A 72,089-nucleotide genomic window follows, 5' to 3' on the forward strand; every position below is an offset into this window, starting at 1 on the left:
AGTATCTTCAATTGCTTCTTCCTGGTAGTGACCTTATGCGGATAGTTTGCATGACCGTCCTTCGGCATTTAAGATTCTTATTTGGTGGTCTCCCCTCGGATCCAGCAGCTGCAGTGACTACATGCAACCTTGCCGAGGTTGTCTGCCAATGTATACGGGGAATGGATCTTGGTGCTCTTAGTGCCTGTCTTGCTGCAGTTGTTTGTTCTGCAGAGCATCCTCCTCTACGCCCTGTTGGAAGCACTGCTGGAGATGGTGCTTCCCTTATTTTGGTATCTGTTCTTGAGAGGGCTACCGAGCTTCTAACCGATCCACAAGCAGCCTGCAACTATAATATGGGTAATCGTTCCTTTTGGCAGGCCTCATTTGATGAATTCTTTGGCCTTATTACTAAGTATTGCATGAATAAATACCACAGCATCATGCAGTCCCTCCTTATACAAAATGCACCAAATGTGGATGACATTGGATCAGATGCTGCTAAAGCAATTAGTAAGGAAATGCCTGTTGAACTCTTGCGTGCAAGCCTCCCTCACACTGATGACCACCAAAGGAAGTTATTGCTGGATTTCGCTCAGCGTTCTGTTCCCGTGATTGGATTTAACAGTAATGCTGGGGGGAGTGGAGGTCTTGTGAATTCAGAGACAGTGCTAAGTTGAAAGATAGCCATGAGAAATTCTTCTACTGATAATGGTTTTTGGGTTGAAAAGTCACATACAAAGCCACAACTGCAACCCTGAATTTGTTCAAATACATTTAGTGCTCAAGTACTTCTGGAGCAATCTTAAATGGAAGTGTGAGTTGTATCCTATGTGATGGATGGAAGCTTCTTCCTCATCCTAAATTATCTACTTGTTGTCATGATGCAGCATTCTGAAACAAATATGCAATCAGGCCGTTTATTTTATTATGCACCTGGCTTGATTTGTTCCTCTTGTCTTTTATTTTTCTATTGACAAGGGAGCTTATTTTGTTACTATGTGTGGCTGGTAGGAACACACTAGTTGTTAGTATGTACAGGTTTAGGTAATATATGATTCCATGTCTCCTTTCTTGTTATTATATGGAGAAGGGTAATGGTGGGTTGTACTCGCACTGTATCGGTGAAAGAACTGTTTATTTTAAAGGGTTATTGGGAACTGCAAACTTGCGGATAAACATGTTGACAATTGAGCATGCTGAAATTCAAACAAACACTGTAGCGAAGAATAAGTTATGTTGAACCTGCTGCATAATTTTATCTTTTTTTTTTTTTTTAAGGTACAATTTAGAATTGTCAATTTGTATATATGTGCTACTTATGTATTCCCTAACTTGTGAGAATATCCAGTTTCTTTTTTTACCGTTTCTGTATGAGTTTTGCGCTTTTACTTTAGTTTTTGTCTAGGTTCATTCCACTTTTTAGGATGATTGAATTGTTGAAAGTATGTGCCTGTTCCTCCCGAATGGAATTTGATTTTTGACTAATGGTTTATACTGCTTGGTACAATATCATTGTTCGTAACATGTCTATATATGTGTATGTGTGTGGATACTGATCGTTTATTTTATAAACAAGGTAACTAAACCATACCAGGCCAGTCAAAATCGGACAGCCATTCGGTCTGACTAAAACCCTAAACCCGTTTTGTAAGAAAACTGGACTTGGCAACATGAGTCAGCCAAAACCGGTTGCTCAACCCTTTCAAGCAGTTTGAAAAGAAAAAAAAAATTAGGTTTTTCTATTATCTATCTTTTGGGAAGAAAAAAAAAAATATGTGAACGGGTTAGATTCTTCAATCAGCAACTCATTTGTATGTTTGCTTTTTGTGTTTCATCTTCATGAAAAAATATGTGAACGGGTTAGATTTTTCTATTATCTATCTTTTTTCTATTGTTTGCTTTGTCTTTCATTTATATCACACTAAGCTAGAGGAAGAAAAATTGAGTTGTGTTTTGTGACTGAGGAGAGTGATATGGGAGGGTAGACGATGGGAGTGGCAAGGAAAATAAATGAGGCGAATACGGACTTATTGGAATCTCATCTCTTTCGACCAAAAAAAAAAAAAAAAAGGTTATGCTTTAGGTTCATGCACAAACAAAATCTGATAATTCTTCTTGGAAAATCAAACACAACAAAACTAAATCTCACCATTTTAAATAAAATCAATTGATAAAGTTTATCATGAGCATCTTTTGTCAATATCCTATTCCTACTTGCTTAACTGGGAAATAACAACAAACATTTGGTAGGAAAGTCAAATACACATTTCAATCATAGCCCTGTGTTTTAAAAAAATGAATATTACTTACACCCATCACTTTCATCCGGACACGCTGATTATTAACAGCATTCAGAGCGTTATGTCGAGACAATGGTCAAATTTTTTTTGTCACACGCTAAAGAAAGGAATGACGATGGTAAGGAAAGGAATGATGATGAAGGAGTGATTTAGCTTGCTAAGAATGGAGTTGTGTCATCTTCGGATTCTCATATTCGGGAGAGTTGTCATTCTCAGATGCTCTTGTAGTTTTATGCTTTCTTTGTTGCTTTAGTTTTTCCTTTAGTAAGAAAAATATTTGAATAAAAAAAAATATGAAAGGAAATACAAAGAAATAAATGGTAAGAAAAGATAAATGGGGTTGAAATGCAACAATGAAACATGACCGATCCAATAATTTTTAATAGTAAGTTTAGTGAAACATATTTTATTTTAATTAAGACTTTTTTGTCTTCATATAAGATCTTTTTGGTTAAAAAGTTTAGTGAAACATATTTTTTGTTAGAGTTTAAAGTGAAGGCTTTAGTAGTCTTGCTCTTAGACCAACCCTTGTATGAACGTAGGGAATGTGCATGTTAGGGTTTTGGATTTTTGCGCAATCCAGAAGGTAATAATGGAGAGATTAATGGATGAATATTGTGAGATTTTGATTCAATGACAATTGGGAATTACAATCAAACAATAACGTTGAATCAATTTGTTAATGGAATAAAAATACTAGAAAGTAAAGATAGAAGAAGAACCTAAGCACAAATAAATGCTTAGAGTTATTACTCTACAAGAGAATATGAAAGGGAGAGAGAAGACACTTTATCAATTTTTTTCATACCCATCATTATTACTACTTAATTGGTGTATAAATAACATTATAACTTGCAATATATTTCTTCAAAAAAAAAACCTATAATATAAGTTCATATCATTGCTTAAGTGTTTATCTAATTTTTTTCTTATTAGAAATCGATTTCCTAATCTATCTTTTTAGAAATCTTTAAGTTCATACCCTTGGGATATTCACTTTTGCGAATTGGTCAGTGTTAGAAATTATATATATATTTCACACGTGTGACGCCGCCGCCGTCTGTCTGGCCGGACTTGAGTTAAATAACATTGTTGGCTTACGTAATTCTAGATTAACACATTCATATCGAAAATAACTTCCTATTTGTAAAACAAAAAATCTCGTAGGGGTAGTTAATTGCATGAAATTGTAGACCGAACGAGACAATCTCATCTTTGTTGTCATTCTACACCATGGAGGTTTTGAATCCAATAATACGATGTATTCAGCTAACACGTCGTGGCTGTAGATTAGTGTTTCTTCTACTGTCAGACATTCTTACATACTCAAGACTAAGATCACAACCACAAATGCAAGCTACAAATATATAAATAAACAAAAAGAAATGCTAGGGTCACGCCCTCTAACACTCTTTTAACACACACTAATGATAATAAGCCATGTGTCCCTTTCTTATATTCCTTGAGTGGAATTACTTACTCAAATTTCCATTAAATAACAATCCACAAAAAATGTTTATATAAATTTCTAATTAAAACACAAGAGAATGGAACCCTAACATAAATTAGAATCAGTCCTAAAAAATAATTAAGAACTAGATCTAGGATGAATCTGTAAGGTTGCAACAAACATGAAGCCCTTGTATGAAAGTGGAACCCAAATCAAAATTTGTTTTAAAAAATTAGCCATTAGAGTGTCGAGACCGATTGGAGAATTAGAAGCATATCTATAATGTCAAATTTTATTTGTTTGGATATTGCAGTTACAGTCTTAAAAAAAAAATTGTTTTTTCATTTTTATTTTTCTTTTACAAATTATTGTTTCCCAACTTAGAACAACCAGTCATCGGGTAAATGTTTTAAAAAAAGTGGATTGGTGTGTGTTATAGGGGAGTGTTAGATTGTGTGACCATAACATTTCTCATAAAACAAAACATAAGCTAAAAATTAAATAAAAAAAGTATCCAAAAAAAACGTATCAATGTGGTATGAACTTACCCTTGTAATTTGGTGCTAATGAGGTAATTAAATCATCCTCCTGACCATACTTGAAATCCATTTTGTAAACAGTTATTCCTACAATAATATTTTCTACAATTAATTAAGGATGAAAATATCTAAAACAAAACAACATATTAAACCAAGATCACAGAGTATAAACCAGTGTTGCAATCTTTGCAATCGCACAATTGGGTGGAGACCAAAGCTTCTTCTACCCACGTAGGAAGCAAAGTAGTTTCCACAATTCTTGAACATTGTTTAGAACAAATGCAATTTTAGGGTTAGTGAAAGAGAAAATTCACACAAAAATTAGACGTCTCTCACAGTATTCAACTACTTGTTGTTGCGTAATCACTAACTGAAGGAAAAAAAAAGATAAAAAAATAAAAATACCTGTTTATCGACACATTGAACCATAAATTCGTCGTCCTGATAAATGACAATAATATAAGCTTTAATCAAATAAAAGATTTCAAACAAAATATAAATATTACGATTAAGCTTTAATCAAAATTCTCTAACTTCATTCCCTATAAAATCACAAAAAATACTCTAATATATACATCTCACATCCTTAAAATAATTGGATAATTGTGACAATAACATTGTCGAACAAAGTCATTATGAAGCGGGTTGAAACTGTCGAACCTGCAAAAGCGGGTAAAGATCCATCCATCAATGTTTATATAACAAAAAGTTCTACTTAGTTGTTTGTTTCATCTTTAATTCTGAATCACATGCATAAATTGAAAGAGATCATGTAACAACTTAAGCATTTAAAATGTCAATATAGAACGTTGTAAGAATCCATGTATTTGCGTACTTACTTCGAAAACTGTGACAACATGGTTTGTAACAAATTATATTTTTCGCATCAGCCTGTTTGTACAAATCGCTCATATCATCTGCGAACGAACCCAAAACTTAATGTTTCTGACTTTCTTTCCTAACTAGTTCTACATAGCCTTGAATGGTTTTGTTGATTTTAATGGACCACAAATCTTTCAACCCGAAATGCAAAATCTCATTATGAACCACGTCCACGTTTAATATTTTCAAAATTCAATTATCACAAAGTTTTTAAAATCTAAACACACTTAGATGAACAGAGACGTTTGATTTACATACATGCTCTCATATCCAACAAAGAGTTTCACCCTAAAATGATATCAAACCCAGGATCAGTAGTAAAAATACATTATATCAATCTTATTGATGAGAATTATTCATATAATGAGCCATTAATCTTATTCTCACAACACCACAAACATAAAGTCGACAGACAGTATGAGCTTACCAGTTTTGTCGGTTTAAACAACATTTCCTAATTCTGTTTAACATAACCTTCAACAATCATATTGGCTATATGAAAATGCATTGTTGATGCAGTTCCGATGCGCCCTGTACAATTGTAATTAATTAAAAAATAGGAGACTTGGTTGCAAGAAATGGTTATGATTCAATGTGCAAAATTTAATATTATTTTTACCGTGCTCATAGAACTCAACAGTTCCGATTCACTAAGGTATGTTTGGCTAACTTGAACGTGCTCAAAGTTGTTGACAACAATCTAAAATCAATAGCTCACGCTCGCTTATGAATTCTTATTTAGTAACCTCTAATAGGCACAAAATGAGACACTGAATCTCACATAAGAAAATTGTTATGATAATTTTTGTAAACAACTGAATAATGAATACAAAATCAGTGTGATAATTAAAAATACACCTGTTTGTTGATTGTAAATGTTGGAACCTCTGGAGATTCCCAACAATCATAGACTTCTAAAAAGCGTTTCTGTCATAATGAATTGTGAAATTTAGTAAAAAAATGTAACAGAAATTTCTCCCAAATAGCTTCTAAACATATGTGAGTTTGTAGCTAGTGAAAGACACCACTAAAAGTTACGTATAACTGAAACATCGTACCTCGGTGATATTTCTCCCAAAGGCCAAAAATTTTATTGCATCAATATCAACATGCAGTTTTGTTTCTACAACTTCAGTAGGGCGGCTTGAAACGCAAGCAAAAAAATGTTCAGTAACCAAATCGTATATTTTCTAACATTTTTGAGACATAAAAGGAATATCAGTATCAAAGTAAAGGTAAAATGAATGGTTTTAAAGTTAAAAAAGTGGTAAGCAAAAGTATACAACAAAAGTATACATGTATCTCACTTCATGGTCTTCTGAGGGACAATCATCATTTCTACTCTCCCATCAGTTTCGAGTGGTCTATGTACCGTATAGAGTGGTTTAATCGAACGATTGATTAAATCATATTTGATGGTGTTATTTCTAGAACGATTACTTACGGTGCAGTACGTAATCGAACAAGTGAACTTGGCTGTTTTATCCTGGAGGCGACGCGGTTGTTAGTCTACCTTGCACAAACTCGTCTACTGCCACGAAACGTCTTAAAGAAAGTGACTTGGTCATGACTCAACCCAGTAATATCTTCGATGGTAATTTCGAATTTTTTAAAGGTACTTTTTTGAACTCGAAAAACAACAAAAATATAGAAAATGAACTTGGAAGATTCGATTTAATGTTATAGAAATTGATTTTAGTATGAACTTAAATATTTCTAAAAAATAGTTTAGAAAATTAATTTCTGATGAGAAAAAATTAGAGGAATACTTAAGCAATGATTTAAACTTAGATTATAGGTTATAATGTTATTTATACACCGATTAAGTAGTAAAACCTAGTTTAATGGAGGTTTAAAAATTAACGAAGACATTGGATTTTAGAAAATCAATTTTTAGGTTTACAAAAATAATTTTCACGTGAAAAGTTCGAAAATTCCATGAGTTTTGTAGAATTTGATTTTTAAGGTAAGTTAACGAAGACATTGTTTCACGTAAATTTACTTAAACCGAGATTTTTTTACTTTTAATTCTACGAACTTTCTTTGAGAACTAGACTTGAGAAAGTTGTATCCAGTCTACCAAATTTACGTGAAAATAAATCGTTAGTTAAGTTACGAAAGGGTTTAATAAGGAATATAATGGATGATGGTAAGTATAATAAATAAAGATGTCTCATGATCTTTGGGTTTCATAGTCATTAAGTAGGGTTTGCACAATTATGGGAACAATGAATTAGGCTAATTGTTATACGTTAGACCATCTCTAATGATATGTCATCAATTTGAATATTATGTTTGCCGACGTTTAGGTGCTGTTTGGATGATAATTGTTTGATGTTAGTGTTAATGTGTTATTTGGTGTTTAATGTACGCATTTTGTGATAATTGTGTTATGTTTGATGTTTAATTGGTTGTTATGTGAATTGTAATGATTGTTGTATGATTCTATAGTGACTTAAGTCGTTTATTAGTACCTAAATCGATTTTAGGGTTAGATAAATTAATTTTTATGTTGAAGAATATGAAATATAGAAAATGAACTTGAAAAAATCAATTTGAAGGTTATACAAATTGATTTTAGTAGGTTTCAATCAAACCAAATAGCACTGCTTCAGTTTGCGATAAACCAAATATCACTGCTTCAGTTTGCGATAAAAGTGTTTTAGTAGGTTTCAATCAAACCAAATAGCACTGCTTCAGTTTGCGATAAACCAAATATCACTGCTTCAGTTTGCGATAAAAGTGTTTTTAAGATTATGTTTCTTCCTGGTTTTCTTACACCCCTAATATTCCAACACAAAATCCTCATTGTGCAAACTTGAGACCTGGAACAAAACAATATCAGATGATAAAAGTGATTTTATGTTGTAAAAGTGCAATTGTCTCCATGACCAGATCTCTCAAAAGCTTAGACTATTAAGTGAATGCTCTTAAATGGTTCATAATTAATTTTTGAAATAACTTTGAAAGCATATACCCGCATGATCAAGTGAAACCAAATGATGCAATCCAAATGATGTTATACTGATCTACATACATATAAACCAAAGGAGACCGACTAAACCTTATGAAACAATTTAGAAACATGTCCAATTTTCTTTTCTTTTTTTTAAAAAAATATAGGAATTTAGGGTGGCTTTTAAGGTACACAAATTGTTAAATTTGTGTACGCATAAGAAAAAAAAATCTGAAACATCCTCAAAGGGAGGAAACCAACAAAGATGTATCATATCCTATGTTGTCCTTACAAAATTCTATCCATTAAATTTTAAATCCACTTACTAGGTAGTATGACTCTCTAATGTGGGACACTTTTAAGTCATACCAACACTAGCTCTTACTAAGGTGTTTACTCTATCCAACTTTCACTATTGTTGCTAGTGTTTAAACAATTTCCTATTCTTTAATCTTAAAATTAATTTCTCTAGCCTTAAAATCGGTTTAGGTACTCATAAAAGACTTAAATCATTGTAGAATCATACAACAATCATTACAATTCACATAACAATCAATTAAACATCAAACATAACACAATTAACACGAATTGCGTACATTAAACACATCAAATAACATATTAACACTAACATCTAACAATTAATATTCTTTCAAAAAAATCAAGCAATTAATATATCTATAAACACATTTTCTATATTTAAACTTCTAAAATTAAAAATATCATGGTGTGGTCATAAAAAATATGATATTTTGTCCAAAAATGTTGTTGAAAAAAATATAAAGGAATGAAAAATGCAAACACAATAATATCTAATTTATTAACAACCAATTTCTAACTTGTTTCATCATTTGATGAGTGTGCTCTAATACTACATGCATCCGAAAGAGTTACTTTGGCACTTCCCCGTTGAATCATTAGAATACGGCCAACTTTTAGCTCCAATACCTTTTGTTACGTGAATCAAGAGATATTTTATTTCAACTATTTCAAATCAATTTTGCTACACGAATAAGTAAGGTTGTTACAACAAAAACTAAACACCGTAAGTTTTCAGTTTTCACACATACCCTTATATATACACCCCATCAGTCAAAAAAATCATAAGTTTTTGAGAAAAATAGAGTAAAGAACTGTTGTTTGTTGTTTTATGAATAGGATGTTATACTTTCCATTTAAAGTAGAATTTGTAGATTATGTCGCTCAATGGAGACTCAACTTCCAATAAGATTCCCCACAACTTTATCACCACATCCGAAGCTTTCAAGATATCAAAATGGAGTTGGTAACTTTTTTCTTTTTCTCTTCTAATTCGACCATACTTTTTTTGGACAATAATGCATTGCCCTGATGACATAAAGAATATGACGTGGTATCTAATTAATTATTGTAACCTTAGCAATAGTTAAAGTTTATATTTTGTTTACGTGTAAATTTGTGGCAAGATAAATTGCTAAATTTTTTCATTTTTACTTCCCAACACAAATGCACGTATCATTCTCGAGGGATTAACTTTCCAGTTCGATTACTATCAAATTATGTGCAGAAGAGTGCACAAATAATCCACCAATTAAATCTTTCAAATTTCGTGTTCTTAACTCTATCTAAAAAAATGGAATAACTTTCACAAAGACATGTAATAGAATTGACTCTCTCTCTCTCTCTCTCTCTCTCTCTCTCTCTCTCTCTCTCTCTCTCTTCTTTTCTTTTCTTTTTAGCATGTTTTACTTATGAAATTATATACCTATAAAATGCTATATTTTTTGTGTTATTGAAAAAAGATAAGGTTTAATTGGAAAAAAATAAAAATTTATATTATACTTGTTGTTTGTTATATCGTTGTTAAAAGATTAACCTAATTTCTTATAATTTGAAAGCCACAAACATATTTACCTATAATTTTAAATAATTCTAAACGTCGGCAAATATAATATTCAAATTAACTGATGATTTACTTTCACATAAATTTGATAGAACAGATACAACTTTCCAAAATCCGATTTTCAAAGAAATTTCGTAGAATTAAAAGCAAGAAGAGAAGTAGGTTTGAGTAAATTTACAAGCAACAAATCCATATCACAAATTTTATCAATCAAAGGTTGATTATGATTGATGAGTAAAAACATTGACGTTTTTGAATTAGGTGTTCCACAACAACAAATAAATTTAAATTCAGTTGATATCTAACAATTATTGTTATTTGAAATTTTTAGAATTTCGACTCAAGTTTTTGATTTTTAGCTAAATTCAAGTGGACAAATTTTGTTTTGAGTTCCTTTTTATAGGTTGGTTTTTATTTTCTCAAAAGATTGAGTTTCAAACTTAAATTTCAAAAATATTGTAACATACCTTTTTCTAACCGACTAATAACATTGATTTTTGTAACAGAAAAATATTTTTTTAAGTAAAAATAACATTGTATAGTGCAACTTGATGAAATCAATCTTTGCAAACATAAGTGATTTCCCACGAAAATCAATTTTCGAATACTCAGTCGTTTTCAAGTTACTATAACAAATTATAAGCATTCAAAAATCTAACAAGTAGCACAATTAACTCAAAATGTTTCGTACAAGGAGTTGTTTGAGATTCCATATATCATATGTATTAGGGTTGATCATGTCACATATATTTACACGTTGTATAATAAACTGTCTAAAGAAGTTAAAGAAGGACAATAATATTGGTAATAGTTCTTGTACTTGATGAGGATCATGCACTTTGGTTCGCTTTATCAATCATTATGTATCGTGTTGATACTATATGATTGTTTGGTTATGAAGTTATTGATCTAGTTTTGTTAAATGATATTGTTCGAATATATGTTCTCCATTACTTTGATCTTTATCATATGCTCCACTTTGTTACTAGATTGTGAATGACCTGAATATTGATTCAAAGTTGATCATGTTTTCACCATATAAGTGATTCATATGTTTACTAGACAATGAACCACTGGAGGATGTTATCACCCGACATGTTTTGTAGAACCAATGTAAATATATGGCTTAGACCTTAGCACACTTGATTTGATTAGATGTACTCGTTTTATGCTATAACTTACTCTATCAAACCTAGATAATCGTTCGTTGATTAATAATGTTGTTTGTGTTGCTTCTGATAATCAACACTTAGATAACTATTATCTAAGTGCCGACTATTTATGTTATTATAGTAGATAGTCAATGACATAGACTCTAATTTAGGCTTTACCTTTTTGCGCAAATCTAATATGCACATTCAGACAACCAGTCAATGGACAAATATTCTTTTATATTGGTATCATCAAAATATAAATAGTAAATATTGTATATGAACCAATTTGATAATTAGTTTGATGTCTCTTGATGGAGGTATTACTTATAATTTTTAATCTTTTATATTCGATACATCTCTTGTCGACACCTTGCACTTTCATGTGAGGTTCTAGTAACCTTGAACTCTTCCTCCACGATCATGACTTGTTTGAGTCTCTATGCCAACTCTTTTTCTCCGCATACTTTTGGAAATGACATTCTTTAAATAGATTTTTCATATCAAACCATATTGATCATCAGTGAAATGACCATGTACTATATTATACTCACAACATGTCCTCCTATCCTCATTAGTTTTTAATTATCTATGTCAAGACTTGTTGATCAAGTTGGGAGCATACTTTTTTCTAAAAATCTTCCCACGTCTTTCTATCAAAGGGGTAAAGTTGGTGAACTAATCCTTTATATGTTTTCCTCGGTCATCGTGACCCCAATTTATGATTCACCCCTAATCTCAATCATGTCGAAAAGACCTATTCTAATATCATCTTATGGCTGCAAAGGCTTTTTCATATCAATGTATCCAATTCCCCACCTCTTGAGCTCGCCCAAAGTTTTGAAGGCCTTCTCACTAGTGAATCAAGAAACGACCTCAATTTCATACCTGCTATTGTTGTGTGTAACACCACCACTGAATTCAAGTTTTTGACATGTGTTGTATTGTCGTTGAAGTGATCCATGATCTAGTAAAGTGATTTATTTAACCTTTATCTTAAGCAGACCATGCAAACAAACTCTTGTGGGTTATTTAGCTGGTTGTAATCATGTACATGGATATTCATATAGTTGTTTCCATGTCATGATTGATTTCTCTGGGATTTTTAAGAACTATTGGAGTGAAACTTTCTTCAAGGTACACGAGAAGACTGTGCAATTATGGCATCATACTCTTACTAGAGTGCTAATCGAGTATTGAACGACGTTAGGTGTTCCCGTGGAATTAAATTTGTGTCATAATCTTCTATGGTTGTTAATCATATTCACATTGGTATTAATTCGTTATTGATTTCATCTATATAGGACGGATGCGTCATGTCATCCTTTGATTTCTTTCGTGAAGGTCATCCTCAAACGACACCTCACTTTTTGAATTTGGTTTGGCAACATTGTTGGCATTGTCCCTATAAGGCGAGTTATCTCGGTGACTATAGTTGTTCTCTTCTATTAATGTTTCTTTCATTTTGTGTCTCTGTATATGTGCATCCATCTAGGCTATGGTATTTTTTGGTGGTTGATCTTTGTCGTAACATCTTACGAAGAATTTTGATATCTTGACTCTTCACCTTCATTAGTGCATCTACTTGACGACGATGAATGTTGTCATATGGAACCTTCATCTGCTTCGACGCACCTCCGTAGCGACGATGAATTTTATCTCTCAGGACCTCCATTGTGGACATCAGAGTTGTAATTCTGGAAACTTGTTCTTCTTGAGATGGTTTTGAGGGAGCTCGACTCTTGGTGACCTCCATGCTAATGAGATATTGAGGTTTAGGTACCTTTTCTCGTGCCCCAAAATGGGCACCAATGTTCCTTTGTAAAATATAAATGATCACGTTGATTGGTGATTTAAACTGCATGTCTTGTGCTACGATCTCCACCAATTCTTCTTATACGCTCATTCTCTAAATGGTGGCGGCGGTGGGGTGTACGAGAAAAGACACTCTTGTGTCAAAGTAAAGAAGCACGCGTGAGCAGGTTATAGGCGAGGTTAAGAATGGACGATCATACATTTGGGGTGAATCCCTCAATTTATAATGTATATGAGCTCCCACGTGCTCCTGCTCGTTGCTACCGTTACTCAAGCAAGCATTGAGGTTATATTAGAATAATGTTACGTGTCTTTCTATGTCAAACAAGTTCCCCGATTTGTCGAACAATGAGGACTTGTTTAACCTTCCTTTATCGTCATATCATTATGTGGTTATCTTTGGGGACATCGTCACAAGTTGCTTCCTTACCACGACAACCTATTTGGTTCGTGTTTCCACATCAGATTTTGAACGTGTTTGGATTTGCGGTGCTGAAGCTGATCTCGCGTCCCAAAACATAAATGAACATGATTTGCTGAAGCTTCTAATTGTAGCGTTAAGGAAAACGCACGACAACGTCTAGGAAAACGCTAGGCCAAACACAAGCTTCTTATACCGTGTTAGACACTCAGACCTATTTCATTTTTGTAGTGCAGATCTAAATTGCATGACCCAACCTTTATTTGGGTTGAGCCTCTTAGGGCCACATCATTAAGTTTAAATTTACACGCATAAACGACCATCTTTTATAATTTTCCTTTTAAAACGAGTTTCATGAAGATTCACCAATGATGCAAAATAGTTTTTTACATACATCCTTATTTAATAAGAACCCATCATCATATTACTATGTAAACCTATATTATCACCGTCTTCAAATCATAGCTAAACCGACAAAAATGTGAAAATTGTCATTGATATATTAATTTGAAAGAATAAAAAGTTTTTTTTTTGGGTAGTGTAGAATAAAAAATAAAATAAAATAACATACATAATTTGTACCAAAAAAGAAAAACAAAAAAACTTACATGATGAATGAAATTTTAAAATAGAGAAACACACATATTTATTTATATATATCTATCTAGATTTATCTACAACTACAAAAAAAATAATCTCGGAGTCGTTCTCATTTTAGGGTTCTTCCAAACTTCTCAAATAAATACATCTTTCCCTTCCATTTCTCCCCGATCCAAATCCAATTTACTAATACTCAATTATTAATCACAAATCTTCATTTTTCTTCTTCGTTATCACCCTAATCACTCTTAACAAAAAAATAAACAAAAATAAACACTGTTTCAATTTTCTTCAACCGTTTTCGTTTTTCTCTTTTGAAGCGATTCTAGGGTTTTGCGTTTTTTATGGTGGGTATGGATGGATTTGGTGGCGGGGATGATGTTAAGGGTCTAGATCTTCGTCAATTAGCGGCGGGGGATATTCCTAAAGGTTCAATTCTTTATGTTCTTGTTTAATTATGTGTTCTTTCATTCATTTTTTGTTTATTTAGATCTGTTATTATGTTTTATCTACTGATTTCGTTAATTCATCTTAGTATAATCATTAGCTATAGTTGATAGTTTTGTCGAATATTGTAAATTTTTTGAAATTTGAAATTTTTCTTGTTGATTATTACTTTGTATTTGATTTTAATTTTTTGTGATTTTTTCGATATTTTTGGCGGTTTGAGTTGATGAAAATAGTGTTTCATTTATGATTTACTGTAGTTGTTGATTCAGTATTAGGTTATTTTGCATTAATTTGTTCTCCTTTTTAGTGTAAGAGTTGCTACCTATGAAGCGAAGACACATATACGAACACAGGACACGACACAGATACTGCGACATGCATTTTTTTTTTATGTAAAATAGTTTTAAGAGATTGGTTTTAGGTTTTTGACCGAAGTTTTTCTTTATTTTTGCAGAAGGGGCAGTTTTTGATGCGACACAGTATGCATTTTTCGGTCAAGATGCTTGTGTAGAAGAAGTTGAGTTGGGAGGGTTAGACGATGATGACGGTTTGCCAGAGTCTAATGAAGAGGAGTTCCTTCTTAATAGAGAAGAGGTTAATTTTCACTGTTCTGACCACTTGGTTTTTCTTTTCATTTTAAACTATCTGTAGATTTTTTTGAAATGTAATCATTTTATCCACTTTTACCAGTCAGTTGAATGTTATGAAAACAATGATAGAATTTTGTATTCACTATCTTTTTTATTATTTCATTTGAAGGTTGAGGATGTTAAATCTCTTTCTGATATTGATGATCTCAGCACCGATTTTTGGAAGGTGAGGCTGTAAGATAATGATATGTCATGCTCTCTTGAATGCTTTGGACTTTGTAAATAAGATAATCTACTAAATTATGATATATAATGCTCTCTTGAATGTTTTAGATTTTATTTTATTGATACACGACCAGGTATTGCGATGATGGCAGTATCTTAGTTTGCATGCTTTAGTTTAAAAATTAATAAATTATGTATGTAAAATTTGAATTTTATTTAAAATTAAAATTATTATACGTTCTGGAAAATTAATGTTTTTGTCGTGTAATGATTCAATTATACGAGTTAATATTCAGTTATTGAGATCAAAGTCAGTGTTGTCGACGGTGGAAGGCCAAATTCCGCCATATAAACTTGCCATTGTGGGCATTCCTTCACAAATTGCCCATGGAGGTTGTCAAAAATAGATAACTGAAGAGGCACCATGTGAGTTTCATGTGACCTAATTTTAGAATAAAAAACTGAAGATTTAGTGTTTTCTTACTCCTATAATCAACCTAATACGTAAATCTCTCTGATATGTAAACTGTGCTCCACCTGCATTGCCTCTCAACATGTTGTTCTCCATCTCCACTGAGGACGATAATCCATTTAATTCACACGATCTACTTTTAATCCTCTCAATTCACTGTTCGTTTTTTTCATTTTTTTTATAAAAGTTACGCAATTTGTTTTTTGTACGCAGCATACCCTTTTATATAATTGATATTTCAACTGCTACGTGACTTCTGTTGTTTGCCCACAATGTTATCTTCTATTTCTGTTATTAACAGTGATCTTGGTTTTGAAATGGCAATAATGGTGGTTCTTAATACCATTTTTTTCCTGTTGCAGCGTGCTATTTTTCCTGTTTTATTTTTAGCATTGGTTATTTCCATAATTGATGTCATTATTTATGATAATATATCGGCAATCTCTTTCATAATTTCTTCTGTAATGAAAAGAGAAAAAAAGAAAGTTAGTGAAAAGTGGAAAAGCTAGTTCAAATTGAAGGTCACTTCTATTTGATTCTTCCTGTTGTATTTCAGGCTTATTTCAATGTTTTTGTCATCAACTAAACCAAATTGTTCTGTCGCAAATACAGTAGCTAATTCTTTGCTCTCTCTCTACCTCTCTATCTCTCTATGCTCTTTGAATGTTCGGTTTTATGTAACATCTTTTATTTTGATAATTGTGTGAAATTTTTTCCCTATTTATACGAATATGTGGATCAATATTTTTTTTCCTATTAATTTCAGTTGAACAAGGTTGAGATTGGACCGCAAAACACAGCAATTTTTGGTGAACGGGGATCAAGAGAAAGTGAGTATAACAAATGCAATATTTCACCTATTTTCATTTTCATTTTATCAAAACAATGTTCCCTTTCTGAATTTTACTTGATTATTTAATATAATCTAGCAGTTTGTATTATGGATTAATGCTTTTAAAAGGGATACATTTTCTCAATTACTTCATAAATTTGGAAGACGGCGTTGTGGGATATAGTGGAATGTGGTGTTTATAGGAAAGATAAAAATTACACACACTCTCTCTCTCTCTCTCTCTCTCTCAAACAGATATACCAAAAAACTGCAGAGAATAAATAGGGAAACTAATATGTTTGAACTTGAGATATGGAAGTAACAAGTAATGACCAAAAGGAAAGAAGGTGATAGCAAAAGTGAGGAGATATAAAGGAATATAGTAGAAAAGGGAAAAAGTGAATAGTTAGAGCGGATGTTCCTTTTCGAAGGGCAGAATTGAAGCTTGCACCCTTCTTTAGATGATAAAAAAAAGAGAAGTTAGGAGGACATAATAGAATGGAAAAAATTGGAGAGAAAGAGAAGTGGATGCAAAACAAATATAGATAAAAATTAAAAGAAAAAGATTGTTCACTGGAAAGGAAAGCTTGCTAGGAAATAGAGGTTGTCTGAGTAGGTCTCTAATGAAGAAAGGGCATATGACAATTGCCAATGATAGGAGGTGGAGAGCAGAGAGCGATGAAGAATGCAGCATACAGACTGATACTAAGGGGTTGGTACAGCATTTTATGTTTTTTTTTACCCAAGAGGCTAACATGGCCCGCCATAAGAACCTGGAACGCCGTGCATAGTTTATGCAGGTGAATGGAATTCCCCCATGCCATGGCTGCAATTTTATGACAATGGGTTGTCTATTGTGTCTGTATTATCCACTTCTGAAGTTTGATGAATTAATTTGAGGTGTCGTGTTTTTGTGTTCACAGTTACTGTATTCTTTGCATTTTAGCAGCTCTATTCCAGCATTCCTCCTTTTTTACTGTTTGCAATTTTTTTCACTTGACTGAATTATTATATTATTTTAATATACTCAGATTCTACAGCTGAATGGACACAGAGGAATGATAATCTTAACTGGTTTGACCAGAATCCTTGTGATAGTGAAGGTTCTCTGGATGGCAGAAGACTGTCATCACAGCCTTATTCTTCTTTTGCCCCTTTACAAGAATCAAACTCCTTGTATAGAACTTCTTCGTATCCTGAGCAGCAAAGGCAGCAACAACAACACTACCTCCAACATGGCTCAAGTGAATCAGTTCCTAATCGGTTTGATCAGCCTTTTCGTGATTCTGAAACACAGGATGGCAAACGATGGTCATCACAGCCACATTCCAACATTGCACACATAGAAGAATCAAAGTCTTTGTACAGTACATCTTTATATCCTGACAAACAACAGGAGCTTCTTTATTTTTCTAATGATTCTACTTTGGCACCATTTACTTCCTATCCTCCACCTGGTGGTAGAGCTCTGCAGGCTTCTCCAAGTCATAATACAGGCCCCATAAACATTCCTTACCATGCTGCAGGAGCTCAGATGACACTATCTTCTCAAAACCGTTCTCATTTATCCAATTCTGCACTACAGTTGGGTGGATTAAACCATGGGCCACCTTTAAGTGGAAACATGCGCCAAATTCCTATGGGTTCCCCTCTTAATCAGCGAATACAGAATCCATTGGTTAGCCAGGCAGGGCTATATAATGGAGCCCATCCCAATATTTCTTCTGGTTTACCCATGATCAACAAATATGACCAGATGCTTGGGATGATGGAACTGAGGGATCAAATGCCAAAATCTGCTCAAATTGGTAGACAGAATCTCCGATTTTCTCCTCAGGGTTTTGATATGGGTAACCATAAATTCAATAATGGATGGCCCCGATTTAGGTCTAAGTATATGACGACTGAGGAACTTGAGAATATATTTAGATTGCAGCTTGCAGCAACACATACAAATGATCCATATGTAGATGATTATTACAACCAAGGCTGTCTTGCGAAAAAATCTTCAGGTGCTAAATTGAGGCGTCACTTTTCACCAGCTCAAATAAGGGAAATCCCTCTGCGGGCTTCTTCTAATGAACCGCATGCTTTTCTTCAGGTTGATGCTCTAGGGAGGGTTCCATTCTCATCAATTCGCAGGCCCCGTCCTCTGCTGGAAGTTGATCCACCAAATTCCTCACGTGCTGGTGGTTCTGAGCCAAACATTTCAGAAAAGCCTCTTGAACAGGAGCCAATGTTGGCAGCAAGGGTCACAATTGAGGATGGTCTTTGTGTTCTTCTTGATGTAGATGATATTGATCGTTTCCTACAGTTTAATAAGCAGCTTCAAGATGGTGGAGATCATTTAAAACGTAAAAGGCAGGGTCTTTTGGAAGGACTTTCAGCCTCGCTTCAATTGGTTGATCCACTCGGAAGGATTGGACAGACAGTTGAACTTGCTGCAAAAGATGACTATGTTTTTCTCAGGATACTTTCTCTTCCCAAAGGTCGAAAACTACTTGCTAGGTACCTTGAACTACTTTTTCCAGGGGGGGACCTTATGCGAATAGTCTGCATGGCCATCTTTCGTCATTTAAGATTCTTATTTGGTGCTCTTCCCTCTGATCCAGCGGCATCAGAAACTGTAATTAACCTTGCAAAGGTAGTTTCGAAGTGCGTCCGCGAAATGGATCTCGTTACACTTAGTGTTTGCCTAGCTTCAGTTGTTTGTTCTGCTGAGCCGCCGCCTCTACGTCCCCTTGGAAGCCCTGTTGGAGATGGGACTTCCCTTATTTTAGTATCAGTGCTTGAGAGGGCTACCGAAGTTTTAACTGATCCTCATGCTGCTAGCAACTATAACATCAGAAATCGTTCACTTTGGCAGGCTTCATTTGATGAATTCTTTGGTCTTCTCACCAAGTATTGTGTCAATAAATATGACAGCATCATGCAATCATTCCTTGCTCAAGGGACATCAAATATGGCGGTCATTGGGCCTGATGTTGCTCGAGCTATTAGTAGGGAAATGCCAGTTGAGCTCTTGCGTGCAAGTCTACCTCACACTGATGATCGCCAGAAAAAAATATTACTTGATTTTGCTCAGCGCTCTGTAGTTGGATATAGTAGCAACACTGGGGGTAATGGTCACCACGCAAACTCACAGTCAGTGATGAGATAATTAGATAATGAGACATTCATCTAAGGAGCTGTTTTCAAATTAGAATGGCAGTAAATTTCATAACAACCTTGTGTTTGTTACTTTGGAGCAGTTTGATGTGGAAGTATCAGGTGCATCTACCTTGAAAGTTTTTTAGCATCTTCATATCTTCTTTCATGTTAATGCAATGTAGCATTGTTATAAACTTGCAATCGGGCCCATTGTGTATTATGATAGACTTGGCTTGATTTGTTCCTCTTGTCTTATATTTTCTTTTGACAGGGGAGCTTTTTGTTACTCAGTTTGTTGTTTCTAGGGAACAATAGTGGTGGGTAGTATGTCTAGGGTTAGGTTTAAGCTTAATCCTAATGTTCCTTTACTATTATCATACAGGCATAGGATTGGTTTTGTCTATTACTCCATAATATCTACCTTAATAGGTTTCACATGTCCAAATTGAAGTAGCATTTTGGGGTTTGCCAATTTGACCATTGGACAAGGTGGTATTGGCATGCCTTATAATGAGTTCTGTCAACCTTGTTTCACGGTGTTAATGGTTTTAGTTTCAGTTTCATTCTCTCTTCCTCACTATTCAGTTTCGGTAGATGTGTTTTGTACCATCTCTTGTTCTTGGTCAATTGGAGTATTGTTGGTCTATCTTTGTTGTCTCTACTTTGGTTTTTCTTGGTTTTGTTTAGCCAAATAATTTGGCAGTTTCGTGATCTTTTAGTTTTATGGGCAATGTAGAGAATTTTCTCATCATTGAAAATAATGCAAAATGAAAATGTTGTTCTGAAGATGTTTATGATAAATTCATGACCGTATAGTTCATTTATAGAATGGTGAGTTAATTTGGTTCAAGCTTCCACCATATCCTTGATCCTCTACACCTCCCAACAGTAAAATAATTTCTTACTCCCTCCGTTTCAAAATGAGTGTCACTTTAGCCAAAAAAATTTGTTTCAAAATGAATGTCGTTTTACATTTCCAATACAACTTTAATTTTTTTCTTCCAACTTTACCCTCTCAAACTTTCTCTCTCACAATTTTCAATGCAACTTTAAGTTTGTCTTTTTCTAATAAAGTAAGGACAATTTAGTAAAAGCGTTGTATCCAATGATTATTTCATTTCATTTCTTAATATGTGTGTCAAAGTCTAAAGCGACACTCATTTTGAAACGGAGGGAGTAATTGTTATTGGCCCCTACTTCTAATGTTAATGGCATTATTATAAGTTTTTCGAAACAGTTACATGAATCTGGACCCTCATTGTCCATTTGACCATATTATTACTACACCATTATAGTATGTGTGCAGATGTTTTTCTTATTGGAGATGATTTTTATCAAAATTAAACTTGCATTACAGTATTACAACACATTGATATACATGGGTTATCAGAATCCATTATCAGAAATGCTTCGTGGACCCACAGAATCCGAAAATAACCAATCAATTTGTTAAAAAGAAATTGTTCTAAAATGACTGATTTATTTCAATTTTTACTACAACAGTAATTATTTTTTTCCTCTTCAATTGTATCATCTAGTTAATGTTATTTACATCAGTCTCAATTCACTATTTTACACTTCACATTTATAGTAAAGGTGAATACACCAATACATAATAAGATTACTTTAGTAAAATAGCTTATCTTTTTCTCTTGTTTATACAATTTTACATTATACAAGTAAAAGTAAAATGACTTTTCTCTTTCTCCCGCTCATACAGTTTTCTCATCAGTTATTTTAGAACGAAGAAAATGTTTACAAGACTTGATATTGATATATATAGGCTACTCCATAATGCAAGGATTAATGGTTGACAAAAAAATCAATTCTTTAAATTTTAAAGAAAGAGGAGAACAATCAATAATCATTATTCTTAGTAGAAAAATCTAGTTAAAGTTGATTTGACTTCTCCATGGAAAAGAACTTGTTGACAAAACTGCAAGTTATGTCAATCAAGAAAAGAAAGAAATATGGATAATATCGAAGAAGTGGCTTCTAGTGGAAATTACACACGATTCAACGAAGATGCACTGATATGGGACCTGTTATGGATAGAACGATGAATTCAAAAAGAAAAACTACTTTGTTAGATATCACACCATTCATAATGGGACATCTTAGCCTATTATGCTTTAATATTACATAAGTACTCGTATTGGGAATAAAAATGAGTAGATGCTTGTGGAGTAGAGGAGTTTTAATAAGCATATGCTATGTAGGTTTCACGTGCTCTCAATTTTACAATGTGCATTATTCACATAGTTTACTTTGATTATATTTTTTAACTAATATATAAAAATACAAATGTTAGCATGTAAGATGTTTGATTTGTCTTGTCTCCATGAATATTTTTAAAATATCAATTTTTTATACTTTTTTATTATATATAATTAAAGATTTTAATGGTCAACGTTGTATACTGACATGCATATAGCGGTTAACTGTGATATGTATTTTGGAATGAAGGGAGTATAATATAAAGTTTTTGTTAGATGATATATAGCTATTATTAGGAGTATTTAATAAATTTTTTAGGTGCCAAGTTTGAGTGATATGATGCTTATTGAAAAAACTGGTGCCAAGTTTTAGACCCAAATAATTTTTGAAAATTTTCATATGATAATGGAGGGTCATGAATTAAGGAAGTGACACTTATTTATGTATTAGCATAGTTAAAAAAACTGGTATAAAATGTCACAACACTGTCATTCAAATATGGATGGAGAAAATAAGTCTAATTTTTAAAAAAAAGTCTAATTTTTAAAGTGTAGAACAAGGGAAAAAATGATTTAAACACCACAAAACATGTAAAATGTAGTATCACACAGCGCAAACAAAATAAGTCCATTTTTTATTTAGTTAAGAGCCATTTTAAACTCTAATAAAAATTGTGAAAATTAATTTAGTCTTTGAGAAAAATACAATTAACTCTTTTAGTCCTCGGAAAAAATAAATAGAGACAACTTAAGAAGCACGACACAAATATTTATCACCGATAAATTAAAAAAATATACGAGACAATTATATGCCATTGATAAATAAAATAAAAAACAGAAGTTTAATATTTATCTACATAAGTATATAATTATGTTATTCAAAAAAAATATTTATCTACATAAGTATATAATTATGAGAAGATGTGTTTTCTACATGAAAAATAAACATACAGAATAAAAAATTAAATGTCTATATTTGTTTGGCATTGGTCTAATTAAAAAGGGCAAAATTTTTAAAAGTTGGTCAAAATTGAAAGCAATTTGTTAGCGGAAATTAGGGGATGATAGTGATTATAATAACCAATGGCATTCATTCGCTATGTTTCACGAGGGAGTTTGTCGGGATAAACAACATTTTTCAATTAAAAACTACTCCCTCCGGTCCTATATATAAGAAAATATTCTTTTTTTAGATACATTTAATAATCAATGTATCTAGTCTTCATTGTAAACGAGATACATTAATCATTTAATGTATAGGTGCTTTTCCTTTGTCTTTTTTTTGACGAAACCGAGGTTCTGAGGGCTCCCCGAGTTCCGCTTTTCCGGCTTCTCTCGCTGTTTCGGGGGTATGCGCTAGCGCCCTTGACAGGCACTCCAGGACCCGCCAACGCTCATGAAAACCCGGGTCGGTCGGTCCTCCATTCATCTAAAAAAAGAATCTTTTCTTATATATAGGACCGGAGGTACAAGGATTTTGTCACAACAAAACTTTAACATAAAAAAAAATCTAAAACAAAAATATTCGTGAATGCAATTTTTTTATCACCTTTTTTAAATTAAAAGTAAACCAACAGGTTTTGTCTCAAACACAGTGGTCTGCTCTACCGGACTCGTGTTTTCGGCTGTATTTTGACAGATTTGAGCATATTGGGGGGCATATCGAGAAATTGCCCTAGTTATATTTTGATCTCACTCTTGTGCAAGATCCTTGCTGCCACTTATATCACAGTGCATTACAACAAATAACTGAAATTTTTAAAGAAAACACAGCAAAGAAAAAGAAAGTCTCTGATGTCTGAGATGCTAGTGAAAATTCATCAAAAAACTTGCATTCCATTTTGATCTATGAATAATGATACATCCAACATTTTACATTACAAGAAGTCATTACTTATACAAATATTAACTAGAACAAAATATAAAACATGTTCTAATCCACTATCTATCAGACTATTATCTACAAGGAACATGACATGAGACCTATCTGAAATCTATTACTAAGACTTAAAAATACCGCGCGCGAACACCCCAACACACAATGAATAGAGATACCAAGACAATAAAAAAAAAAAAAAAGGTTACCTGCATGCAAAGGTTGTGATAGTAAGGGTTTCCACAATTGATAATGCAACAAATAAATGGATAATTGCAAATGTATGAGAGCCCAAGTAATTTGACCTTGAGATGATATCAAGAAGCATCACACGCATGTCATAGATGGTGGCCTTGCTAAAGAGCAAGCGCTAACTAATCATTACCATTGCAAACATGAAGTAACAACATAATATAGCAATCCCAATCTTGCAATAATGCCATCAAATCGATCATTGGATAAGATGAAACCAGTTTTAAGATTATGGCACAATATAAGAAGAATTCTCATAAAGGAAAAATGCACCAGTACTAGTTCTTCCAACAAAAATCAGTTTGATAAACCAATCAAATTCTAGATATTGCCTGATGCATTGAGGTAAATGCATCTCCAAGGGTGCAGGATACTCAAAGAGCACTCGAGAAGTGGAGCCAGGGTTACCATAGCAGCAAATATGGCATACCGCATTTTGATGGACACTAGTAAGGTCTTAGCTTGAGAACTGACTTTCATTAATTATATCTTTCTCATTCTCACATTTTAGCTTTTGAGCAGCCACAACAGAGCCGTAACCCAACAGAGTAACCATTAGTATGTCACTGATGCCATGAATAAGTTTCTGGCACTCTGAAAAAATTGGCGGTTGCCTCTAACACATGGTCGCTGACTAGGTGAGTGTTAATTCAGTAGCCAAAAACCTTGCAGTACAGAAGTGATAACCACAAGTTTGGTCCGGTCTGGCAACTTCGAAATGGCCATGAAAATTGTGTGCAAACCATTCAACATTAGCAAAAGGATAATGTAGATACACAATTTGCATGAATCTATTTCCCAACCATCCTATAAACTCATAAACAATGCTTCTAAACACAAGATTACTGGAAGGATGAATTGTAATATGAGCAATTTTGTGCCAATGAAGAGTAGCTGTCATAACACCTGAAACTAGTGCAAGGTTTGAAACTGAAACTATGATTATTATTGCTTTTGAAATAGCACCATTCCATAAAGGAGAGTAGTACTAGATCGCCAATAGTAGGTACAGTCATGTTTAAATAATCCTAATTTGCCCAGCCCATCTTCTGTCTTCACTCTAAAAAGATTGAGATCATTGGATGTACTGACAGTTGGGTTATCATAACTTGGATCACCATCCATCCATCCATCCATCCATTGTATTTAACATTTCAGACTATATGAGTTCCAGTCCTCAAAATTATACCTCTATCATATATAATTCTACTCACATTGCTTGTGATTTGTGTTGTCATATATTTGCTTCATATTAAAGTGTCTTTGAATTCTACGGAGATGTCAAGACAATCTCGTATCAAGTTAATTATGATTACCACCACTAGAAATATATTCTCGGCCAAGGTATTTGTGATCCCCCATTCAAAAGCCATACTTGGGGAAGTAACAAAAGCACAAACAATGACATGCAAAATATTTGGGAGGGGTAGAAGAATTGAAACTCTGTGTTAGTGGATTTCAAAAGAGAGCTGAACCACATAGATAATTGCAAATTAATTATTGAATGAAATATAAAATTGATAGACGATAACCCAATTAGATTCGGTGTTCTTAGTACATAAAGGAAAAAAGAAAAGATAGAAGAAGACCAAGTCCAAAGACTGAGCCATTACTCTACTGGAGAGTACCAGAGGGAGAGAAAAGAGAGACTTCATCAAGTTTCTTTCTATTCATTATTGATCATAATTTCCCTATTTATGCATAATCCAAACTTCCTTAATTTTAGAATCACTAGCCACATGCCCATTTGCCTCAACCAAATATCATATGCCAAGTGTATTTTTTTGTTTTTTTTGCAATTTTAAATCATAACAGCGATTCTCTTGTACCATTAAAAAAAAGGACCGAGGGAAGGCATGACCTAAAAAGGACAGAAATAGCAGACTTTTGATCTTGATATATGGTTGTCATTCATATAGTAGAATGAACTAATATAAATTTCTTTATTCATATAGTAGAATGAACCAAGCATGAAGTCAGTAAGATCTTGATATAAAGTTGTCAATCAATATACATACCTTTAAGTGCAGACTTGAATGACTTCTATCAAATCATAAATGAGGTATTTTCTTTCTTGCTTCTGTGTATATGGATCCATGTTAATAATCATACCATCTAATCAAGTAATGTATAACATTGATTTCTCTCAGGTGCACCCTCGAAGGTTTTGTAATTATGAAAAAAGTGACTAAAATAAGCTGTACTTGTAGCACTGCATTCAATATCCAGGTCTTCTAAAACCCAAGAACTCTCCCAAAAATGGCTCTATTGGCTTGCAGACTATTCACAGCAAAATTAAGATTTTTAAGCATTTTATAATTGTCAGTTTGAAATATAAATGTGATCAACATATTCAATAGATCTTCATTATCATCATCTAAAACCAATGTATTATACCTTCAAAGAGTAAAATTGGCAGGATTTTTCTTCCTTGAATCAACAGCAACCCTCCAACTGGTTAGGTTATTTTCTAGACCTCAACTAGATAATTTCTGATAATCCAAAACCTTTATACATCAACATATACGTCCATATCAAAGATTCTTTATATTGGGTATGCCTACATTTTTTATATGCCTACGACACCATATTACAAAAATATAAACTAGAAAACAGATATTACAAAAAGAGAAATGCTAGGGACACACCCACTAACACTCTTTTAACACACCCCATAAGAATTAGACATGTGTCCTATTTTTTTAAGCTCATTTACCGGTAACCGGTTCATCCAGTTTCTAAACATCATTTTTTTTTTAAATAATTTAAAACACTGCATTTCTCAGTAAGCGTGTCACATTCATCTTCTTCCCATTCTACCGTTCCAATCAGGTTTATTCATCTTCTTCCCTTTCACAATTCCACAATTCTTATTATGTCCAAATCTCCTAATTGTTAACCAATTTAGAAAGACAGAAAAAAGATTCACAAACCAAAAAAGAGAGAATTAATTCAAAGAATAGATTATAGCACTTCCATCTGATCTGAGTATTCTGCGACCGTAATCATAATAGCGAGTTTGGCTCTTTTCTTTGTCTTTCCAGTTCACAACAAGGTTTGACTCTTTTGGACATGTATGCACAGCTCACTGATCTGAAAGGAGGGGGAACTTGCATTGTCACATGATTAAGTCCAGGATAATTTTGGATTAGAAGCAAGACACCTGTTCTGTCATTTATATGTTTCTAATGGGATGTTGTTGTTCTTATTCTTTTACACTTCTGTTGTTTTTGTTGAGAAATTTTGGAGTTATGTTATATAACATTTTGGTAACTTAGTTAGGACCAAGATTGTAATAACAACCAATTTCTTTGACAGAGAAGAACATGAAAAGACTGTGTTTGTGTGGGAGGTTGAGAACACCAGACGAAAAGTTTAAGCATAATTTAATAAATAAATAAATAAATAATAACACTAAAAGGGAGAACCAGTTACCAGTATATGGAATTAAAAAAATGAAACACATGTCTAATTCTTATTGGGTGTGTTAAAAGAGTGTTAGTGGGTGTGTCCCTAACATTTCTCTTACAGAAATGTAAACTAGAAAAAATTGAAAGACTCAAATCTTGTATTTATTGAAAATGAATTGAGTTATTAGAATCAGTTCAGATTACAGTTAATATAGGTGTCTTAACCTACACCAAGAATAACCACCAGTGCCAGCTGGCAGAAACTCATAACTGCCATGCTGGGTGGCTGAAGACTGTCTGACAAACTGATGACAACACGGCAGTAGAGAGAAATTAACAAAAGGACTTGTTAAGCAAGATAAAAAAACGCATAACAGTAAAACATAATTTAACAGAAAACAATTCTATTCTCAGAACTCATCAAGGATTTTCTTAGAACCTCATTTCCCTCTTGCACTAAGCATATAAAATAACATTCAAGCCTTGTCCCACTAAGTGGGGTCGGCAACATGAATCAAATGACACCATAGTGCTCTATCAAAAACCATATCTTTCTCCCACTCATTTATCTCTAGATCTTCCTAATAGTTTCTCTTAATAGTTTCTTTTCTTTTCTGTAGCTCTGTTAATGTGTTCAACATGTTAAAAGCTTACCCTAATCAAACCATAGTTAAAATGAGAAGATATTAAATCAGGGGCGAAGTAATAAGCTGACGATGCATTACTAAATCTCGAACAAAAATGCCTAATCGGTACCAATTTAGATAAGATCACTAAGAACCATCAACAAAGCTTTTTTAAAATCACAGTGGTAGCAGTAACCAGTAAGCTGATAAAAAAAGTAATCACGAGAAGAAGAAAAAGTAGGTGGAATAAGGAAAAAGCAAATAGACACTCACCCTGTCATCAACATCAATAAAATTCCGAACAGAATGGACTCCAAACTGCAGGTGCTTAAAGTATCTTGCTAATTGCCAATCATGGCAGAAAAGGGACACTGATCTCTAGTTTATATCATAATTTGGACAGAAAAAAAATATTTTTAGGTGAGGTTTTCTCAAATATGTGAACGCAAGAGAAGTGAGGGTAAATAAAGAGAAAGAGAGGAACCGGTAATGAGAACTGATGTTTCTTCTCCTGTGAAGTCCAGACTAGCAATGTTACATGGTTGTTATTGTTATTATTGGTAGTAGTATTTGATTTATGATTTTCCTATTTTATTTAGGATTATTCTTTTGGGTTATCAGTAAAAAGTTTCCTTACGGTTCTTGGGGAAGGAAGAAAAAAAGAAAATTAAAACTTAAATAAAAATTACATTTACGCCCTTCAGTTTTAATTTTCACAAAAAACAAAAACATGGTCTTTTTGTCCAAGTGAAAAGGTGTTGGTTGCTAAAATAGACCTTCATGAAAATGAGTGGGTCTATTGTAGCAAACCCCATATATATATATATATATATATATATATATATATATAGAGGGCGTATCATATATGCATGTATATATGTATGTATTTGAATTTTTAAAAAAGGGATTTGCATGCTTTCTGTTACTGAATCGAAGCCAACGATGTTAAATATGAAGTTTATAAACTATTATAAAAGGTTGTCCATGACATATGAAGACAGATACGTGGACTGAAGTCCTATGTGACCAAAGAATCATCAATCTCAGTATTATTGGTCTAACCAAAGAGATGACTACCAGTCAATTTAGGTATAAAATCTCTTATAAGGCAAAAAAGAAAGAAAGAAAAAAAGCAATAGTTCTTATGTCAAGGTGATTAAAGTACATGACACTATAGTCCTTTGCAATTGTCATCACATTTTGTTGAGATGCACTTAATCAGTGCAAGTCGCTTATTCAATGATTATAATGTTACTTGTTTAGATATCGAGGCACACTTTCAGTTACAAATAATTACGGGAAAAATTGTGTATACTATCATTGCAGGATAGATGTTGGGTGGGGTCAAGGTTCTTGGCAAACTATAACTCCATGTGAAGCACAAGAAAAATATATTTCTCAGAAACAAAATCAACAAAGCAAAAAGTTTCATTTTAAAAAAAAAAAAATTCATTCTATATTTTTGAGTTTACAATAGTATCTATACATGAACCCAAGCTTTTCTTGCAGCCTACTGACAGGACTTTGCAGAACTACAACATTATAACTCCTAACTAACTGTAACAGTTACCTAATATAAACTGTAACATAGCCTAACAGCTCAAAATAAGGATTGCTTCGAAAAACTTCATATTCTAGGTATACCTATAACTTTCAAACTAAAAATAGTTTAGAAATGTCAGCATATCTAGCATGATGAAAATATGTTCGCAGCTCCTACAAAATTTTACAACACACCTGAATCTTCTGCACCGTAAAACATCTTGAAGAGTATTACATCACCTAAAGCGTTTTTCACCTTCATGGTTAAGTTCAATAGAAGCGGAATAAATAAGGTGAACTAGTGCATCATCAAATTCTTCAAGTTCATCAGAATCCCTTAATTGCCTATATGAAGGAGCTATGAGACTTGCAGCAACGTCAACCAACTTCCACAAAGAGAGCTTATAGGCCATTTTGATTATTTTAATTGCCAACTGCTTAGAAGAATCAAGACAAGATATAATCACATTCCAGCAAGCTTCCTGAATACTTTCCAAAATCCAGAACTCACCAAGCCAACAAAGCTCCACATATGGCTGCAAATTGAATAGCTTTTCTTGATCATCCATGTTAACCCACAAACAACCAGAAGGGGGATTTGGAAGCTCATCGGAATAAAACCAATGTACTAGTTTAATCAATGCTTCCCAGCTAATATCAACCTTTATAACTTGTGAATGACTGCAATAATAAATAACAAGGACAACAGATAAAGCAATCAAAATGCGAAGAACCACAAAATTTAAAGTTAACAGAGCACAAGAGATGGACAATTTCTCATAAAAAATGGAAAATCCTTGCTTCTAATTTTTAAGGATATCCCAAACGAATTTGGTTGAAAATCCTTGCTTCTCATAAAAAATCAAAAGCAAAGGGCTGTTCAAAGTGAAATACATTAACATTTCATAAAGATGGACTTGGTTCCAGCTAGCTTTCAGCCAATTCTTAGATTAAGTTTGAAATTCAAGATTCAAGTACATGCACCAATGAGTTTCCAAACAATACTTTATCAAATAGGCTTGTAAAGAGAAGATTTGAGTCTCGAGCCTTAATCAACCACAGAACAGGTTACATAGACCCTGGTCAAGATAAGATATAAACAAACATGCATATCTGTCTTCGTACCATGTTCTTAAATTTTCATGAGTTCCAGCTTAAATAATAGGCAAAGAATTTAATTTGAACATCTAGGTGTCATCTTCATCACTCGTTTATCAGGAAAACTAAACTGTAAACTACACATAAACTATCAAATTTTAAATCAATAATCACCTCTCTTGCATTCCTGATCTGAACAAACCCTGTAAATAATCACATCCAGACTGCAATATAACTTTGTGAACATGCATATGTGGTACTGGATGAGAACAAATATCGCATGCCCATCCAACAAGCCCATTCAATTTAGCTTCCATTATGACATCTCTGAAAACAGAAATTAAACAAAATTAGAATTTATCTCCTAAACTACTTAAACAAATGTTAGCAACATCACTGTTAACTTTTTTCATTGTGCAGAAACCGTTAACTTTACCCAAAATGACAAGTCAATAAACTGGATATAACTAACAGCTGTTTTTCTATAAACTGGATAATAGAATGGCATTACGTAGCAAATCTCAGTAACGATTTCCAAGTTTAACAGTCCTTTCAGAAACGCAACTCTTATTTGAAAAATACGGAATGAATCTGTAAAATATCAATTTCAAGGAAGCTACTCAAGTATATGGAAGGAAATAAATATGGAAATAAACATGGATGAACAACAGAACACAATGTCACAAATCACATGAAACCTATAGATATCTAGAAGAATCTGGTCAAGAAGCAAACCATACGAAAAATAACTTCCAGCTGAATCAAGAGATGAAGTAAGATTCAAGCTGGGAAAAGGTGTGCCCCACTTTGGAGATTGTCTGCAAAGCATTTGCAAGAGAGGCTTTACATTACAACGCTTAGCAAGAACTTTGAGCTTCTTTACAGCTTCTTCTTCTGCTGCATGCAAGCCTCCCAAATATACATATTCCAACAATAACATCAATGCTTCATAATCAACATGAGAAGAATAGCGAACTTCTCTCACAGTCTCTCCAACAAAACAATCTGTTATATCTTTAGAACTCTTACTACTAGATAGCACTTCTGAAGGTAGAAGTGCTGGACATCGAACAGCAAGAATAACACCATGAACACTCACGGAATCCCCATTTGCTACAATGAGTCGCAAATCTGCATATTCTTCCTTATTAAGAGAGTTCCCAATCCTTTTGGAAAATTCATTTGGGAAACCATAAAATCCAAAATAACTTAGAATATAAGAAACATACCATTTCACTCCAGGACTGAAAGAGGTGCTACTACAGATCTCATTAAGTTTGTTAACTAACTGAGTTTTAATGTTTGTCACCTCTCTACTAAATTGCAAAGGAATGTCTAGTAAAAGGCTAAACTGATGAAGAAATTCAGCTAAGCCCCACATACCATAAAATAAGACAACATTGGAACCTTCCCAGTCTCCTTTACCAATCCAGCAACAAGACCTTTTATGGAATACAGTTTGCAAATGAGGAGCAACCTCTGGCCTTTCTACATGAATATCATTACTTAAGCATCGTTGCACGAGAAGAAAAACAGTCTTTAACCCTCTGCTTTCTATGATACATCTTTGATACTGTGGTAAACTTGAAAGACAAGTTAACCCAATTAAGTTAATAACAAGTTGGAGTTTATCATATGAACAATAACTTTTCAGGGATAATATATAATCTAGGGTATGTAGTGAGTTTTTCAAGTACACATCGCCTACGACCTTCAGTATATCAGATAATACAGATCTAGCATGTGAGGAAATATAATTACATGGAGAATATATCATCATTAAAACAGCCCTTGATACTGGTTCACCTTGAAAATTATCATCAGCATCATTTTGATATATCCGGCACCATTTTTGAATTGCATCCACAAATGTGAAGCTGCAGAAAAAGGATAAATTTGCACAACATCAATGGAATGAAGGTGTAATAAATGTTCAGCCATGAAATTTTAGAAATATAATCAGTGGTAGGAAGAAACTATGGCATAGAATTCACTGTAATACCAATGTATACACACACTTGAAGTCATACAAAAATAATAATGGAAGAAATACAACTTACCATGCACACGTAATCAGTAAGTTGATATGAAGTTCACTCTCATGGGTATAACTACAGGGGTTTGAATTTTCTCCACAATGAATTGTAAGCCACCCAAGAACGTCCCACACATAACTCCTCAGAGCAACATGATAATTGAGTTTCAGTCCCTCCTTTACCATGGATATTTGTTTCTCCAATGGCAAAACAATTTCGGAAGATTGGTCATGAATATTTTCAATTAGAAGATTAAGGAGGACTTTATCAATTCCTTGTTTCCAAAACCTGATATGATGATTGCCAGCCCAACGAGTAATTTGAGCCAACTTACATGCTTCCACTAATACAGAACCATAGTTGTTCTCAATCCTTTTGGAACACGGCCCTGTCTCTCTCATCCCACAAATTATGGCATCAACAAGAGCTTCACCACACAAATCCATCACTTTTAAACAATTTTCTTGGGATCTCTAAGTAGACAAAAGTAAATGTTTGTTAGGTACAGTGCTATATATATTCCAATGTTTATCATATAAAACAATAACTCTTACCAATAGACATTGAGCAAGCCGAAACCCCTCTATCCGAACATCATGAGGGTTAGATTTTCCCATCGCCTGCACAATCATTTGTAGAAATACTTTTCCATCCTCTATAAGCTTTTGTGCTACAGAATCACATAAAGCTATAACAAAAATCATAAATTAGTTAGTCTAAGTAATTGACACAAGGAAATGTTTTTTGTTTTGTTGAGGGGAAGGTAAAAGATGGATATTTTAATACCTAAAGATGTGTACAGCTTTAGAAGAACAAGTTTAATAGAACTATCTGTACTTGTAAGCATGTTTGCTAAAACTTTCATAAGTTCAACATCATTACAAACAGGGAACCTAGATGAAGGCCACCTCAACAGAATTGTGCTCAAAAGTGAAGCCATCTCCACAAAATATTCAATCTTCTGTGCACCGCGGTCTTTTATATTTCGAACAATGCAAATGGAAATCTCTGTTTCTTTCAGTGCTTCAATAACTGCCTTTTCACTTGTAGCACTCAGATTTGAGATTACCAAATTCAAAGCAGTAGCACAAGGTATTGCAACTTCTACTTGATGTGAGGACAGCAAGGACGATAAATAATAGACAAGATCCAACAAACACGGTTGCAATAGTGGACTCGGTAAAATACTAACTAATTTCACTGCCACATTTGATGCCATGCTTAACAAGGGCTCATTTTTGCATTGAAGAATCCATAACAATGCTCCCAAAATATCAGCAGCAGATTCCTGATGAAGTAAAGCACATATTTCAATAACATTAAATAGATTATATCAGCCAAGAAGGCCAAATTCAACTATAATAAGCCCCCCTTATCTCTCTTAAAACAAATGTGACTAACATATTCCCTCTAGCCTTATTTATAAGCAAAAGTCATCCTAATTTCATGGCCTCAAACATAAGCAAAAGTCACCAAATTCAGCTTTATTTGATATAATGTTTCAGAAATACCCCTTACTGATTTTCTATTTTCAAAGATGAGTGCATAGTCCCAATACAAATTAATGTGATAATTATTATAATGAAGGATATTTTGGTAAATATAATTAATTTCATAATATGTGTGAAGCAAGAGATTTTTATTATAAATAAGGTCGAAGGTACTTATGTTTTTGTTAACCATGTTATAGATACGAAATATTGACCGCCGTTTAGCAATAACCAATCTTTGTTAGGGGTCCAATTATTTGACACACAAAAAAGGTTCTCCCTGCCCAGTTAGGCTCTCCATAGCAAAAACTAGGGAGCAAACCCCTAAGCAATAACAACAACCATGCCTTATCCCACTAAACGGGGCTGGCTATATAGTTCAAATGATGGCAAAATGTTCTATCAAATACCATATTTATATCCAACTCATTAATATCTAGATACTTCTTAATAGTTTCTCTTATATACCCACTTGGGTTGACCTGATGGTGTTGGCTTGTGTCCTTGGAGTGTGGTCCTCCTCAAGGTCTCAGGTTCGATTCTCCCGGTGCCAATTTCGGTGGGCTAGTTTAGCTTCTTAAAAAAAAAAGTTTCTTATATTTTTTCTAGATCTTACTCTACTTCTAGCGATTTGACCACCCTCCATCTGGTCTACTAAGGACTATAGAATCCACAACAGGTCTTCTCTCCACATGCCGAGACCACCTAAAATGGGTTTCTACCATCTATTCAACGATATATGCTACCTCAACAATCCTATCTTTAACTAGTTTTCTTATCACACATACAACGCAACATACTTAACTCATCTCTGCTACACTTATTTTATTCTCGTGTTGGTTCTTTACCGCGGAAAAGAAAAAAATACCTTAACGATGGTATGACGTGTGGCGCGAGCATCTGCAGATATAGAATCAAGAAAAGCAGCAATTGATCGGAGTACATTTTTCTGTACTTCAATGTTGACGCACTGCCACTTCCATCTATTTGTCTTTTCATCAAAATATCTGTTCAAAAGATTTACAAACAAATAAATAAGAATATACAATTCAATGAAAAAAGCGAAGAATGAATTCGGAGAGAGAAAGAGAGAGAGAGAGAGAGAGAGAGAGAGAGAGAGAGAGAGAGAGAGAGAGAGAGAGACCTGGTGCCAAGGTTTAAGGAATGGAGAAGACGGCGATGAAGGGTGATGATGTGAGAACTCAAGCTCCGATCGTTATCTTTTTCTTTTTCTTTTGCAGTTGCCGCTTTCACCGTCGAATGAATCATATCTGTAACTATAGATAACCGTCGAGAGAGAGTTGCTAATCAAACTAACAAATTTCTAAAGTAATATGCAACTTCATCCATCAATCATCAACCAATTTGATTGTTTTTTTATCATAATATTTGATTTGATTATTTTTATATGTTTTGTAGAATCATTACCCTTACTTGATTTTTTGAGACTTAATTTTTATTTAAGGATAAATGAGTAAATTGATTTTACTAAATTGTTATTATAATTATAATTTTATTTACTTTTTTACATTTATTAGTAAAATTTTCTTTTACATTTGTCCTTTATTTCATTTTTTTTTTCCTTTGGCGTTCTTTTTATATTTCATTGATTAAAGTTTAGGGATGTTCAAAACCGAATCAATCCGAAAGAAAAAACCGTAGATCGAACCAATTCAAACCGAAATCGCAAAAAATTGTATTTGGTTCGGATGTATTTGAATCATTTTTCCACTCAACCGTGTGGTTTGGTTCGGTTTGCAGTTTTAATTTTACAAACCAAATCAAACAACAATATAAGAAAAACACTAATTAAATATATATCATTTAGACCAATACTCATAGAAATTCAATGGAAACTTTAATAAAATGACATATTTCTTTCTCTTGTTAACTTTCTTCTTTACTTTTTCTATCAAATATGTATTTATGTGCTGCTTGAACTCTTAGAGAATGATTAAAATCTTAGACTTTTGTATTTTTTACAAAATAAGATTACTTTTTGTCTACGTTTTAATTTAGACTACGTTGTTGGAAACATTGTTGGATGGACATAAAATTGTAATGATAGTATCACAATAATAACATTGTTATCGTTTTAATGTGTATACGTGTAAACGCGTCACTCTATATCTATAAAAGCAATCTTTCTTCATCCCCATAAAATATCATTTCTCATTTCTCTCTCCTAATACTCATTTTCACCCTGCCTCTCTTCCATTTTCTCTTCATCACAAATGGCGAAAGATGCATCTTCCCCTTCAAAATCTTCAAAGACAATCTCATTGAAAACAACCGATGGCAACGTGTTTGAGATAGAAGCTACAATAGCAAAGCCGATGAAAACCGTACAAGCTTTCATCGAAGAAGTGAATAATGCCATAATTCCTTTGCCGAATGTGGCAAGCAAGGATCTTGCTATGATTGTTGAGTATTGTAAGAAGGAAATCTCTGGAGAGATTACAGAGGATTTTGAACCTGGGTTTGTGAAAGAAATCAACAACGAAGAGTTGAAGGTCCTCTTGCTTGCAGCATATTACCTGGACGTGGATAGACTTTATAAATTTCTATGCAAGACCATCGCAAGTAGAATCGAGAACAAGAGTGTAGAGTATGTGCGCAATTACTTTGGGATAAAAAATGATTTCACGCCCGAGGAAGAAGCTTGACTTCGAGAAGAGCTTGCCTGTGCTTTTAGTGGAGACAACGAAGATGAGGATTAAATCAATAAAAATTACGATGTATTAGATTATGAATAAGGACTAGGAAGTATCCAATGTTATATTTGAAATTATTAGTTAAATATAAAATCTATTCCGTGATGGTATACAATTTGTGTTTGATTTTGCTATAACTGCTTTGATGGAGATCGATCAATTTTTTTGTTTTTTTTTTGTGTTTTAATTTTGATAAAAAGGAATTTAACAAATCAAACATACTTTTGAATGATTATGTAGTATAATACAAGTGATAGATACTATGTAGTAAATTTTTAGTATTCTCCAAGTTTTCGATTGATTATTTACTTTGAATCTTTCAATTTTGTTTTTCATAATTTTATTGATCCTAAATACTCCCTCCGTCCCTTAATGTAACCCCCCTTTGTATTTTTCACATTTCTTAAGAAAAGTTGTCAGTGTAATTAATGTGTCTGTTTTGTGTATTAATATTACCAAATTGTCCTTTGTTTGTATGTGTATTAAATTTGACTATTCATATTTCAAGACAAGTTAGTAGTATTAATTAGGGGTATGTTTAGGAAAAAAGTAATAAATGCATCTAGTAATTTGAAAAGGGGGTTACATTTAGGGACAAAAATAAAATCAAATGGGTGGTTACATTAAGGGACGGAGGGAGTATTAAGTTTTCTGATTTTTTTTCTTTCTTTCAATCAAGTGATTCCGTTTTGCGATTATCGTCATTTTGTCTGGATTATTACTTAAAGTTCTGATTTGGTTCTTCTTCTCTTTTGAAGGCTCGATTTACTTTTAGATCACAATATTTCAATTTTATTTTACCATTTTCTTTTATTTCCAGGATCGTTGTCCTTCTTCCTTCCACTCATTTGTATATCTCTTTTTTAAATTATTTTTTGACAAAAAATTTGTTTGTGTTCAGGGTGTTGTAATACTATCAAACATGTTTTCTATAGATTTTGGTGATCAAATCAGTTTTTATACAACATTGGTCGATCCAAACAACAATGAATTCCAAGTGTTAGTTGAGAGGTTCAATGGTAGCAAATTTTTAACAAAAGGATGGAAAGCTCTTCTTGATTTTTATGCTATTTGTTTTGGTGCTTGGGTCACGATACCTTTGTGGGATTGAGTCGATTTGGGATTAATATTAAGGATAGGGTTGGCCGAACGATCAGTTATCCTAAATTTAATACTCCTATGAAATTTATCGCTGAAAAAATTGATGTTGACTATGATATTACTTATGGATTTTTTTTGTGAGTTGTTTAATTCTTATAGATATATCAGAAAAAATCACATATATGCCCAATTTTTGTTGAACTGTTTTTATTTTGCGTGTAGATGCTTGCATATCCTGGGTTTTGCAAGTTGACAGTGGTCAACAAACTATTTCTTTGTTATGGCTGGTGATTGCGAAAGCACATGAGATTGCATCCTAATTTTCGGATCACTTCCATATGAGCACTTTAAGCGATTTTTTAACAAAAGGATGACAAACTGTTCTTGATTTTTATGGTAGTTGTTTAGCTGCTTGGGTCACAATTGCTATTGTGGCATTGAGTAAATTTGGGATTAATCTTAAGGATAGGGTTAGTCGAATGATTAGTTATCCTAAATTTAATAATCATATGCAATTCGTTGTTGAAATAGTTTGTGTTGTTGATTATGTGCTTAATTGTATTCCACCGCCATATCAACATGGTGACGTTAATTTTATATTTTCCTATGAGATTTAGCTGCTTGGGTTACAATTTTGTTCGTTGTTTTGCTTTATTAGTTTTTTTGTTACATCAAGACTTATGTCAGTTTTTGACAATGTGTTTGAATAATTTTATTGCATTATCGTATTTTGTGTTTTTAGAAATGCACAACATTGAATCACGTTGTGACCTACCATTGTTGGGCGATGAAGAAACCGCTAGGAAACTGTTTGTTCAGACAAGGGTGTGGCCCATGTCAATTTTACCGGGTCCCACATTGGACGTCATATGTACTTCTTGTGAGTACGAATATTACTACCCATCTTTCAATTGTTCAAGCGAAGGGTAATGGTGTTTCTTTTTATGTGAAAGTGATCAATTCTCATTTGGCTTAATCCCCCTTTATGCATGTTTATCCTCTCTTCAAGGCAAGAACCGTCTGGAGGTTACCTCGCCATGTCTCCTCCTATCTCCCTGCGTCAAAATTGTGACCCTAAATCGTCTGACCGAGGTATTTAAACTTTTCCGCTCCTTGTATCATCCTCACCCATGTGCTGAGCGCATGATCAACTTTGGTCGTCTCGAAATGTAGGACAACGTAGTTTATAAGGTGGCATTTAGCCTACACAATGCACAAATTTGTGCACATGTACAAAGTTATTTTTTCAATGCACAAGTTTTTTGTACACCATTAGATCAATGAGTAGTACCAATTTTATCATGGTCTAGTTGTACTATATTTTTTTTTCTTATTCTCTTCAACCTCCATGAGTACTATTTTTCCAGATCTCGGACTTTTACATTCACACATCACTGATAAAATATCATTTTTCATCCAAGTCAAAATCTTTTCCAGAAAATCTCACACCACTGTAAAACAATAACAAATTAATTCCAAGAAATCTAATGGATTTATTACAATAACATGAAGAAGCTTCATATCTAGGAATGAAGCGGCAACATCAAACTACATAAAGGTTTATTCAATTGCTTCCTTTCTAACTTCTTCACCAAAAACACTTTTGAGATTGTTCAAACCAGAACTATCAGAATCGATAAAGTTTTAATTTTTATCACAAAACAAATGATGGGTCTCTTTAATTTCACAAAAAAAAAAAAAAAACCTTTTGACACCTTTAGAGCTGAATTTGAATTGGGATAAAATAACTGAATAAGGAAACGAGATTCAAAATTGACATCAGGATTAAGTGGGTGAGGTCTAATAAAGTGAAAAGCAACATTTTCACCTCCATTTGTGGAGGAGGAGGTGACCATCGTGCTATTGGTTTGGTAATGATGGTGTTGGTGGTGAAAAGAGGGAGATAGTGGTAGAAGACAAAGTAAGAAAGATGTGGTGTGGGCAGACTACAATAAAGATCAATGTTCTTTTTAATCTAATGGTTCAGAAAACACTTTCTTTAACTTGTGTATGATACACAAATTTGTGCAGTGTGTAGGCTAAATGCCACCAGTTTATAAGTATACGTATGATACGAGCTTGACCTATTACGATAGGGGGATACTAAACTATATTTCTTATTATGGTCCAAAAACTATCCTTGGGATAAATTTGAACTCCGTTTTTTATTGTTCTAATATCTAATTTTTAGCGTTGAGCTAACAATTCATGAATAATAAGCAAAAGCAACTAACTAAACACATGTTATAAATATTAATTTACCTCATTTGATTTTCTTGATCCAAAATATAATTATTTTTCCGAACTACTATTTCCTTTCATTTAATTTTTTTCATGAGAATATATTTTGTTGAAAGGTATTTTGATAATGATAGTATTGAATACAGTCAAATTAATTAATTTTTTCTTTTTGACCACAAAATATATATCCTTTTATGTTAATATTGTAAAAAGGAAAACTAAAAGAAATATCAATTAAGAAAAGATCTGTCAATTATGTCATATATTTCTCGCTCTATCCCATCCCATAATATTTCACACATTTGTTTGTCCCACATATTAGAAAAAGACAATATATAATAAAAAGATATGTGTGAAAATTGTCTCAAATATGTTTTTTGTTGTTGTCAAGTAACCTATTTTTTTTTTATAAATTCACATCTAAAGGTAAATAAGTGTGATGTTTAGGATTCGAACTCCGACCCCTGCATATATTAAGCAACGTGTCTACCAACTGAGTTATGTTTGGTTTCTAATACATCTTTAATATTATTTTTTGACAAAATTAAACTATTTGTACCTTTAGTTCCTGTAAGAAAGTATTAGTACTTATAGTGACACTAATATTATTGTATTTATCTCCTTGAATTCGCTCCCATTACGGTCATATTCTTATCACTAAACGAAAACTTACTACAAATACGGTTAACATGATAGGTTTTAATTATATAAACTACAAACATGATAGTCGAGCTTGTACTTTGATACTATTTAAATATTATCTTGATTTAAAATTAGTTTACCAATTTAAACTAAATAACTAAAACTATAAGATTTTTATAATACCACTAATTTACTCTTACAAAATCGACTTTTTTTAGGTAACATACTCTTACAAAATTGACTTGTACCGTGAACTCTATATAAACTCCAATAAAACTTAATTTTTGTTCTACGTGGGAATTTAATTCTTTGCGATATATATAAAAACTCCAATTAATTATTTATCCGTTAGGAGGTCATTGTTATCGTTTTAATGTGTATACGTGTAAACGCGTCACTCTATATCTATAAAAGCAATCTTTCTTCATCCCCAGAAAATATCAATTTCTCATTTCTCCCTCCTAATACTCATTTTCACCCTGCCTCTCTTCCATTCTCTCTTCATCACAAATGGCGAAAGATGCATCTTCCCCTTTAAAATCTTCAAAGACAATCTCATTGAAAACAGCTGATGGCAACATGTTTAAGATAGAAGCTGCAATAGCAAAGCCGATGAAAACCGTACAGGCTTTCATCGAAGAAGTGAATACTGCCATAATTCCTTTGCCGAATGTGGCACACAAGGATCTTGCTATGATTGTTGAGTATTGTAAGAAGGAAATCTCTGGAGAGATTACAGAGGAGTTTGAAGCTGGGTTTGTGAAAGAAATCAACAACGAAGAGTTGAAGGTCCTCTTGCTTGCAACATATTACCTAGACGTGGATAGATTTTACAAATTTCTATGCAAGACCATCACAAGTAGAATCGAGAACAAGAGCGTAGAGTATGTGCGCAATTACTTTGGGATAAAAAATGATTTCACGCCCGAGGAAGAAGCTTGACTTCGAGAAGAGCTTGCTTGGGCTTTTAGTGGAGACAACGGAGATGAGAATTAAATCAATAATAATTATGATGTATTAGATTATGAATAAGGTCTAGGAAGTATCCAATGTTATATTTGAAATTATTAGTTAAATATAAAATCTATTCCGTGGTGGTATACAATTTGTGTTTAATTTTGCTATAACTGCTTTGATGGAGATCGATCAATTCTTTTTTGTGTTTTAATTTTGATAAAAAGGAATTTAACAAATCAAACATACTTTTGAATGATTATGTAGTATAATACAAGTGATAGATACTATGTAGTATAATTTTTGGTATTCTCCAAGTTTTCGATTGATTATTTACTTTGAATCTTACAATTTTGTTTTTCATAATTTTATTGATTCAAAATATTAGGGTTCCACATTTTCAAGATCAATTGTGTTCTATGATTATCAGTGACGATTCTTTCTTCTGATTTTTTCTTTCATTCAATCAAGTGATTCCGTTTTGCGAATTCGCGCATGATTGCTTTCCATCACTCAATTGGATTGGAGTGGGGGAATTGATTTGTGTTGCTTCTTTGTACCGTTCCAATTATTTCAAGATTCCCTAATTTCCAATTGGTGATTCACGGAAGCGCTGTTGGTGCTTTTTCATCTAGCAATTGGAATTTTTATTTGTGATTGGCGGTGCTTGTGACTCAGTCGTTGCCATGCCTTTTGACTGGCAGGCTGAGTTTCCCCCGTTGGCCACTCCTGCAGCTGCGATGGTGCGTGCCCAATCCATTCCGGTTGCAGCTTCTTTTGCTCAGATTTTGTCAGCATCGACGCCAACGTCATCTAATGATGATCTACCTCAGCCATCCATTCGAGGGGAGACCCTTAATATCAAAATTTCGCAGGAAATGTATGAGAAAGGCATGGCTTTTTGTAAGCGAAACTTGCGAGGTCGGCTGGTTCTCAACAAGGGCGACAAACCGTATGCGAAAAGGGATATTGAGCTGAAACTTCAGAAGCTTTGGAAGACATCAGGCGCGTGGTCCCTGCTTTCTCTAGGTAGGGGTTATTATGAATTCTTTTTTTCCTCCGAGGATGATTTACGATCGGTTTGGGTAACGGGAACGGTAAATTTGAAACCTGGTTTGTTACGGTTTTTTGAATGGTCCAAAGATTTTAATTTGCACACACAACGTAACACACATGCCCAAGTTTGGATCCGTTTGATGGCTTTACCTCAAGAGTATTGGATGGATAGGACTCTTCGTGAGATTGCTAGTGCAATTGGTACTCCGCTCCTTATTGATAATGCGACATCCAAGCGTCTTTTTGGCCATTATGCACGTATACTTGTCGACATGGATTTTACTCGCAAGATTTTCTATGAAATTGTTGTGGAAAGAGAGGGCTTTGCTTTTCCTGTTGAGGTGGTTTATGAGCATATGCCAGATTTTTGTACCCATTGCCAAAACATAGGGCATCATGTTTCAGTTTGTCGGTGGATTCACCCCCGGAAAGAAAAAGAAAATAATATAGAGAAGGAAAAAATCGCTCAGGGAAAGAAGCAGTTGCCAACACAGAGGATTGAATGGGTTCCTCTTCAGGACAATTCTTCAGGTATAGGCTCATTTGTAGCCTTCCAACAACCTGTCTCTCGGCCAGCTGCTTTAGAGAAAGCTTTACAGATTCAACATTCAAGTCCGCCACCTGTCTCTACGGAGACTGCGAAGGAACCTGCACCTTCTACAATTAGTATGCCATTGCAAAATTTGGAGGAAGTGGTCCCTCAGCATACACTGCCTCAGTATACTGAACCTGTTCTTACTTTAGTCCGAAAGGATGTTCAAGAAGTTTCTCTTGAGGGGGGATAGAGCTGCTACTAGTCCTGCAATTGCTTCTGCTTCTTTGTTTACGCAAGAGAAGGTGCAAGAAGTTTCAGTTGAGGTGCCTTTTGTTGTTACTAGCCCTGCTGCAAGGCCCGATCTAGAGGTGCAGGTCAATATTGATGGGGATGGTTCGGACACTGTTCAAATTGAAGGGTCTGTTGATGCTTGTAAAGAAGATGTTGCGGCTGTTGATGGGGAGCCCTCTTTATTCCAACACACAGCAAACCATATCACATATGAGGCAGAGGTAAATTTATCGGTTCCGGTCCCACCCGTACAACAACATGTTAGCAAGAACATTCAAGATGGTCTTGATTTATGGGCTAGAATCCGTGAATATGATCAACGAATGGCTGATGAAGGATTCACTCAAGTTCTTACCAAGGCGCAGAAGCAAACTCGTAAAAAGCAAGTCCTTGGCACGTCCTATCAAACCCGCGCAAAGGGTGCTCTTCCATCTTCCAAATGATTCTGTTATATTGGAATGTCCGTATCAGCTGTGCGGACAAATTGATGAATATGGGTCATGGGATTCAAAGTTCTATTTGGTTAGAAAGTCTTCCGGCTGATCGTCAGTTGCATATGGATTTCTTCGTAATAGAATTGGTTTGTTTAACTACAGATTTTCTTAGTCTGTAGTACTTTTTTCAGTATTTTTTGTTTATTTTTCTTCTGAGGGTTTTGGCCTAGTCCCCCCCTCTTCTTGTATATTTTTTTTTCCTTTTTTTAATAAATTTTTAGAGTTTGGCAGCATAGGACGGAGGTTTCCTAGATGCCAACCTAGTTGGTTTGTCGGTGTTTCCTCCCGATGTCTGCCATTACTCTTTGCTTAGCAAAAAAAAAAAAATCTGTTTTGCGATTATCGTCATTTTGTCTGGATTCTTACTTAAAATTTTGATTTGGTTCTTCTTCTCTTTTGAAGGTTCGATTTACTTTTAGACCACAATATTTAAATTTTATTTTACCATTTTCTTTTATTTCCAGGATCATTGTCCTACTGAAGGTTCGATTTACTTTTAGACTACAATATTTAAATTTTATTTTACCATTTTCTTTTATTTCTAGGATCATTGTCCTACTTCTATCCACTCATTTGCGTCGACGACTTTCTACTTGTTTTGTGGCACCATGTTTATATTTACTGGGCCAAGATACATATTTCACTTCGTTTTAAGTAAGTCGTTGGATGACTGCACAAAACTTAATTATTTAGGTAGGAATTCCTACCAATTTTATCTCATACAAATTGAATTTTATCAGTCGAGCAAATAACTCCTTATTTTAATCCATTATATGGATTATTCCCAACTTTTGCTTCTAGACATATATAATCGTATCCATACTATATATAATATATATAAAGAGAATACATGGTTTTGAGATGACTTTTTCACTTCCAATTATATCCCTAATCAAATTTGTATATAAAAACGTTATGTTTTTTGTGTCATTAAAAAATATAAGAATTTATATTATATTTGGTTTGTTTAACTACAGATTTTCTTAGTCTGTAGTAGTTTTTTCAGTATTTTTTGTTTATTTTTCTTCTGAGGGTTTTGGCCTAGTCCCCCCTCTTCTTGTATATTTTTTTCCTTTTTTTAATAAATTTTTAGAGTTTAGCAGCATAGGACGGAGGTTTCCTAGATGCCAACCTAGTTGGTATGTCGGTGTTTCCTCCCGATGTCTGCCATTACTCTTTGCTTAGCAAAAAAAAAAATTCCGTTTTGCGATTATCGTCATTTTGTCTGGATTATCACTTAAAATTTTGATTTGGTTCTTCTTCTCTTTTGAAGGTTCGATTTACTTTTAGACCACAATATTTAAATTTTATTTTACCATTTTCTTTTATTTCCAGGATCATTGTCCTACTGAAGGTTCGATTTACTTTTAGACTACAATATTTAAATTTTATTTTACCATTTTCTTTTATTTCTAGGATCATTGTCCTACTTCTATCCACTCATTTGCGTCGACGACTTTCTACTTGTTTTGTGGCACCATGTTTATATTTACTGGGCCAAGATACATATTTCACTTCGTTTTAAGTAAGTCGTTAGATGACTGCACAAAACTTAATTATTTAGGTAGGAATTCCTACCAATTTTATCTCATACAAATTGAATTTTATCAGTCGAGCAAATAACTCCTTATTTTAATCCATTATATGGATTATTCCCAACTTTTGCTTCTAGACATATATAATCGTATCCATACTATATATAATATATATAAAGAGAATACATGGTTTTGAGATGACTTTTTCACTTCCAATTATATCCCTAATCAAATTTGTATATAAAAACGTTATGTTTTTTGTGTCATTCAAAAATATAAGAATTTATATTATATTTGGTTTGTTTAACTACAGATTTTCTTAGTCTGTAGTAGTTTTTTCAGTATTTTTTGTTTATTTTTCTTCTGAGGGTTTTGGCCTAGTCCCCCCTCTTCTTGTATATTTTTTTCCTTTTTTTAATAAATTTTTAGAGTTTAGCAGCATAGGACGGAGGTTTCCTAGATGCCAACCTAGTTGGTATGTCGGTGTTTCCTCCCGATGTCTGCCATTACTCTTTGCTTAGCAAAAAAAAAAATTCCGTTTTGCGATTATCGTCATTTTGTCTGGATTATCACTTAAAATTTTGATTTGGTTCTTCTTCTCTTTTGAAGGTTCGATATACTTTTAGACCACAATATTTAAATTTTATTTTACCATTTTCTTTTATTTCCAGGATCATTGTCCTACTGAAGGTTCGATTTACTTTTAGACCACAATATTTAAATTTTATTTTACCATTTTCTTTTATTTCCAGGATCATTGTCCTACTTCTATCCACTCATTTGCGTCGACGACTTTCTACTTGTTTTGTGGCACCATGTTTATATTTACTGGGCCAAGATACATATTTCACTTCGTTTTAAGTAAGTCGTTGGATGACTGCACAAAACTTAATTATTTAGGTAGGAATTCCTACCAATTTTATCTCATACAAATTGAATTTTATCAGTTGAGCAAATAACTCCTTATTTTAATCCATTATATGGATTATTCCCAACTTTTGCTTCTAGACATATATAATCGTATCCATACTATATATAATATATATAAAGAGAATACATGGTTTTGAGATGACTTTTTCACTTCCAATTATATCCCTAATCAAATTTGTATATAAAAACGTTATGTTTTTTGTGTCATTCAAAAATATAAGAATTTATATTATATTTGGTTTGTTTAACTACAGATTTTCTTAGTCTGTAGTAGTTTTTTCAGTATTTTTTGTTTATTTTTCTTCTGAGGGTTTTGGCCTAGTCCCCCCTCTTCTTGTATATTTTTTTTCCTTTTTTTAATAAATTTTTAGAGTTTGGCAGCATAGGACGGAGGTTTCCTAGATGCCAACGTAGTTGGTATGTCGGTGTTTCCTCCCGATGTCTGCCATTACTCTTTGCTTAGCAAAAAAAAAAATTCCGTTTTGCGATTATCGTCATTTTGTCTGGATTATTACTTAAAATTTTGATTTGGTTCTTCTTCTCTTTTGAAGGTTCGATTTACTTTTAGACCACAATATTTAAATTTTATTTTACCATTTTCTTTTATTTCCAGGATCATTGTCCTACTGAAGGTTCGATTTACTTTTAGACCACAATATTTAAATTTTATTTTACCATTTTCTTTTATTTCCAGGATCATTGTCCTACTTCTATCCACTCATTTGCGTCGACGACTTTCTACTTGTTTTGTGGCACCATGTTTATATTTACTGGGCCAAGATACATATTTCACTTCGTTTTAAGTAAGTCGTTGGATGACTGCACAAAACTTAATTATTTAGGTAGGAATTCCTACCAATTTTATCTCATACAAATTGAATTTTATCAGTCGAGCAAATAACTCCTTATTTTAATCCATTATATGGATTATTCCCCACTTTTGCTTCTAGACATATATAATCGTATCCATACTATATATAATATATATAAAGAGAATACATGGTTTTGAGATGACTTTTTCACTTCCAATTATATCCCTAATCAAATTTGTATATAAAAACGTTATGTTTTTTGTGTCATTCAAAAATATAAGAATTTATATTATATTTGCTATATTGTTGATGTCATTGAAAAATATAAGTATAGTTTGTTACAATATAAAAGTGCAAAAAATTATACCTATAATTTGAATCAAAATAATTTGAAACAAAATTAAAATTTTCTAACAACCACTAATAGTAATTTTTTTGTAGAAATACTATTCATAATTTATACGCATTTGAACAATATTGTTGATTTCTTTCTGTTTACAGGACATTCATATTTGTAGTGCCCATGCTTGTAACATCCATAACAGATCACTTGACTTTTGTCAACTTCTGATTTTGAATGTTCTTTTCTTGTAGGAAAAGATCTCTTGTTTTGATCTCTTCTTTGTATCATTCTTTGTAGTTTTCAGGTTAGAAGAATGGTTTGACTTTCTTCTTCATCACCCTCTTGTTGTTGATCTTCGGGATTCACTTCTTCTTCTTCTTGCTTTTGAGATTCTTGATTTGTTTTGAAAGCAAACATCTTGTTTTTGTTTGAAGATTTATCTTCTTGTAATTGAACTTCATGAGATTTTAGAGAACCAAATAGATCTTCTAATACGAGTTTAGTGAGATCTTTAGATTCTGCTATTGCAGTTACAATATGTCTCAAAATTTCGGAAGACATCTTAGAATTTTCCTCACTCTTTCATGAGTGATGAAGTTCTCTTCAAGAGAACGTAATTCATTCATAATGACAGTGAATCTTCCATACATTTCATTTATGGTTTCAGTTTCTTTCATTTCGAATAATTCAAATTTTCTTGCACAAATATCTTCTTGTTTCCTTCACATGACTAGTGTCTTCATGATGAGTTTTTAATGTATCCCAAATTTCTTTGACAGTTTTACATTCTTGCATTCTATCATATTCTTCCTAGCTTAAAGTCATTGTTAGAATTAATTTAGCTTTAAAGTTTAGTAGAACATGCTTACCTTCATCTTTTGACCGTATTTTTTTTTTTACAGTTAGATCTTTATCTTATGGAACATAGTTTCCGTTTTCTACTATAGGCCACATGTTGTTGTCTTGTGATTGAAGAAACAATTCCATTTTTTCCTTTCCAAAAATAATAGTCAATTCGTGGTCTAGTTGAGGGACCCTCCTTCAGACATAAATTTTACTTTAGACATTTTTTTTCTCCTGAATCTTTTCCTCTCACATTATTAAGTTCTCAACCTTGGAGGCGGAGCTCTTATGCCAATTGAAATAAAATAATATCAAAAGAAAGGGAGGTCTGAATTGTGAACTAATTAAAATTGCCTATTAAAATTCTCAAGCAAGCTTTTTACAAATCCTTTGCGCTCCTTTTACAAAGAGACTTTTTACAAACGTTTGAATATTCTGAAAATAGAAGTAATATTTAGCTTGAATGCTTGATAATTGAAAAGAGCAGCATGTTCAAACTTCTATATGACCTTAATCAATTTGTTTTTGATTTAAAAGAGCTTTTCTTGATTGGGATTTTTGTTCTTGAGTGTTGCTCTCAAAAATTGTCATTCTCTTTTGTTGTAGTCATTTATTTATAGGAGAGAATGTCTTCATGTCTTCATTAGAATATTATCATTACTCTTGTAAGACTTGAAGTGCAAGATTCAGGTAGAATTCTGAGATGAGATTGATCTTTTCCAGTTGAGATCGATTTTTGCAAGTGTCGAAGCTTCCCTTTGTGTTTGTGTGTCTTGCTACGTGAAACATGGGTTGTCTACAACTCATTGTCTAAACATTCTTTGTTGTAAGTTCAATCTTACACAAAGAAGACACTTTTATACTAGGTAGAAGCTTTCTTGTCATATAGTGAGGTGACCATAAAGAGAATATCCGGATCATAGATTTACATGGTACCACTTTTCTTACACTTTCTTTATGTGCTGTCGAAAATGCATTGGTTCTTCACATGTTTTGCACATGATAATAAATTTGTTCTTTTACATATGCATATTTGTGGTAAACTCTTATTATTAAAATTCCTTTGTCATGACGTATTCCATTCTTCAAATATTTTTTGTTTTCTTAAATATGATAGCCTTGAATATCTTCTTTGGTTTATGTGTTTTTGCTTGAATAATACAATACTCTTGAGACCAAACTTGAGATCAATCTATCCAAAAATGACTTTATGCTTTCCATTATGATTCAATCCTATGACTTAAAAAATCATTCAAGAGCACGAGTAAAATAACAAATAAGATCAGAATTAACAAAAACTTGATTTAATGTTTGTTATCTTTAAAACCTTAGACACCACTTTTACATTAGGCATTTTGATGCTTAGAGACTCTTCTCAATGTATCATTTAAATATCACAAAAGAGTTATATCAATAAAGTTGAAAAAAAATTGACATTAATTAAAGTTAATAAATTATGAGTGACCTCAATCAACGAGAGAAACTTTTCAGTCTCAGATGTTGCCCATTAAAAAATTTATGAATTTAGAAAATTAAGTATTTTCCTACGCCTTGCCTAGAGGATTCTTATGTTTGATCTTATTATACGCATTTGGAAATAGCGTATATAATCAGATTGTTTGGCAGATACTTGAGCAATTCAAAGTAATTGAATTGTTGAAAAGGCAACCATAAGGATTATTAAAGAGAATAAGATAGTTTATGCTCACATCAGAGAACTAACAATTCGGAGAACATTAGTGTGTTAGAATCCGACTTTTGGATGTATGTATATAATAGACATCCTAACTCAATAAATGACTGTAAATATTTTTGTCACTTGGTTGCATATAGTTAAAGGTATTGAAAGACCATTTAAGTTATATAGTGACATAAGTTAGCCATATAATTCTTCAATAACAAAGTTACAAGGTTCATTACCTTATAGATTATTGTTGTTAAATGATAGAACATGTAGAGATAAACTTTATGCTAGCTATACCACTAATCAAAGGCATGACACCCAATCATGTCTTTGATATAATTTTTGTCATTAAGGATGTCTTGGTTTAGTGGGAGTCTCTTTTATTTTATGTTCTATACTTTAGTTTGGTATCGATACAAACTTTATGTTATGATTTTTCTGCAATAAAGTTCATGAGGTTATAATTGTTATAACCATTTCTGTATAATTTGAGCAAATATTGAATTTGTAAACTTCAGTTTTGATCTCACTAAAGCTTTATGTTGAACCAGTTTGAAATAGACATGATTTATAGATCACATTGCAAGAAATTTCCATGTTACTCATCCATATTGATCTATGTCATCAAGTGCATGATATGGTGGTCGTCGGGGTTCCGTCACGTTATACGTCAGTGACGATACCGCGGTGGTCCCACTATTAATGTATTAGGTGGACCAGATTGTAATTATTAAGATATGTAGTCCAAATGCGAGATTGTTGAAATATTTTATTTTTTAATTATATTTCAATATCATTATGTGGGCAAATATCATAATAATAATTATATTAGTTACTTATGATCAATTGTGAACCTTAATTTTTGTCAAAAAAAAATTGTGAACCTTAATTAATTAGTGATCAAATTAAGTAATAAAGCTATTAGATTTTTAATTAGATAATTAATTAAATATTTTATTAATTGATATAGACCTAATGAGTGGATGTCTGATAACTCATTAATGGAATAATGAAAAACCTTAATGGCCATCACACTATAAGAGGCTATGGTTTCCAACATACCGTACACGACAATACACTCTCTTCTCCCTATCTGAAGAGAACTTAAGACAAAATGGTACCAGTTAAGAAAAAACCAAATCAACCATCGCTAACCCTTTGTTTTTTTTTTTTTTTACGGAAGATGACTATCTCATTTCATTAATAAGAACATCTTGAATACAATTAGGTAATACAGTGAAATCTTGGATACTAGCATAAAACGTGGCCGCCCTAGCAAGTCTATGAGCAACCTCATTTGCTTGTCTCCTAATAAACTCTACCCTTGAGTTTGTGAAAAAGGATGAGAACGTAGACCTACATTCTCTGATGATAGCTCCTAAATCAGATACATCATTTCTAGTGCTATAAAAGCTATCTACTACCCTCTTAGAGTCAAGCTCGAAAATAACATTATTTAAATTATGCTCTTTTGCCCATCTGATAGCATATAAAAGACCAATAGCTTCTCCCTCGGACACCTCTAAGAGCGGCGATGACCACCTGGTTCTGGCTTTCACTAACCTCCCTCGACCATCCCTGATGCATATCCCTATGCCTACCCGGTTACTTTCTTTGAAGAAAGCAACATCTACATTGCATTTGAAATGACCTTCGTCTGGCTTACTCCAAACCATGTTGTCAATACGCTGTTGTTGTACACCCGCTCTATTACGGCTATCTTGCGCGTTTTGCCAACCCGATAGAAGATTAAGGCCTCTATCACGAACTACTGCAGTAGTCATGACTTCATTCCTCCAGATATAATCATTTCTCTGTTTCCAAATAGACCACATAATGCAAGCCCAGCTAACTCGTTGACTCGAGTCTAGCTCCTGCAATATATCAAACATGGTGACCCCAAAGCTGAGATTTAATTGAGCCTTTTGCTGAATTTTGCTTCACAGCCCTAATTGCTGCCAGCACTGCACACTCTTTGTGCAACCAAAAAATAGATGCATACTATCCTCATCCTCATTCTCGCATAAAGCACAAGTTTTTGTACAATTTACCCCTCTGTCTTGAAGTCGGACTCTTGTAGGAAGAGCATTCCTGCAGGATCTCAAGAGGAAAGTTTTCACCTTAGGAGGCACCTTAAGATTCCAGAGGAGTCCCCAATTTCCATCACAACGGTGAGTACTCAAGTCCACATGTTGACTGAGACTGATACGATATCCACTTCTAACGGAATAGATACCATTTGTCTCTGACTTCCACACTCTTCTATCGTGCTGATTAGGTTCAAAGATAGGAGTATTAAGGATGCAATTAGTATCTTCGTTGCTAACAAGGTTCCTCAATAAACCAATATTCCAGAACCGAGTGTGAGATATGAATAGATCTGAAACAGTAAGCTCTTTGAATTCTTCTGGCAGACTTTCTGGCTTCTGTAAAACACCACCATCCACTAGCCATCGTTGGTCCCATACACATATATTAGTACCTGAACCAATGCTCCATTTGTATCCTGCACTAACAACACTTTTAGCCCCCCAAATGTTGCGCCAAACGTAGCTTGGATTATGACCAACCTTTGAGTCCAAGAAATCACACTTGTTAAAGTATTTTGCTTTGAACAATCTAGTGACAATGTTATGTGGTTCCGTCATGAATTTCCAAGCTTGCTAACCAAACATAGCCTCATTAAAAGCGCGGAGGTTTTAAAACCAAGACCTCCTTCCTTTTTGTGAATGCTAAGCCTTTCCCATGACATCCAGTTGATTCCTTTGGTGTTCCTTTGTTGTGTTTCATATTAGATCATTTTTCCTCCTTGCTTGTTTCAAGATCATGGTTTTTTTTTTATTTTTGACAAAAAGATCATGGTTGTTAAGAGGATATGAAAACTTCAATCGAATATTCATTATTAATACTTGATAAATCAAACATGTCGTAGATCTGATCATATAACCATATTCAATATTTTGTTTTCTTCAACTATTAATTTATAATTATTGAACATGTTTTATGAAATCTATTTTTATTTAAATCTATTTTTATTTAGACCTTAATTTCTAAGGGGTAATTATAGAAAATGATACTATCCACACATTTTATACAACAGCACTAAGGAATTAAATAAATCAAAGTATCTTAATATAAATATACCAACTGATATTTTTAATCTATTTAACTCGAACTTAAAACAAAAAATTAAATAATTAAGGAGTATTATAGAATATTTCATAATTGCGACATGATATATGAGCCATGCACAAAGGGAACATAGGTAACAAAAGGGTATCAGAAAACACACGCAAAAGTTAAAATTAATACACATATGGAACACATGATTAATATTTCTATGTTCTTATTTTATCATCAAAATTTATGACCAAGTGTTTGAGGCTTGTTCTTGTGAGGCAAACAAGGAGCACCAGTAGTGAAATCAGTAGAATCTCCTTCTTCTCCTTCTTTTGTGTCATCACGTTGCAACTGAGATTGATTAGAATCTGCAGTTTGTTGTTGTTGATCACTCTTTGAAATATTTTGTGCACTTGAAAACAAATCAACTGGTTCAGAATCTGCAATCTTTCCTCCTTCAAGTGGTGTTCCATGCTTGTAGCGTACCCTCAATGCTTCATCTTCTGATAGCCTTGCTTGTGCTGTTCCATATTTTATATCATCTTTGCTTTTCGCCATGGTAAGTGATTAAACTACGTGCAATTAAGTAATTCAAGTACTATGTTGTTTATTAGCGAGTAGAGTTTTGATTTGAAATATGAAAGTGAAAAAGAGTGCATTTATAGGCTAGAGGTCAATGTGATGCGTGGCTGGTTGTTTGCACTTTCAAGTGACAAGTGTGCATGAGCAATGTTGAAGAGTTCTAAGTGGTGACAAGTGGTTGATTGTGGAAATAGAAAATGTTCCACGAGACACCGGTTCTAAAATTTTAACCTTAGAATCCAAGGATAAAGTTCAAATCTACGAAGCACGGACACTTTTCGGATTAGACGTGTTTTGGTGTCGGACACGTGATGTGTCTAACACTAACACAACACCAACACTTATAATTAATTAGACTCTAACCCGTGCGATGCACGAGTTTTATAGAGTTTCATATATAAGTATCATTTAGCGGAAGTAATCAAAGGTGGATATCAACACAATTAAAATGATAATTCATAGTGAACATTGTAATCAAAAGAAAATAATAGACAAAAGTTTGCACCAAGAACATAATATATGAAACTGATATGTGGTTACAGAAAGGGAAAAAAAATAATGAAAAGAAGTTGTTATGCGGTGACGAAAGGAAAAAAAATAAGAAAAGGAACTGATATGTTGTAATTGGGAAAAATATAAAAGGAACCGCCAATAATAAAAAAGTAACTGCTAATTGAAAAAGGAGCCGCCAAGGTGATAGTGGCTTAAAAAAAGGCCTTACATATCTATTTTATAAGCAACAATATTTCAAAAAAAATGGTTGTGGCCTAGTGGTAAAAGTTACGGAAGTGGTGGCATATGGTTTGATTCCTTGCAAACCCTTTTTTTCATAAAAATTACCAGAAAAAGGGCGGGATTAGGGTTAATCAGGTTGATTGGAGATTGTCTAACATTTATATATATTAAGATTACACTAAATTATGTGATTTTTTTTCAAATTATTAGAAGTGTCGACGTATCAGTGTTGGTGTTGTGTCCGTATCCGTGCTTCATAGGTTCAGATTCATTTCAAGATAATGGTAAAAAGATTATTCTGTCCAATTTAGAAAATAATATTTCGTTCATTCACCATTTTCTTAAGGTGGACTTTAGAGTGGAGAAGGAACGAGTTTTCCATTATGGAAAAGCTTTGTTTAACCATTAAATTGAAATGAAACATTGATCTTATTATAGTCTATCCAGTGGCGATTCCACCCCCCAGCTAGCCTGGGCTAGTGTCCAGGCTCAGCTCCAACTTTCCTTTGTAGCCAGCCCAGCCATTACTACAACTTTGAGCTTTTCCTGCGGATTTTTGGGCTAATTTCCTGCAGATTTTGCCAGCCCAGCCATTTCCTGCAGATTTGCCAAGGATTTAGGTTCCCAGGTGAGGTAATACTAGGATTTTAGGATCCGCAGGAAAGATATATCCGCAGGAAATGTGAAATTATCAGCAGGAAATGTGAAATTATCTGCAGAATATGTGAAATTATTCGCATGAAGAAAGTAACGTATTTTTAGCCCAGGCTCTGTAAATTTTTTGGCTTCGCCACTGAGTCTATCTATACTATATCTTTTTTCTCAATGTCTTCAACCTCCCAATAAGACACCAATAGACCCACCACCACGACTCCATTGAACTTATCCTCAACTTAGTCATGCTCAAATTTCACTTTGTTTTAAGAACATATAACAAAAGGCTTGAAGGTTTATGAAAAGGGCCAATTTAGTTGTTATTCATTGTCTTCAAATTTACACCGACGAAGGTACTCCCTTTTCTCTCTCATTTTTTTCTTTTCAAAAAACATTTCCTCTCTGATCTTATTCACGAATTTCCCGAAAAAATACCCAACGACAATGCTCAATGGTTGTTGAGTTGACTCGGTCGAGGACTCGTTAGCAATGAAGTGGTTACATGTTGTGTTCTCAAACAACGGCAAAGCTCGCAAAAAATTTATGCAGGGGCCAACAAAAAAAAGATATTTTTTCTTAAAACAAACATATTAAATTCAAGGACTAAATATTTTTTTAGTCAAATAAATTATAATTTTTTAGGTTTAGTCCTTAATAAAAATTATTCAATTTTTATTTCAGTTTTTTAAAATTTTACAAAAACAAAGTGTTTTTAGTCTTGAATTGAATCTCTACCAAAATTAAGGACTAAAATTAACAAATCTTAGGAACTTAACATAAAAATCGCTATTTAAAAATGTTGGGCAAAATGTGTTTCAAGAACCCAATTTCATCAATAATTGTCTGTTTAATAATAGATTAATAATGTTTTTCAAATGTAAATAAATATGTTATTTGTAAGAAACTCACTGTCCATTTAATTTGTTTATGACTATTGTCTTGATAATTTTTATTGTTGAAAAAGGCTTCTCTATTTTTTTTTTTTTTGCACAAGAAGGCTTCTCTTTTGTTGTTATTGAGATCGGGAATATCAACCAATACAAATAAATCTATCAATCTTGCAGTAATTTATCTACTTTATTATTTATGCTAATTTTTGCAACGAAACTTGTTTGGGGTAGCTCAATGTTTATTATTTGGGGTAGCCGAATTTTAAATACATACCGACCACTTCAAGAATAATATTTTTTTTTTTGGGGTAGCCAAGGCTACCCCCCTCCCATATGAAGGGCAACGCCCCTGTTCTCAAACACGTTTCAAGAGCTTTGGAAAACTTCATGTTTTTAAAAGAGCAAAACGTTTCGATCTTTCTGCGAAGCATATTGGACTGAAAGAGGTGTGGACTGCGGCTGAACCTATGTCGTATGAGATGAAGAGATGTCTGAGTTAGGTTGGAACGGTAGTGTTGGTACACAAAAGTTTGAAGATTTTGTATGGTGGGAGTCGGTGGTGGTGGTGGTGCGTCTTATTGGTGCTTCATTGATAGATTGAAGACCATGAGAAAAAAGACATGGTGTGGACAACATATTGTAAGATCAGTGTTCTGTTTCATTCTAATGGTTAAAAAAATCCTGGTGGGAAACTTTCCCTTTTCTGCCCTAAAAGCCACATTTTCTTAAAAGTGTTCCATGAGAGAAAAGTTTGGTTACTATTAAAGATAGCAAGATTGCAAAATCGAAGATTACCGACAAAATCGAAAGATTCAACTCAAATAATATTAAATAAATATTATAAAGTGCATAAACTACTTAAAATTTGAAATTTTAAAGCAAACATAAAACAACAAAATCTTCTTAACATAAAAACTCAAAGTCCCAAATTTTAAACATAAACCAAACTATTAACAAAGGTTAAACATAAACGACTTAAAGTCTCAAATCTTCAATAGAAACAACCAAGTTCACAAAATACTCAAAACCTTGTATGCTACAAGCTTACTTCACATAATGAACATGGAAATTATAAGATAGAGCAAAATCACTTAAACATAAACAATTTCAAACAGATTTTGCACAGTTTAAAATTCTACTCATGATTGAAATCAATAAGGTAGAAAAAAATCGTAACAATGTAGAATTTTAGGATTCTGATCGGAATTTTAACAACAATGGCAAAAACTACGTCATACCTTCACTGCTTCACACTATTTAGTCGTCATATAATGGGTCTATACAATGTGTCAATGATTAATTGACCAATGGCTAATAGATCAATGACTAAAGACATAACAATAATATTATTCTAATAAAAACTTTTTTTTGTTTTTTTGTCAAATAATAGTGGTTAGAAATTCGATTGAGTAAGAGGGGAATGCAGAGCTCGAACGTTTGAAAATAAAGATTTCTAGATGATTAAATAATGAGTTTGAAGTTGAGGAATGACGGTGATGAGAACAATAGAGTGAGATTAAATAATGTTGGAATATTTATCAATTGAATTTCTAGATGTTGGAATATTTATTCCAATATCATTATATGGACAAATATTGTAACAATAATTATATTAGCTATTTATCAATTGTGAATCTTAGTTGATTAGTGATCAAATTAAGTAATAAGGCTATTAGATTTCTAATTGGGTAATTAATTAAATATTTAATTAGTTGATATGGACTCAATGAATGGATGTCTGAATGACCCATTAACGGAATAATGGAAAACCTTAATGATCATCCATTATAAAAGAGGCTATGATCCCCAATACACCGTACACGACAAAACTCTCTCTTCTCCCCATCTGAAGAGAACTTGAGGCATAAAGGTACCGGTTGAGGAAGAACTAAATCAGCCGCCGCCACCTCTCGTTTTATGGTTGATGTTGAGAGGGTTTCATGAAAGCTTATCCAGGTATTCCTAATACCCTAATTCTTACTATCCTTGATAAATAAAAAATGTTGTAGATCCGATCATAATCATGTTCAATGTTTTGTTTGCTTCCACTATCGATTCATAATTATCGAACATGTTTTATGAAATCTGTTTTTTATTAAGACCTAAATTTCTATCAAATAAGAGTTAATTAAATGAATTGAATCACAGTGTAGAGATAATATGAGTAATGACATAATGCAAGGCATCAATGACGTTAAGTGATGGAGTAAATATAGATTATTTGCAATCAACCGGTCAATGAAAAGGAAGGTTTCATGGAAAGTAAGTGTAGAGATTACTAGCCAATAGTTTTGACTTATTTATTTATTATTCAATTCACATAACTGAGAGAGGCTAATCATCATGATGAGAGGGAGGTATGAGATGTCATATATAGCAATAAAAAAAACGATGAGTCGTCATGACTAGACTAGTATGAACGAGACATGTAGGCATCAAGAATAAGGTGGGAGTAGGTTATGTCGATTTAAGCTTTACAAGGCCTAAACCTGATCCGCTAAATTTTTTACGACCTAAACCTGGTATGTGGTTTATCATAGGCAGGGATGGCCCTCAACATGGGCTGTTCGGGCGACAGCCCAGGGCATCATATTTTTAGGGGCACCAAAATTTTATTTTTTTACCTATGTATGTATATATGTATGTGTGTATATATTAAACGAGAATTTATATTATTTAAATTATGTAAAATACTTGCTAACAAAGTTATAGGGGTACTGCGAAAGTCAAAATTAATAAATGCAAGGGTATAAATAAAATATTGAATAAAATCAATTAACTACATCCATAATTTGGGCACTAAAATTAGAATAATGATAAGGAGTATAAATAATTTAAGAGTTGGATTTTTAACTCTTATATATTAACACTCAAAAGTCATATTATTTTACCCGAGTTTATGTAGATCTTTTCTTTCTAATTTTCAATCTCTAATCTCTCCATCTCAAATATTCATATTCGTGTTCTTTTTGCACAATGTCAAATGAAAATTTGCAATAATCGTATGGTTCATTTCTCATGTGTATGTTTATTTTTATTTTTTTAGGGGCATCATCTCATGATTCGCCCAATGCATCTAAATTCAAAGGAACGACCCTGATCGTAGGCTTATTTTTTAGGTTTTGGTATGGCCTTCTAAAATCATGATGTGGCCTGCTATCTTTGTTTAAAAACTTATTTCATATAAATATCTTTAAATGAAGGGTCTTGCTAAAAAGTATCCTAAAGACACTTGTTAATGATTCAATAAATTGAAACAATTGATAACTTTCACGTATAAAAAGTTGCTTTTTGATGTTTTAATGTATTGAGAATACTCAAGTCCTAAGATAAATTTTCTATTTTAATCTTCTTATGAAGTGTCCTTAGACACTTGTTAGCATTTCTCTTAAATAAATAATGTGGTCTAAGTTTAAACAGATTAACGAACAAATAGATCAATGAGATTAAACTTCATTTTAATATTTAGCATGTACTTTTAGATAATCTGACTATATATTATATGAGATACGATCAAATTACACCAAGGTGTCAAAAGTATATAAACTTCAACGCAATTAGATTCAGTGTATGATAATTCACTTAAAGTTGAAAGTATATATTTGTCTATAATATATTCCTAATTTGCTGCAAAAAAAAAAAAAAAAAACATTCATGTTTGTCTACTTTTCCAATTAAGTTTGTAATTATTGGTGTTTCCATATTATATTTATTAAAAAACAAATTCAATTCAATATTATATTATATGATAGGTTGTCCTATTAATAAAAAAATTGAAACTAATCTCTACCAAAAAAAGAAAATTGAAACTAATCAATTAAAATTTTAGTCTTGCACTATCCAAAAGTTGGTTGATGATCTTTCAAAAAAAAAAAAAAGTTAGTTGATGAGATATTCTAAGTCTATTTGCACCTTATTTGGTGGTGTGTGGCTCCAATCCAGCCCTATAATGCAGCAAAATTGTAAACTCTAGACAGAATTTTACATCCCACAAGGTCATATCCGATTATTTGCAAAATTGCATACATTAGTATCTTTATCTTTTTACATCCCACAAGGTCATATCCGATTATTTGCAAAATTGCAAACATATCCGATTATTTGCAAAATTGCAAACATTAGTATCTTTATCTTAAAATAAAATAAAACATAAATTATTTAAATAACATACCTATTTTATTATAAACGAAATCTGAACACATTAATATCATGATTATAAAAATATTAAAATTTAAATGTTATTTAATTTTATGTGCACATAAAACAAAATATATGACGAGGACATATTAATTATGTACGGTATCATCACGTTCAAAAAGTCCTATATATACATCCTTATTATTGAGTTGAAATTCTATCACACCCTAAACAAAATCAACCAAGCAGAAAATAAAATCAAAATAATTCACAAATGGAAGTTAGTATACTTTTTATGCTTTTCTTATCAACACTTTTCCTCTCAGGTAATTAAGCTCTAATTTCTTGCATATCTTCTCCATTAGTTATGTGTTCTTTATATTTTGAATAACTAACAAATTTTTATGTATGTAGGGGCTCACTCAGCAACATTCACAATCACAAACAATTGTCCATTTACAATATGGCCAGCTACACTAACTGGAGGTGGAGGCTCACAATCATCTTCAACTGGTTTTGAACTATCATCCAAAGCTTCCAACACTCTCAACATCCCTTCTCCATGGTCAGGTAGATTCTGGGCAAGATCTCAATGTTCAACAGATGCAACAGGCAAATTTGTTTGTGCTACTGGTGATTGTGGATCTGGTCAAATACCATGCAATGGTGCTGGTGGAACCCCTCCAGTTTCACTGGTGGAACTCACTCTTGCATCAAACAATGGACAAGATTTCTATGATGTTAGTCTTGTTGATGGTTTCAATTTACCGGTTTCGATAACGCCACAAGGTGGTTCCGGGGATTGCAAAGCAACTAGTTGCCCTAATGATGTGAACAAAGTTTGTCCTCCAAATTTTGCAGTTGATGGGTCAGATGGAGGGGTGATTGGTTGCAAGAGTGCTTGTTTGGCTTTGAACCAACCTGAGTATTGTTGTACTGGATCATATGCTTCACCTGATAAGTGTCCACCAAATACTTATTCAATGATTTTTAAGAATCAATGTCCTCAAGCTTATAGTTATGCCTATGATGATAAATCTAGCACTTTTACTTGCTCTGGTGGTGCAAACTATTCCATCACATTTTGCCCTTGAAACAATATGTCAGATACCATAGCAAGATATAAAATTTCTCCATATGGAATATATTGTAAGGTTGGAACTTGGAAGTAGATCAAGTCTACGAAATCATTATAATGAAAAAGAATTATTTGATGCTTCTTAATATTAATGTATTTTGATTTCCTTAAAAAATATATTAATGTATTTTAATGTACTAGTATGACAGTAGTAGTAGTATTTAAAGTACAAGCCATGTGTCGTAAGGGTGAACATTAATTGCAATGTTCTATTCTTAACGACATAAGCCAATAAATTAGCAGCTATTGATGCAATAGCAACCATAAACCCCGGTTGTTGTTCTATTTGGAATCTGTCTTTCCATCATTCGAGAGCTGCATTTATCTGAAATCAGTTTTGTCACCGAATCAAAACAGAATTAATAACAATACTCCCTCCGTCCTATACTCCCTCCGTCTCACAATATTAGTCGTTTAAGATTTATGCACGGTTATTAAGGAAATGATTAATTGTGTTGATTTCAATGGTAAAATTAGTAACATTTACTAAAACACCCTTATTAATTATAGTTAGTGGAGTAGTTAAGTTGGATGAAATTCAATAAATAAGGGTATAATAATGGAAAAAAATAATAAATGATGCATTGGTATTGTAAAGTGTGACAATTATTTTGAGAAAAAGAAAAAATGCTAAAGAGACAATAATTGTGAGACGGAGGGAGTATTAGATAACATAGTTGACAATATGCATCATTGATCTGACATACTTTGACCATGTTTTTCTACTAATACACAAAGATAAATAATATCCCTCCGATCTTATTTATAAGAAAAAGATGGGTCAACAAAAGTTAATGTATCTGGACTGAATTTTTAACCAGATACTTCAACTTTTGCTCACCTAACTTTCTCTTATAAATAGGATCAGAGGGAGTATCAAATAAGATGTTGGATTCGTCTCGATAAATATTTTTCAAATATTAAATTTTCATAAGTTTTAATAATAGATAATTAAAGATATCAAAGATAAAAAATATGCATTGGTATGTGTGACAGAGTCAACTGTGTCACTTAATATGGGACGGAGGGAGTAATAAATGTTGAGATGATATCGTAATGATGGATAATAAACACTCCATCCGTCCTTAATTATAAACTCCTTTAGAAAAAAAATAAAATTTTATATAAAGGGTGTTGTTGCTAACATGTGTTCTTGGACATTTGTTAAGGATTAAAAAATAGAAACAAGTGATAAATTTTACGTTGAATACATTACTTTTTAATGTTTCAACGTGTTGAATACACAACTTTCAGGATAAAATTACCACTTTTTATGCATTTATTTTTTTTCTTTTCTTAAACATACTTCTGATTAATACAACTAACTTGTCTTGAAATATGAAAATTTTGACATGCATCATCTCTAGATTGTCAAATTGGAAAAGCAAATTTCTTTCGTTTGGTGGTCGTTTGATTCTTCTTAAATATGTCCTGTCATCTGTTCCGGTTTACTTTCTTTCCTTCTTCAAGGCTCCCACAGGAATAATTTCTTCTATCGAATCTTTATTTAAAAAATAAAATTGGTGTGTGTGTGTGTGTGTGTTGGGGGGGGGGGGGGGGGGGGGGGGGCTGTGAGGATATTAGAAAAATTGAATTGCTTGGGTTGACTGGACTTATGTTTGTATGCCGAAGGAGGAGGGTGGGTTAGGTGATCGGAGGTTGAGGGAATTTAATATTGCTTTACTTGGGAAGTGGTGTTGGCGTATGTTAGTGGATAAGGAGGGATTATGGTATCGAGTCTTAAAGGCTAGGTACGGGGAGGTGGGAGGGCGGTTGAAGGAAGGGGGGGGATAGTTCGGTCTGGTGGCGGACGATGTCCGGTATACGGAGTGGTGTCGGATTCGGGGAGGGAAGTTGGTTTGAGGAGAATGTTCGTAGAGTGGTTGGTGGAGGGGGTGCACCTCTTTGTGTACGTTTTCCTCGCTTGTATGACCTGGCTGAAAATAAGGGGGTGATGGTGAGGGAGATGGCTAGGAGAGGGTGGGTGGTCGGAGGTGATGCTTGGGAGTGGCGGAGGTGTCTTTTGGCGTGGGAAGAGGAGTCTGTTATGGAGTGTTCTTCCTCGCTGTGTAATATTGTTTTGCAGGACCATGTTCTTGACAGCTGGCGCTGGGTTATGGATCTTATTCCGTTAAGGGGGTTTACCAGTATTTCACGTTATCTGACACCTCTCTGGAGCGAGGCTTTTTTGATGTAACATGGCTGAAGCAGGTTCCGTTGAAGGTTTTCAATATTTGTTTGGAGGCTCCTTCGCAACAGACTACCTACCAAAGACAATCTTATCCGTAGGAGAGCTCTTCATCATGACGACATTTTTTGCATAGGTGGATGTGGGTGTTCGGAAACGACGAGTCATCTTCTTTTCCGATGTGACATCTTTAGCAGTGTATGGCACGGGGTTTATCAGTGGCTTCAGGTCTCATTCATTTCTGTTGACTCTGTTCGTGAGCATCTTATTCAGTTTGGTCACATGGCGGGGTTACCACGATTTACGCATTCTTTCTTCAGAGTGATCTAGCATGCTTGCATTTGGACAGTTTAGAAGGAAAGAAACAATAGGATCTTCAAAAACAAAGCACTGGACTTGGTTCAATTACTAGACAAAGTAAAGTTTGTATCTTTTTCTTGGTTAAGGGTGAATAGGCTCACTTCAGCTTTCAGTTATAATGACTGGTGGCGACACCCGTTAATTTGTATGGGTGTTAGGGAGTAGTCTTCTTGTCCATTTTTCATTCTGTTTTGTGTAGTAACAGAAACCTGATCTTGTATTTTTGGAGGAGTGACTCTATTTGCACACCTTGTGCGAGATGATTTACTCCCGTTGTTTAATCTAATTTCATTTTGGCTTCTTCAAAATAAAAAACAAACAAAGAATAATTTAGTAAAACTTACACACAAATTAACTACACTGTCAATATTTCTTAACATGTGTGAAATTAATCAAATGAGCTTATAATAAGAGACAAACGAAGTATAAGAACAAAGATAAATAAATTTCTTTTATTTTTCTACAACCATTAAACACTTCATTTTCTCTCGTTGTATCACATCATCAAACTATCATATCTATCACATCATTTTTTTCTCTTTTTCCACTTTGTTACAAGGAGTATACACCCTCAAGAGGTGTACACAAAATATTTTCCTAAATATAATATCTCAATCAATTATTATATTTATCATATCTCAACAAATAATAATAATGATTATAATGTTAACATGTTTGAATGCATATATGGATGGTAAAGCCTAAAGCGGGTTGGTCCGACCCATAAACTCGGCCCAATTTAAACCTGTCGAAATTGGGTTAGTGCAGGGCGAAACAACTAAAGTAGTTAAATTTAAAACGTCACTATGTTCCTTTAGCGGGCTAGAGGGTCGGCCCGTCAAACTATTGTATTTTACGTTTTTCATTTCCAATCAATCATAAAAGTTTAAAATTTGTTGCTATTGTTATCCAAAATGGTTTTTTTTTAGTTATTCACATCATTTGCCTGGTCGGCCGAATAATCTTTAACATTATATGAGGTATAAAACAAGTTTTGTTATATGAGGTCTTTTTTGTATCCATATGAGGCCTTTTTCCTTATAAAATTTAATTAAAACATTCTTTTTACTGGTACGCCTAGAGTGATTGCTTTAGTGGCCTTACCCTTGTAATTATTATTAAAAAAAAAAAAACTTGAGCAGCAACATTAACAACAGTGAACTAATAAAATAATTCTTCTAAAAAAGCAATTGTCGACTAATGATTTCATATTGTAATTCACATGATTTCTAAGTAAAAAATCAAAATAAAAGAAATGAAAGGTTTTTTTAACTAACTTGCAGGTTGACCCGGCTCACACTGTTCTTGTCAACACACTTAAATTAACGGATTAAACAGTTCGGATCGGCAGGCTTGACGTGTACTAACCCTACTCGCAAACATTTTCTAAAGAGAAATATATTTTTAAATTGCTAAGAATATTTGAAGTTTGTCTCGAATCCAACTATGTTTATTAGATAATGTATCCAACTCTTAAACAATCACAGGAATTGTGATTTCCTATTGTTAACTTTTCTTTAATAAAAATAAAATGATATTAATTAATTTAAATTGATAGAGTACATCAAATACAACTACATTTAATATTGCTAAAAAAATAAATGATGAATATGCGAACAAATTTATAACATCCGAGTTAATAGCATACAATGACAAAAGGTCTATAAATAATAAGATAAATCGAAGTGACCAGAAATCAAACAACGCCACACAAGACGGGAAATCAAACAACGTCGCGCAAGACAACGAATAAACAACGCCGTACTCAAACGAGGAAATCACGATAAAAGGAAAACATATATCTATGTGATAAATAGGGGGGAAAAGATGAAGATGGTGTGATATTTGGTCAAAAATTGACCCAAAATCACCTCCTCAAGGAAGATGATGGAAGAGAGAACATAGAGAAAGAAAAGACTTGTTGGAGAGTGGTTTGTTGTGAAACATATTATCCTATTTACACATAGTAAAATGGACTGATGAAAATTGAGATATAGACAACATATATGATAGGATCATTGTGACAACTTTATCTATAACTATGTTTGGGACATGATAAATTGACATGGTGATGTCAAATTTAATAATATAACGTCTTTGATAATTTTTTACCGCATAATTGTATTATAAAATTGACCATAAGAATGAAAGATATTATAACATATATTATGTCTACAAAATTTTACATTAATCGAAAACCATTTTATATGTCAATAAGATACATCAAAATTAAATTCCTAAAAAAAACGTGTTTAAGCCGTTAATTTTGACTATCTCATTGACACATGAAATGATTTTTGATTAATGTCAAATTTTATAGACATGTGTATCTTTCAATAAAACTGTCGATTTTATAATACAGTTATACATTAAAGAATTATCGTAGGTGTCATATATAAGTTTGACATCATAGTATCAATTGATCCTGTCTCATATATAATACTATTTAATTTATTGATTAAAAAAGGTTAAATCTTGAAATAAATAAAGAAAGAAAGGTTAAATTTCAATAAACTAGTAACAACACAGATACCATAATAATTAAAAATATTAATTAATAAATAGTTAAATCTCATTAAAATAGAAACAATACCACCATAATAAGAATAATATTAGACACTATTAAAATAGCTGATTTCAATATTATTTGTCAAAAATATTTGACAATATTATATGTCAAAAATTATATCTCTTTATCTATACAATTGAACACAATAGAAAGAGGACTGGTGAACACATTAGTGTCCGTCTAAATGTTAGTCCTAATAATATGAATAAAATAATCAAGATAAATCTTTACATTTTTGTTATGATGAAAGCCATTGTAGCTGAAAATGGAGTTATGATATCCCATTTCAATTTGCAGATGATACTTTGTTTATAGATGAAAAAAGTTGGGCTAACATAAGATCTCTAAAAGCCGTCCTAATTCTCTTTGAGGTGATCTTAAGTCTTAAAGTGAATTTTCACAAGAACCACGTAGTTGGGATAAATCTTTCTAATACATGGTTGGTTGAGGCTTTAGCAACACTGAATTGCCAAAGAGGGTATCTTCCTTTCTCTTATTTGGGTTTACTAATTGGTGTTGATTCTCATAAACTAAAGTTTTGAAATCCTCTGGTTGATCATATTAAGTATAGACTGTGAGTTTAGAAGAGCAGAAATTTATTTATGGGGATTCACTTGATTCTCCTGAAGTTTGTCATGACATCTCTACTGGTCTATTTTCTTTACTTATTTAAGGCTTCCGCAGGTATTATTTCTTCTATCAAATCTATTTTTAATTGTTCTTTATTGGGAGAAATGGGGATTTTGGGAAAATAACTTGGATCAAATGGGATACTATTTGCCTGCAAAAGGAGTTTGGAGGATTAGGGGTTAGAAGAATTAGGGAATTTAATGTGTATCTTTTGGGGAAGTGGTGTTGGAGGTTGAGGGATGAATTTAATGTAGCATCATTTGTTTTCTTTAACCGAAGAGACTCAGTTTTGTTCTTCCTTTCTGGAGATGTGTTCCTCATGTACTGGCTCAGTTTTCCTCGTTGTATAGGATCTCAATGACATTCATGTGGTATGCAGTCATCGGTGGTGTGTCTGTGATACTTGTGGAAGCGACAATATTACTTTTTTCCTACTAGCCTTTAGGAATTTGATTCCAGCCCCTTTAAATTCAGCGGACGTGCTCTCCGCAAGGATCTTATCTCTAGATAATGTGAGTGGTGTGTATTCATTGAACGGGTCAATGGTCCCTCAATTGTCTTTTCGAGGCATTTCTTCCTTGCGTTAATCCTGATTTGGCCTCTTGGAGGATTCCGCTAGAGGATCCTCCTTTCGTAATTTTTGAAAGTTGCCAGCAGTAAGTTTCTCCTTGTATCTGATATAAGTTTTTGCGAGGTTAAGGAACTCACTGAGAGATCTGATCTCTTCGACTCATAGCTTTACATAATTAGTTATTGGTTAGAGACATCTTTGTAACAAATATAGTTTCATCTTTATGTCCGCTGCTCAGATTTGAACATCTTTGTTGAAATGTTTGATGTAGTCTCGAAGAGGCTCGTTCTTCCCTTGGAAAATAGATTACAAGATCAACCATCTCAGCTTGACTTCTTGATGCATTGAAATAGGCAGTGAACTATCTACATAGTTCCTCCTATGAGTCGATGGACTCCTTTCTCAAGCTTACGTACCACAACATGGCTCCCTTTTGCGGTATTGTAATTAAAAGCCTACATTTAACCGTTTCTCTTACTTTAAGATAGTCGAGAATTATTTCAGTGTTCTCGATGTGTTCCTCAAGAGATGTGGTTATGTCGTACGAATCCATCTATTATGGCTTCTCCAAACCTGTTGTATTTTTTGCTTCTTGGATCCTCCTTGTTAAAGGACCTTTGGGAACCAGTTTGTCCTCCTCGTGAGATAAGGAACGTGAGAGACGTGGTTTTCCCTTCACATGGTATTTTGGTCGCAAGGACCTTCTTGGTTTTTCAACCTGATAGTGTTATTGGGACCTTGATCTCTCATGGGTGCAACTTCTCCTCCTTCGATAGGATTATGGTGTTGGGGAGCGTTCACGACGGCGATGGGCCATTTCTTCTTCTGCTGACTGCAGTTCTTCCATTCGACGAAGGTCATGATTCTGCTCTATAATCACATTGTTTTGGTGATGCAAGGTTTCAATGGTGTTGTTAAGTATTGTGTCTGTTCCTGGAATAATGGTTGGTATAGTTGCGGGAGCTGAAGGTTCGTGGAAGGGTATTTCGCGTGCTGGCATGACTATTGGAAGAGGTCAATGGTTTACTTCCTTTAACTTTTTAAGGGATCAAAAATGTTGACGGAAAATTTTACTAGAACTAAAAATGTTGATGAAAATTTTACAGGGACTAAACATGTTGGCAGAAAATCAGGGACTAAAAATGTGATTTTTTTAATAAACGAAATTCTAGATATTCATAGGAAACAAATCATTTACTAAATTACCTTTATTTTTCATACATACACGCATTTATTGTATTTTATTATTTTTCATACAAACACTCATTTATTGTATTTTAATTATTGTATTTTATTTAATATATATAACTTTTTTAAAAAAAGCTAAATTAATTCACCCAAATTGACACCGGAGAGGAAACAAATCATTTACTAAATTACCTTTATTTTTCATACATACACGCATTTATTGTATTTTATTATTTTTCATACAAACACTCATTTATTGTATTTTAATTATTGTATTTTATTTAATATATATAACTTTTTTTTAAAAAAGCTAAATTAATTCACCCAAATTGACACCGGAGAGAATCGAGAATCGAACTTGAGACTTTAAGGAGGAGCACACTCCTAGACACCAAGCCTATACCATGAGACCAACCCAAATGAATTTTAATATATATATATATATATATATATATATATATATATATATATAACTTTAATCACTTCTTAATTCTCAATTCAAAATATTATTTTCATACTATTACATTATTAGTATTATTTTTACATAGAGAAATGGCAAAGTCATCATAAGCTTACACACACAAAGTGGATGTGTCGGGGTTCGAACCCCGGTCAAAACGTCCGACCTAACAAATTCGACATTTTTGTCAGTTGAGCTAGAACTTATGTGACACATTATTATTATTATTATTATTATTATTATTATTATTATTATTATTATTATTATTATTATTTATTTTTGTTATGTTCAAAATCGCAACTTTTTTGAAGTTAAATGATTAAAAATGCATTTAAGCAAAAACATAAAGCCCATTTTTTATCTTACCCGGTGGGCTTGTGTATTGTTAAAGGATAACCATAGAAACGTGGCAGACGCTGCTGAATTCATCTCACACCGCAGAATCAATCTCTCAAGTTTTCAAATTCTTCACCGGTATTATCTCTCAATTCTCACTCAATTCATTTTGTATCAATCTTTATTATTATTATCATCATCATAGTAAAAGCACTTAAGGTGTTTGTAACATTGCCAAATAGAAAAAAAACCGAAAATGTTGATTTATGTATTGTAACGTTTGCATCATTACATTGCATAAAACATATCCTTCAATTCAACCATGGCCACACTACTGAATACAGTTTCTCCAGTTTCAAATTTACCTGTAATATCTAAAAGAAACGGTTACAGTTTCTTATCTAACCATGTTCCGAATTTTCACAATAACACTTTCACTTTGAAGAAAAAGTGTTTTTCTAGGGTTTTAGCTTCGACCCACATCACAATTCCCTCAAAAGATTCAGTTTTTAACCTGCCCAATTGGAAAGATGGGAAGAATGACCGTAAAAGTAAGGAAATGAGACTCAATGATGCATTTCTTCATTTGGAACAAATGGTTGGTAAGGGTAATAAGCCTGAGGTAACTCAAGCAACTCAGCTTTTGTATGATCTTTGTAGGTCTGGTAAAGCTAGAAAAGCTGTTAGGGTCATGGAGATTATGGTGAGTTCAGGTATTATACCGGATGCTGCTTCGTATACATTTTTGGTTAATTATTTGTGTAGGAGAGGTAATGTTGGGTATGCAATGCAATTGGTTGAAAAAATGGAAGCCAATGGTTTTCCTACTAATACTGTTACTTATAATACTTTGGTTAAAGGGCTTTGTATGCATGGGAAATTGAATCAGAGTATGCAGATTTTAGATAGGTTGATAAAGAAGGGTCTTGTTCCAAATGTAGTTACATATTCTATCTTGATTGAAGCTGCTTATAAGGAAAGGGGAGTAGATGAAGCAATGAAGCTGCTAGATGATATAATTGCCAAGGGCGGCAAGCCTAATTTGGTTAGCTACAATGTGTTATTGACGGGGCTGTGTAAGGAAGGTAGAACTGAAGATGCTATTAAGCTTTTTAGAGAATTGCCGGAGAAAGGGTTTAAACCTTGTGTTGTGAGTCATAACATTTTGCTAAGGAGTTTGTGCTATGAAGGGCGATGGGAGGAAGCGTACGAGCTTTTGGCGGGGATGGATAGAGATGGTCAGGCTCCTTCTGTCGTTACTTACAACGTATTGATCACTTCTCTTTCGATCGATGGAAGAATCGAACAAGCTTTCAAAGTTTTAGATGAAATGACGAAGAGTGGATTCAAGGTGAGTGCTAATAGCTATAATCCGATTATTGCTCGTCTCTGCAAGGAAGGGAAGGTGGATCTTGTAGTTCAGTGTCTAGACCAAATGATTAGTCGGCGCTTTCATCTTAATGGAGGAACATACAATGCTATTGCCTTGCTTTGTGAGCGAGGTATGGTGAATGAGGCTTTCTTAATACTTGAAAGATTGGGTAAAAAACAGAACTACCCTATTTCTGATTTCTACAAAAATGTGATTACACTTTTGTGTAGGAAAGGGAATACATATCCAGCCTTTCAGATATTATATGAGATGACAGTGCATGGATTCACACCTGATTCCTATACTTACTCGTCTTTGATAAGAGGAATGTGTAGGGAAGGAATGCTCGATGAGGCTCTCCAGATATTCGGGATTTTGGAAGAACATGACTATGTGCCTCATGTTGATAACTACAATGCACTTATACTTGGATTGTGCAAATCTCAAAGAATAGACATGTCGATAGAGATATTTCAGATGATGGTCAACAAAGGATGCATGCCTAATGAGATGACCTATACCATTCTTGTTGAAGCACTTGCTTTTGAAGAAGAAATGGAGTTGGCAGCTACCCTGTTGAATGAGTTATATTTGAAAGGGGTTCTGAGCCAAAGTACGGTTGAAAGACTTTCTATGCAATACGACCTCAAGCAGTTAACAGGGTAGAGAGATATATATAAGAAAAGAATGTAAGTAGGGATTTTGCCTCTTTCAGCTTTAGTACTTGAATGCTTGAAATTTTGT

The 72,089-nt window shown here is 33.3% G+C and overlaps 7 protein-coding genes, 1 long non-coding RNA gene and 2 pseudogenes across 10 annotated transcripts in view; 7 read left to right on the forward strand and 3 right to left on the reverse strand.

Moving 5' to 3' along the window:
* Positions 1-1,353, forward strand: part of LOC146949104 (protein PAT1 homolog) — a 9,742-nt gene extending 8,389 nt beyond the window's left edge. The window contains exon 5 of the mRNA XM_085745205.1: positions 1-1,353. This exon is cut by the window's left edge and continues 1,626 nt beyond it. Within this exon, the coding sequence (XP_085601331.1) occupies positions 1-659 (659 nt within the window). The 3' untranslated portion in view covers positions 660-1,353.
* A 12,700-nt stretch (positions 1,354-14,053) lies between these two features.
* LOC146949105 (protein PAT1 homolog) lies at positions 14,054-20,495 on the forward strand. The gene is made up of 5 exons (XM_085745206.1): positions 14,054-14,404; positions 14,880-15,019; positions 15,185-15,241; positions 16,479-16,542; positions 17,576-20,495. The coding sequence occupies exons 1-5, from the start codon at positions 14,320-14,322 to the stop codon at positions 19,702-19,704; spliced, it is 2,475 nt and encodes an 824-aa protein (XP_085601332.1). The 5' UTR covers positions 14,054-14,319; the 3' UTR covers positions 19,705-20,495.
* A 3,238-nt stretch (positions 20,496-23,733) lies between these two features.
* On the reverse strand, positions 23,734-27,131 carry LOC146949106 (uncharacterized). The gene is made up of 2 exons (XR_015027145.1): positions 26,436-27,131; positions 23,734-26,318 (listed from the first exon to the last, which is right to left on the reverse strand). It is a non-coding gene; the product is annotated as an uncharacterized LOC146949106 (long non-coding RNA).
* Positions 27,132-29,500: 2,369 nt separating this feature from the next.
* Positions 29,501-35,590, reverse strand: LOC146949107 (BTB/POZ domain-containing protein). 2 transcript variants are annotated; one of them, XR_015027146.1, is made up of 8 exons: positions 35,385-35,590; positions 35,109-35,247; positions 33,537-34,038; positions 33,305-33,438; positions 32,775-33,223; positions 31,450-32,591; positions 30,889-31,041; positions 29,501-30,297 (listed from the first exon to the last, which is right to left on the reverse strand). XR_015027146.1 is itself a non-coding variant. In XM_085745207.1 (8 exons), exons 1-8 carry the CDS (start codon positions 35,507-35,509, stop codon positions 29,853-29,855), a joined length of 3,084 nt encoding a protein of 1,027 aa, XP_085601333.1. In that variant the 5' UTR covers positions 35,510-35,590; the 3' UTR covers positions 29,501-29,852. The 2 variants fall into 2 exon arrangements, 1 of the variants encoding a protein (XP_085601333.1); XM_085745207.1 differs by having other exon boundaries at positions 31,455-32,591.
* An 830-nt stretch (positions 35,591-36,420) lies between these two features.
* Positions 36,421-37,091, forward strand: LOC146949108 (SKP1-like protein 14 pseudogene; annotated as a pseudogene).
* A 4,333-nt stretch (positions 37,092-41,424) lies between these two features.
* On the forward strand, positions 41,425-41,934 carry LOC146949109 (SKP1-like protein 14 pseudogene; annotated as a pseudogene).
* Positions 41,935-42,782: 848 nt separating this feature from the next.
* Positions 42,783-44,264, forward strand: LOC146949110 (uncharacterized). The gene has a single exon (XM_085741496.1). The coding sequence runs from the start codon at positions 42,786-42,788 to the stop codon at positions 43,731-43,733; it is 948 nt and encodes a 315-aa protein (XP_085597622.1). The 5' UTR covers positions 42,783-42,785; the 3' UTR covers positions 43,734-44,264.
* A 9,340-nt stretch (positions 44,265-53,604) lies between these two features.
* Positions 53,605-54,152, reverse strand: SMP1 (seed maturation protein). The gene has a single exon (XM_085741497.1). The coding sequence runs from the start codon at positions 54,091-54,093 to the stop codon at positions 53,773-53,775; it is 321 nt and encodes a 106-aa protein (XP_085597623.1). The 5' UTR covers positions 54,094-54,152; the 3' UTR covers positions 53,605-53,772.
* Positions 54,153-60,749: 6,597 nt separating this feature from the next.
* Positions 60,750-61,757, forward strand: LOC146949112 (thaumatin-like protein 1). The gene is made up of 2 exons (XM_085745208.1): positions 60,750-60,859; positions 60,948-61,757. Exons 1-2 carry the CDS (start codon positions 60,808-60,810, stop codon positions 61,625-61,627), a joined length of 732 nt encoding a protein of 243 aa, XP_085601334.1. The 5' UTR covers positions 60,750-60,807; the 3' UTR covers positions 61,628-61,757.
* An 8,239-nt stretch (positions 61,758-69,996) lies between these two features.
* Positions 69,997-72,089, forward strand: part of LOC146949113 (Pentatricopeptide repeat (PPR) superfamily protein) — a 2,305-nt gene continuing 212 nt past the window's right edge. Inside the window, exons 1-2 of one of the 2 annotated variants that reach the window (XM_085745210.1) lie at positions 69,997-70,111; positions 70,634-72,089. The exon at positions 70,634-72,089 is cut by the window's right edge and continues 212 nt beyond it. In XM_085745210.1, the coding sequence (XP_085601336.1) occupies positions 70,665-72,011 (1,347 nt within the window). In that variant the 5' untranslated portion in view covers positions 69,997-70,111; positions 70,634-70,664 and the 3' untranslated portion in view covers positions 72,012-72,089. The other variant, XM_085745209.1, reaches the window with a different exon arrangement.

Source organism: Medicago sativa, chromosome 2 (genome assembly GCF_051527215.1).
Source record: "Medicago sativa cultivar Bolivia chromosome 2, Bolivia_mono, whole genome shotgun sequence".
Taxonomy (NCBI): domain Eukaryota; kingdom Viridiplantae; phylum Streptophyta; class Magnoliopsida; order Fabales; family Fabaceae; genus Medicago; species Medicago sativa.

Coding starts and splice junctions, on each gene's coding strand:
- LOC146949105 (XM_085745206.1), top strand. CDS start 14,320: ATGGTGGGTATGGATGGATTTGGTGGCGGGGATGATGTTAAGGGTCTA. Junction 15,020..15,184: donor TCCTTCTTAATAGAGAAGAG/GTTAATTTTCAC, acceptor TTTCATTTGAAG/GTTGAGGATGTTAAATCTCT. Junction 16,543..17,575: donor TGAACGGGGATCAAGAGAAA/GTGAGTATAACA, acceptor TAATATACTCAG/ATTCTACAGCTGAATGGACA.
- LOC146949107 (XM_085745207.1), bottom strand. CDS start 35,509: ATGATTCATTCGACGGTGAAAGCGGCAACTGCAAAAGAAAAAGAAAAA. Junction 34,039..35,108: donor CACGTCATACCATCGTTAAG/GTATTTTTTTCT, acceptor TTACTTCATCAG/GAATCTGCTGCTGATATTTT. Junction 32,592..32,774: donor TTACTGATTACGTGTGCATG/GTAAGTTGTATT, acceptor CTTTTTCTGCAG/CTTCACATTTGTGGATGCAA.
- LOC146949110 (XM_085741496.1), top strand. CDS start 42,786: ATGGCTTTTTGTAAGCGAAACTTGCGAGGTCGGCTGGTTCTCAACAAG.
- SMP1 (XM_085741497.1), bottom strand. CDS start 54,093: ATGGCGAAAAGCAAAGATGATATAAAATATGGAACAGCACAAGCAAGG.
- LOC146949112 (XM_085745208.1), top strand. CDS start 60,808: ATGGAAGTTAGTATACTTTTTATGCTTTTCTTATCAACACTTTTCCTC. Junction 60,860..60,947: donor ATCAACACTTTTCCTCTCAG/GTAATTAAGCTC, acceptor TTATGTATGTAG/GGGCTCACTCAGCAACATTC.